The 72,089-nt window shown below is 36.8% G+C and overlaps 5 protein-coding genes across 6 annotated transcripts; 4 read left to right on the plus strand and 1 right to left on the minus strand.

Annotated features, from left to right (window-relative positions):
* The first annotated feature begins 15,943 nt into the window (after positions 1 to 15,943).
* LOC127207601 (olfactory receptor 5D13-like) lies at positions 15,944 to 18,554 on the plus strand. The gene is made up of 2 exons (XM_051167039.1): positions 15,944 to 15,972; positions 17,624 to 18,554. Exons 1-2 carry the CDS (start codon positions 15,944 to 15,946, stop codon positions 18,552 to 18,554), a joined length of 960 nt encoding a protein of 319 aa, XP_051022996.1.
* A 3,277-nt stretch (positions 18,555 to 21,831) lies between these two features.
* Positions 21,832 to 28,289, minus strand: LOC127207451 (olfactory receptor 1165-like). 2 transcript variants are annotated; one of them, XM_051166873.1, is made up of 2 exons: positions 28,272 to 28,289; positions 21,832 to 22,764 (listed from the first exon to the last, which is right to left on the minus strand). In XM_051166873.1, exons 1-2 carry the CDS (start codon positions 28,287 to 28,289, stop codon positions 21,832 to 21,834), a joined length of 951 nt encoding a protein of 316 aa, XP_051022830.1. The 2 variants fall into 2 exon arrangements, with proteins under 2 accessions (XP_051022830.1, XP_051022831.1); XM_051166874.1 differs by lacking the exon at positions 28,272 to 28,289 and having other exon boundaries at positions 21,832 to 22,779.
* Positions 28,290 to 31,580: 3,291 nt separating this feature from the next.
* LOC127207244 (olfactory receptor 5D13-like) lies at positions 31,581 to 36,995 on the plus strand. Its single transcript, XM_051166619.1, is given in 3 exon segments — positions 31,581 to 31,609; positions 36,063 to 36,504; positions 36,507 to 36,995. Coding segments are annotated over 3 exon segments (960 nt in total).
* A 9,793-nt stretch (positions 36,996 to 46,788) lies between these two features.
* On the plus strand, positions 46,789 to 47,739 carry LOC127207313 (olfactory receptor 1165-like). Its single transcript, XM_051166695.1, has one exon. It carries the CDS (start codon positions 46,789 to 46,791, stop codon positions 47,737 to 47,739), a length of 951 nt encoding a protein of 316 aa, XP_051022652.1.
* Positions 47,740 to 60,677: 12,938 nt separating this feature from the next.
* Positions 60,678 to 61,493, plus strand: LOC127207470 (olfactory receptor 5W2-like). Its single transcript, XM_051166895.1, has one exon. It carries the CDS (start codon positions 60,678 to 60,680, stop codon positions 61,491 to 61,493), a length of 816 nt encoding a protein of 271 aa, XP_051022852.1.
* The last annotated feature ends 10,596 nt before the right edge of the window (positions 61,494 to 72,089 follow it).

Here is a 72,089-nt window from a genome sequence, read left to right on the forward strand (position 1 = left end):
TGTAATTCTTTATAGGATTTATTCCAATCCCTTCATCTCTTTGGATATATTTTCCTGTATTTTTTTGAGTGATTTATTTTCCTCTGTCAAGGCTTCCATCATTTTCATCACCTCAATTTTAAGTCTTCTTCATGGCTGTTAATATCTCTAGGGCTTGCTATGGTAGGATCACTAGTTTCCAGTGGTGTCATATGGCTCTGAGTTTTGTTGCTCATTTTCTTGTGTTGGTCTCTAGGCATCTGGTTGTCTCTGGCATTATCAGGTCTAGATGTTCCTCCAATGGGGTTGCTGTCTGTGTCCCATGTGGGCCAGGCAGGTTGGGAGGAAGCAATGAGAGCTCCAAGCCAAAGGTTGTTTGCTAGGGCTCCCCAGAGGCCTCCTCAGTATGGTGGACAGTGGTTGTTGGAGCCTGCACCTAGCTCAGGTCAGCTGGTCCCTGTCAGTATCCCAGCTGGGTCAGGCAGGAGAGGAGTAGGCTGATAGAGTTCCAAGCCCAAACCTGCTCAGGTGACCTACAGTCCTTTTTGAGAAGGCAGGGCTCTGCTTATCTGCTCTCTGTTCCAGATGTGTTAGGCTGGTTAGCAACTGGCAGGCAGAGTTTTGATCATAATGCTGTTCAAGGAATGGCAAAGTGTTCAAGTGCCCCCAGACCTTTTGATACAGCAGCAAATATGAGTAATGGTCCACACTAGACTCAGCTCTGCCTATCTGATCTGTGTCCCAGATGGTATGCATTTGGATGTCTGAGAGGGATCTGAGCCCAGAGCTACTGGGGTGCTCCACAGGTCTTCTTGAGATGTCTGGCCCTCCTACTCACTCAATATTATTCTCTGTCTATTTCTTTCCAAAAAACAAATTAGAAAGAATCAATAATTACAAAAACCCACAAACCTTTTAACTTAACGAATAATTTTCTATTAATTCCCAACCTGAAATGTTTAAATGTTAAACATCTCTTTAGGTAGAACCTTCTCACTCTCAGTTTTAATACCCACTGAGAAAATTGACTCCCAAATTCCTATCTCCATATGAAGAAATGTTTGAACCCAAATGAGAAATGAGACCAAGTCTTTGAAAAATTCACTAATGCATTCTTTGTCCCATATAAAGGGAAGAAATATCAAAAATTATCTAAATCTGAGCAAATAGTCTTTTTAAATCAGAAAACAACTCAATAATTCAAATTTTGATATTTTAAAACTATATATATATATTTTAATTTTTAGTTTTCTTTTTTACTTAAAGACATTTCTTTTTGTGGTGGTTCTCACCAGAGTCACACTTTGGATGCAGGCTCTCTTCTGTATAGTCTGCTTTACAGTTTTCATAATTCTACATCCATTGGCCATTTCTAAATACCAGCTGCTGTGGCAAATTATTTATTCACATGCATGCATTTGTGCTCACAGCCTTTCTCCAAGGTAAATTTTTTTTTTAAATTTCCTATATGCATGTCAGACAAGCTCAGAAATAATTTGTGCATATTAGCTAGCTAGTCAGCTGCAGAGGCAAAATTGCCATACAAACTCATCTTGCTTGAAATTGTGCTTTTCCAAGCTGTGCTTTCTGCTTCTAATTGAGAGCATGGTTCTTAAAGGCTTTTGAGTTCATTTTGTACACTGGACATAGGGAGTACTGGATGCATAAATTTGCTCCCTGGATTTGACGCACCTCTCTAGCTAGGCTGCCTTGCCTTCTGTGACATGGGAGACTGGACTAGATCCATTAACACTGCTGGTTAGGACACCAGAAGAAAAGAACTTTTGCAAGTACAGCCTCATTGGTTTGAGTCCTTTATTAATGAAAGTTGCACATATAATCATGTATGTCCAAAATGAGATAATTGTTTCTAATTAAACACTTGGTGCTTTAAAAAAACACAAACCAACAAAAATAAAAATGAAAACAAATACACAAAATACCAATAAGATAAAAATGCAAAGACTAAGAAAAAATGAAAAAAAAAATCCACAAAAATACATTAAGCTCAATTTGTGCCTTGAAGTTTATACAGTGGGTATCAACTGCAGATAATTTCTTACTTAGGTTTGCTACTCTATGTCCACATCTCCTTCTCTGCCCGGACTATGTCTGGTTGGAATCTGCGAAGGTCCTGTGCTTGCTTTCATATCTAGGAGTTAATATGTGCATCAGTCATGTTGTCTTGAAGATGCAGTTTTCTTAGGGTTGCTCATCAACACTGGTATTGTTATAAAGAAAGAAAATTCCAAATTGTTCAGTTTTGCCAATGAAGATGGAGGTGGGTGATACCACTTGGGTAATTTACTCCCAAATCGTGACATTTTCTCTTGATAATACATCCTTTTTCTGCAGATGTCTCATTTGTCCAGTGGTCTCCAGATTTCTTAGTTGTATGCTTTTATTCTCTTAGATTGATAAAAACAAAATTCTGGCCCAATCCTAATGCTGGGTTTTTTTCTTTTCGGGTGTTTATATCGTTCCTAGGGCAAAATTACCTTTCAATTGAAAAATTTAAAAATTATTTTGAAAATTTAAAACTAAATATAACTTTAAGTATCTCTATTTTTATGTCACAAAGGACATTCACTTTGAATTTCTGCCTGCCCTTTTCAAGTGGCTTTTTAAGTTTAATTGTAATTCTTATGTGTCTACCTCTACCTCTCATGTGCTGGAATATAAACTGTGTGTCCCCAAGTGCTGGGATTAAAGGTGTGAACTATAACCATCCTGTTCATTGCAGGTCTAGAAATTGTAAAACAACTAACTTAAAGATAACACCTGTTTCTGCTGGGATTAAAGGCATGGGCTACCACTGCCTTGCTGAAATATTTTATCTTAGATCCAATTTACTCTCTTGGAGGGTTAGAAAACAAGTTTGAACTGTATTAACCCTTTGAATTTAAATCTCTTAAAGGCATTTTTAATTTCAAGCAAAAAATACTCTTTCTATTTTAAGAAGAAAACTCAAAAGCTGATTCCAAGATATAGTGGGCCATGTGGCAATCTATACTCTAACATTCTTACATGGAATTAAGACACATAGTTTAAGAAAACCCATTTTTCATTATTGTCAGTAAAGCAAGTTTGCCTTAGGTCTCTGATTATTTATAGACGTTTACCAAAAGTGTTTGTTTTGTGGTCTTTTCTGAAATTTTTGTTTTATATTTGGATGCTGCTCTGTTCCTGATTACATTCAGAGAGCAGTGTTTTTCTTAACAACAGGCAATAAATCTTTTAATTGCTCTGTGGAAGATATTTTCCTATATTGATAGGGAATGACTGAATTGAATTTGATTTCAGGACCTGTGCAAGACCCACTTGGGCATTTTCCAGTGGCAATGGCTATTGACACTCATTCATTAGTACAATGCCAGCCTTTGCCACACCTTCTGCATACTCCAGAAGGCTGGGTCCTTCTTTTTGGATTATTTTAAGAAAATGTTGCTTCTAGGAATGCTTTGCCTATAATTCCTTTTCAAATGGCCTTGCTTACCACAATTAAAACATCTGCCATTTTTATTTTTCCTAAGACTTTAAGAAATTACTTCTCCTATCCCATTAGCATCATGAACATAAGATCCGATCCAATAGCAGCCATATCTCTAATTCATTCCTCTATTAGTGCTGACCTTGCCTTTAAAGATCTAATATACTTTTTTGCATTCTGAAATAGCATATTCAAAAGGCAAAGTTTCAATTGGTAGTTTTCTGACATCTGAATCTGATAGTATTCTATTTACAGCTGTGTCCTGTCCAGCAGGACCAGTAATTACGGGGTCACGAGGGGATCCATACCTGAGAGATGGGACGGGAAAGAAAGAGGTGAGACCAAGTACCATTCCTATCAAGGTCCATTTATTGAATCAAAAGCAAAAGTTTATATGGGGTGGAGGCAGGAACTAAGCAGTAGGAGGGGGAAGCCGAGAATGTCTCCAGATGATACCATCAGGGGAACATCCTGTGGTTTTATCTCGGAGCAATTTCTATCTTATCTTAGCTAACTATCTCTCGGAAAGTCCCGAGCTAACCTGCTAAATAACATCTGCAGGGGGTGAAGGGAGGAAGTTATGCAGAGGGTGAAAGGAGGAAGTTAGCTTTGGAACGGGGCATCAGTATCTTTCCATAGCCAGTAGACTCTTTTAGCCTTGAATGACCTCGGGCTGGCTCCGAACACATCTGAAGTCAATCTTTGCAGAAATTCAGTGAAAGCTCCGTTTGGGTCTTATATAATTTCAGTAAATGACTCAGACCTCTTTTCTGATTCTTATCCCAAACATTTAAAGCTGCTAGACAACACAGTGCCAAATGCGGTCATCAAATTCAAACTGCCTTTGTAAATCAGCATATTGACATTCACCTAGGAACTAATCCTGGGAAATATCACTACCTCTGGCTTGAATTTGTTATTCTATGGACTTTGTTTCCTCTTTCCAACATGATTGCCATTGTAACTGAGGACCAGGTTCCAATATTGCTGTTGCCTAATCTTTCCAGTCTTTGGGTATAGGTCTATTCTGAGTTGCCCCTGAATTTAGAATCTGCTTCACATAGTATGAACGTTTAACATAAGAGATGACCATTTCCTTAAATCCTCTCAAATCTAATGTGCCTATAAGATTCCATATAACTTATTGTAACCTTGAGGATACCCATTATCTCCTGGTAGGTCTTGTAACTGGATAACTATGGTTGTTTTTTTTTAACAATCTTGGGCAGCCCCATTTCAGTTCCATTGTACAGTGGCATGGTAGGATCTTGCCTAAAATCCTGTATGTCTGAGTAATTTTCTTATTCTCACTTACAAGTCTCCCTAAGTTTCCTCTTAAGACTTGACCAGTCTTGTTCATTTTAGTGATAAATCTTAAAGAACTCTAATAATTATGAATATTTTCTGTGGTACCAGTAAAATACATTTAGAAACCAGTTCTGTTGGTGGTGTCTTTGGTCTTTGGTTTGCTTGTCTGTTTTTTGTTGCTTTGTCTATTGTTTTTTACCTTGAGGAAACCGGTTTGAGGCACTGTGCATGTGTATACTATACTGATGTGTTTAACACTGTTATGAAATTTAGCAAGTATAAACTATGTTTTTCCTCTTAGAAGTAGTGATAGTTTAAGTTACAAGGAGCCAAAATATTATTTCTAGTCAAAATTAACAAAGGTAAGAAAAAGGATGTATATGAGCATTTGTATTCAGTCATGTCTGTTATTACCCCTGGAGATTTGTTTATCTTCCATTAATTGAGAAAGCAGTGAAATGGTGTGGGGAGCCATGCCAAATTCTCCATGTCAGAAATCCTGTGCTTAGACTGCATGCTGTGACCTTCTAGTTGCTGAGCTCTTGAACTATTTATTTACCTTTGAAAGAAGTAGGGAACTCCTTACTGAGAAACACCTGGAGGGTTAAGGAAGTCCTTTCAGAGAGCTACTCAGTAATAGGAAGTCTTACAGGGCCTTCAGGCCATTGTGTTCATCTTGCCTGGGAGCTAGGGAGAGAGGGATCAGAATAGATCCTATTGACCTTACTATTAAAGAGAATCTTGATCAGAAATTTCCTGACTTGATTTGTTATTTCTCGCATCTCTGGACCCTACTTCCAATCCCCACTCCTTCTTTCAGGTGAACACTGATTCAATTTTTCCCGTGGGCTAATCAGGTTTTAACAATAACTATAGGACTCCATGCGGGGATTCCAAGATGGCACCGACCATTAAGCCAGGTATCTGATCTACTCCGTGGAGACCAAAGATGAGGAGGAGCAACAGATTGCTGGTCTTTGAGAACTGTAGGTGAGTGGGGCCCCAAAGGCCGCAGACCAAACAGGGGGCCTACCCCCCTGGGTCAGGCAACATTCCGGAGGTGCTAAATGCACTCCCCAAACTCTGAGACGGAATCCACATGCAAACTGCAGCCTGTTTATAAAGCACAGACTCGCTGTTTGGGGAGGGGTTTTTCCAGAGTCCCCAGCCAGAGGAGTCTCAGCGAAGAGGGTGAATCTGCCCTAGGATTCCTCCTTCCGCACCACCCCAAACTGCAGAGGTCACCCGCCCAGGCTGACTGAAAACACAGGCAGCGGGACCCAACAGAGACAGTTATAGTGGGACTATAGCTCCCTGGCCATCCGCGGCCAAACTTAACACCAATCACAGCGGACTGAGCCTGCAAACAGCGGCAGTGAGAAATCACCTTGAGCTGCTTCCACAGACCCATCGGGAGACGTGGGTCTTGCCCAGAGCTATAGCTGAACTTATTTGCCCTGCGGGAAGACCTGGGTCGGTGGGCTTCCGCCAGAGCTCTGCAACCCTTTTGTCCCTACCCAGCCGCAAGACACTGGTCCTACGCTCTGCTCCCCGCTCCCGCACGTGAGCGCCCAGCTGGAGATCTTGGCCCGAGCAAGGCAGGCACTCTCTCATTATCGGGAGACAAGAAGTGGATGGGTCATGTTTGCAGTGTCTAATTGCTGACCCAGAGTGTGAGGGGGCCCACATACCCTGGCAGGAAGATTTGGGTCCGCGAGCGGCTGCCAGAGCCCTGCAGAGCCAGTCTTACTAACTGCCCAGCCACAAGGCCCTGGCCCTGTGCTCCCTGCGCCCGGAACGAGAGAGAGAGAGAGAGAGAGAGAGAGAGAGAGAGAGAGAGAGAGAGAGAGAGAGAGAGAGAGAGAGAGAGACCAGCTGAGCTGGCCCTGCGCTCCCTGTGAGCCCAGCGGGAGATCCTGGCCTGAGCAAGGCAGGCACTCTCACATTATCAGGAGACTAGACATGGATGGGTCATGTTTGCAGTGCCTAATTGCTGACCCAAAGTGTGAGGGGGACCCATATACCCCGGCAGAAAGATTTGGGTCCACAAGTGGCCGCCAGAGCCCTGCAGAGCCAGTCTTACTAACTGCCCAGCCCCAAGGCCCTGGCACAGTGCTCCCTGCTCCCTGAATGTGAGTGTCCAGTGGAGATCCTGGCCGAGCAAGGCAGACACTCTCACCCCTCTAGGCATATAGTACTGGGAGAGGCTGGACACTGCTACAGGGTATAGAGGCAGAGCTAAAAGACAGTTACATCCCCAGAAGATCTGATCTACCTGGGGTCTTGACTGCAAATCCACAGGAAGGACAGGCAGCTGAGATCAACCTACTCAGCCAGAACATTCCCAATGAAAACAACCTAGAGAACCAAACAGCAATGGATAGGAAAGAAAATGACCTCAAGTCCTTAGTAAAGAAGGTGATAATGGAAGAAACAAATAAAATCTGTAAACAAATGCAGGAGGAGGCAATAAGAGGCCTGAAGAGTTAAAAGAGACATATAAAGAGGCACTTGAAGAATTTCAGAAAAATATAAATAACCAGATGATAGAAATCATTAAAACAGTCCAAGATATGAAGACAAAAATGGAAGCCATGATGCAGGAACACACAGAAGAAAACGTGATCAAGAGGCATCAAAGAAGAAAGCAAGCATCTCAGAGGTGGCCTTATCTAACAGATTGCAAGAAATGGAAGAACGAATATCAGGACTTGAAGATACAATCGCAGAACTGGAAACAACCATTCAGGGAAATGCTAAATCTGAAAAGTTCCTGACACAGAGCATTCAACAATTAAAAGACCACATGAAAAGACGAAATTTGCGAATAATAGGGATACAGGAGAAACCGGACAGCCGACCCCACAGCCCAGAACACATCTTTAATCAAATAATGGAGGAGAACTTTCCCAATTTGAAGAAAGAGATGCGTATGAGCATACAAGAGGCCTACAGAACACCAAATAGAATAGACCTGAAAAGAAAATCTTCCCGCCACATAATAATAACAACACAAAATATACAGAACAAGGAAAAAATATTGAAAGCGGCAAGAGAAAAAGGCCAAGTAACATACGAAGGCAAACCTATCAGAATTACTCCTGATTTCTCAGCAGAGACCATGAAAGGCAGTAGGGCCTGGACAGAGGTGCTGCAAACCCTAAGAGAACACAGATACCATAGGAAATATGTAAATATACCATTGTGAAATCACAACCTCACAAAATCTCAACTGTTACAAATACCAAAAATGAAGGGAATTACCAATCACTGGTCATTAATATCTCTCAACGTCAATGGTCTCAACTCTCCAATAAAAAGACACAGACTAATGGAATGGATGCATAAACATGACCCAACATTCTTCTGCATTCAAGAAACACACCTGAACCACAAGGACAGACATTGCCTCCGGGTAAAAGGTTGGGGAAAAATATTCCAAGCAAATGGTCACAAGAAGCAAGCTGGGGTAGCCATTCTAATATCTAATAAAATAGACTTTCAACCAAAATTAATCAAACGAGATGAGGATGGTGACTTCGTACTCGTCAAAGGTAAAGTCAACCAAGAAGACATCACAATTTTGAACATCTATGCTCCGAATACAAGGGCTCCCACATTTGTAAAAGAGTTATTAACAAAGCTTGCCCCACTCATTGATACCCACACATTAATAGTGGGAGACTTCAACACCCCTCTTTCACTCAAGGATAGGTCTTTGAAACAAAAAATAAGCTGAGAAATAACCTCATTAACCAATGTCATGAATCAAATGGATCTAACAGATATCTACAGAACTTTCCACCCAAATGCAAAGGATTATACATTTTTCTCAGCACCCCATGTAACGTTCTCTAAAATTGATCACATAGTTGATCATGAAGCAAACCTCAATAGATACAAGAAGATTGAAATAATAGCTTGTATCTTATCAGATCACCATGGTCTAAGGCTGGACTTCAACAACAACAGAAATAGCAAAAAGCATACTAACACGTGGAAACTAAACAACTTTCTACTTAATGACACATGGGTCACGGAAGAAATAAGGGAAGAAATAAAAGACTTCCTGAAATTCAATGAAAATGATGGAACAACATACCCAAATTTGTGGGACACATTGAAAGCAGTGCTAAGAGGAAAATTCATAGCACTAAGTGCCTTCAAAAAGAAAAGGGAATCATCCCACATAAACAACCTAACAACACATCAGGAAGCTCTAGAAAAAAAAAGAAGCAGAAACACCCAAGAGGAGTAGACACCTAGAAATAATCAAACTCAGGGCTGAAATCAATAAATTAGAAACAAAGAGAACAATCCAAAGAATCAACAAAACCAAGAGTTGGTTCTTTGAAAAAATTAACAAGATAGACAAACCGTTAGCCAATCTAACTTAAAGACAGAGAAACACTATCCAGATTAACAAAATCAGAAATGAAAAGGGAGACATAACAACAGACACTGAAGAAATACAAAGAATCGTAAGAACCTACTTTAAAGGCATTTATGCCACAAAATTCGAAAATTTAATGGAAATGGACAAATTTCTCGACCGATTCCATTTGCCAAAATTGAACCAAGTCCAGATAAACAAACTAAATAGCCCTATTTCACCTATAGAAATAGAAGCAACCATTGATAGTCTCCCAACCAAAAAAAGCCCGGGGCCAGATGGTTTCAGTGCAGAATTCTACCAGACCTTCAAAGAGGAGCTAATACCGATACTATTCAAGCTATTCCAAAAGATAGAAATGGACGGAATATTACCAAATTCCTTCTATGAGGCCACAGTCACATTGATACCTAAACCTCACAAAGATCCAACAAAAAAAGAGAATTTCAGACCAATTTCTCTTATGAACATTGATGCAAAAATACTCAACAAAATTCTCGCAAAGCGAATACAACAGCATATCAAAGACATCATTCACCATGACCAGGTAAGATTCATTCCAGGCATGCGGGGATGGTTTAACATACGGAAATCCATCAATGTAATCCACCATATAAACAAACTGAAAGGGAAAAACCACATGATCATCTCTTTAGATGCAGAAAAAGCATTTGACAAAATCCAACACCCATTTATGTTCAAAGTTTTGGAGAGATCGGGAATACAAGGCACTTATCTAAACATAATAAAGGCCATATACAGCAAACCAACAGCCAACATTAAATTAAATGGAGAGATACTCAAGGAAATTCCTATAAAATTGGGAACCAGACAAGGCTGCCCCTTGTCCCCTTATCTCTTCAATATAGTTCTTGAAGTTCTAGCCAGAGCAATAAGACAGCAAAAGGAGATCAAGGGGATCCAAATCGGAAAGGAAGAAGTCAAATTATCCCTATTTGCAGATGATATGATAGTGTATATAAGTGACCCGCAAAATTCCACCAGAGAACTCCTACAGCTGATAAACACCTTCAGCAAATTGGCAGGATACAAAATAAACTCAAAAAAGTCAGTAGCTTTTCTGTATACAAATGACAAACAGGTAGAGGAAGAAATTAGGAAAACTATTCCCTTCACAATAGCCACAAACAATATAAAATATCTAGGAGTAACTCTAACCAAGCAAGTGAAGGACTTATTTGAAAAAAACTTCAAAGCTCTGAAGAAAGAGATTGAAGATGACATGAGAAGATGGAGGGATTTACCTTGTTCGTGGATCGGGAGAATCAACATAGTAAAAATGGCCATCTTACCAAAAGCAATTTACAGATTCAACACAATCCCTATCAAAATACCTACAAAATACTTTGAAGATATTGAAAGATCAATTCTCAAATTCATATGGAGAAATAAAAAACCCAGAATAGCAAAAACAATCCTATACAACAAAAGATCCTCTGGAGGAATCTCCATTCCTGATCTCAAGCTGTACTACAGAGCAACAGTAATTAAAACAGCATGGTACTGGCAAAGCAATAGACTGGTGGATCAATGGAATCGAATCGAAGACCCAGAGATGAATCCATACACATTTGCTCACTTGATTTTTGACAAAAAAGCCAAATCTATTCAATGGAAAAAGGATAGCATCTTCAACAAATGGTGCTGGTCTAACTGGATGTCTACATGTAGAAAAATGCAATTAGACACTTATTTGTCACCATGCACAAAACTCAAGTCCAAGTGGATTAAAGACCTCAACTTAAAACCAGAGACATTAATTCAGTTAGAGGAAAAAGTGGGGAAGAGCCTGGGACACATAGGCACAGGAAACAACTTCCTGAACAGTACACCAACAGCCCAGGCCTTAATGTCGACAATTAATAAATGGGACCTCATGAGGCTGAGAAGCTTCTGTAAGGCAGGAGACACTGTCAAGAGAACAAAGCAACAGCCTACAGAATGGGAAAAGATCTTCACCAACCCTTCATCTGACAAAGGTTTAATATCCAAAATATATAAAGAACTCAAGAAATTAAACACCACAAAACCAAACAACCCAGTTGCGAAATGGGGCTTGGAACTTAACAGAGAATTCTCAACAGAGGAATATCAAATGGCCGAGAAACACTTAAAAAAATGCTCGTCCTCGTTATTCATCAGAGAAATGCAAATCAAAATGACACTGAGATTCCATCTTACACCCATCAGAATGGCTAAGATCAAAAACTCAAATGACACCACATGTTGGCGAGGATGTGGAGAGAGAAGAACACTCCTTCATTGCTGGTGGGAATGCAAACTAGTACAACCACTTTGGAAAGCTATCTGGCGCTTTCTCAGAAAAATGGGAATAGGGCTTCCTCAAGACCCAGCCATCCCACTCCTTGGAATATACCCAGAAAATGCCCTACCACATAACAGGGACATATGCTCAACCATGTTCATAGCTGCTCTATACATAATAGCCAGAACATGGAAACAGCCTAAGTATCCCTCAGTAGAAGAATGGACTAAGAAACTGTGGTATATTTACACGATGGAATACTACTCAGCTATTAAAAACGAGGAATTCCCGAAATTTGTGGACAAATGGATTGATCTAGAAATTATCATAATGAGTGAGTACACCCAGAAGCAAAAAGAGACAAATGGTATATACTCACTTATATCAAAACACTAGTCCAAGGGATACATGCCATGAAAATCTTTACTTACCAAGAAAGTGGGTCAGAGGAGAGGATATCCAATTGAGACTTTAGGCAAGAGTAGCATGGAAGAAAGAGGAAATAGTAGGACCCACAGGGTCCTGGAAACCTACAAGAAGAACTTTATGACAGGCAGATCTGGATCCTGGGGTCCTCCTCAAACTAAAGCACCAGCCAAGGAGAATATAGGCAGTAAGCTTCGAACCCCTACCAAGACCTAGCCAACGAACTTGATACTCTCCACCATTGAGTGGAGAGTGAGATCTGACTCTCACACGAACTCTGGTGCCCCTTTTCTGACCATGTCCCCCAGATGGGGAGACCTGGTGGCACTCAGAGGAAGGATAGCTAGTTACCAAGAAGAGACTTGATATTCTGAGAGCATATATAGGGGGAGGAGGTCTCCCTAGGTCACGGACATAGGGGAGGGGAGAAGGGGAGAAATGGGAGGGAGGGAAGAATGGGAGGAAACAGGGGAAGGGCTAACAATCGAGATGTAATATGAATAAATTAATAAAAAAACAATTAAAAAAAAAGAAAAAAAAAAAAAAAAGAAAAAAAAATTGACTCCATGCTGTTTTTTCCCATATGTACCTCGCTAGGATTCTAGCTATTGAGCAGTTCATAGCCACCGGTGTTTTGTCTGTTTGTGTTTTTATTAATGGAATAAAAAGCAAATGAAACTTTGAAAAAAAAAAACAATAACTATAAATGATGGATGCTGTGTTCTGTGTCTGTCCTTAAAACAATATATTATTTTTCTTGTAGGTTTCCAGGACCCTATGGGTCCTACTATTTCCTTATTCTTCCATGTTACTCTCGCTTAAAGTCTCAATAGGATGTCCTCTTCTCTGACCCACTTTCTTGGTAAGTAAAGTTTTTCATGGTATGTATCCCTTGGACTAGTGTTTTGATATAAGTGAATATATACCATTTGTCTCTTTTTGCTTCTGGGTGAACTCACTCATTATAATAATTTCTAGATCAATCCATTTGTCCACAAATTTTGGGAATTCCTTGTTCTGGGTCCTGGGGTCCTCCTCAAACTAAGACACCAGCCAAGGAGAATATAGGTATTAAACTTTGAACCCCTACCAAGACCTAGCCGACGATCATGATATTCTCCACCATTGAGTGGAGAGTGAGATCTGACTCTCACATGAACTCTGGTGCCCCTTTTCTGACCACGTCCCCTGGATGGGGAGGCCTGGCGGGACTCAGAGGAAGGATAGCTAGTTACCAAGAAGAGACTCAATATTCTAAGAGCACATATAGGGGGAGGAGGTCTTCCTCAATCACAGATGGCTGAATATTGGCTATACATCCCATCCCCTACAGTCCTATATTATATTTATCCATTATAAAGCCGACTACCAGTCCCTATCAATCTAAAATCATGTATTAATGGAAGTTTTAATCACCATCTTCGGTAACTCATATGCTATTATTAACCACCCACGTATTTTGCCAGTTAATTTCTTTGTAATTGTGTTTTATTACTTTCCTAATATCATAATCCAAAATGCTCTATGCAGAGATTGATCACTTGAACACTTGAGAGAATACAATTTAGTGACAGCAAAGGTGTTCACAATGTTGTGCTGATGTATCTACTGTCTCCAGGACATTTTCCACATCCAAAACTAGAGCTATGCACATACTGCAATATTCCCCTCCAGATTCAGTGCCTGAAAGTCAGTTTCTACTTGTGTATACTTGAATTTTACCCTGGTAAGAACCACATATTATTGGAATTATACAATATGTGTTCTCAGTGCTGCTGATATCACTTATTTTAATGTCACATAGATCATCAATGTGGAAATATGCATGTCTGCTGATGGCTACCAGGTTTGGTTCTATCATTTGTCTATTTTGGGTAAGGATGATCTGTAAACAAATATGCGATTCTGGTATTAATTAATCTGGTACACATTAGAATAGAACTGTCAGGTGATGTGGAATATCTACATTAATTTTTTAATGAACCACCGTGCATATTTTTATAGGCATATCACATTTTGAAATCTTCTCCAATAACATGCAAAAGAAACTCTGATTTCCTTTTTCTTATCCACTTACCCTGACTTCCCTCACTCTTCCCATCTTTATCCCCTCTTTTTCTCTCTTACTGTCTTTTTTGTTTGTTTGTTTTTGGTACCAATTCTCACAATAAAAAATGTGGTACTGTATTATGTATTAACAGTTTGTTGTTAGTAGTTGGTAGGTTCATTTAGTTGTATTTATTGTCCTAAAATACAAACATATGAGATCTTACTTTATTGTATAATAATCATTTCTCATGTTAAAACACAACAGCATCAACAGAACGTAAATAGAGATAGGGTTTCTCTGTGCAGTAGATTTGTCTGTCACTTTGTAGACCAAGTTGGTCTCAAACTCACAGACATCTGCCCACCTCTCCTCTTGAGTGCTGAGATTAAAGATATGGACCACCAAGTGTGAATCTATACTAGGTTACATTTAAAGTTGAAAATGTTTTTTTTAGAAGAGTTTTATTTTTATTTATAGCAAATGGGTGTTTTGTCTTCATTCTTGATATTCCCAAGGAATCTACAAGAGGACATTGGATCTTCTGGAACTAGAGTCACAGGCTAGCTTTTTAAAATATTTCTTTAGCTTTGAGATTGTAATATAATTACCTCATTTTCTCTGCTTCCTTTTTCTGCCTCCAAAGCTACCCATATATTCAAGGACTTAATGTCTTTCAAATAAATGACATGTTGTGTTAGTGTCTGTTACATGCAATTGTTTATATTTCTAAGTATAACTTGCTTGGCATGTATAATGTTGCTTGTAAGTATGTTTTCAGAGCTGACTGTTTGGTAGTAAATATTCAGTTGGTTTGGTTCCCCCAGAAAACATTAATTTTTTTATACTTAGAATTCCTTAGTTACCTGTACTTGTTTTTATAGGGTTGAAGACTCACGATCTTTGCAGTGTTATTATCGACTTTGTTCAGCTTATGTATTCAAAGCCATGTAAGTGAGACTTTTTGGAGGTACATTAATAGGAGCCACAATCTCACAGCAAATTTCATGATCTTCTGTGTCTAATAACTTTTTTGCCCCCTCTTTCAATATTGCCCTAGCTTTGGTTTGTGGGAGTTGTTTTTTAGATGTATATTTACTGGCTGAGCTCCATAACTCTGCATATTGATTGGTTATGGTTTTCTGTAGTGATCTCTGACTACGACAAAGAGTTTTCTTGGTGAAGGGTGAGGACTACATTTATCCGTGGTTTAGGAAGAAATGTTTAGAGTGGAGTCAGGGATTATGTTGGTTTAGTAAAGTGGTTTTATAGGTTCTCCTCCAAGATCCATGACTTTACCAGCATTGAACAGTTCTCTAGGTTTCCAGTACTGGACGTAATTTCCCTCCTAGTGAGTAGGGCATAAGTCCAATTAGAGAGCTGTGGATTACTGTGAGTGTTTGCATGCCACTACTGTATCCTTAGGTTATTCTGCTATGCTGGCCATTGCTTTGGTTCAAGGGGCCATTTCAAGATAAGACTGCTGTTTTCTCCCCTCCTCTGGAAGCTTGCATGGTGCCTTTCCTTCTGGTACCATGAGAGCTTGTCCTCAGTTTATGTATTATTTTATAGGTGTTTTATAGACATTTGTATACATTTAAGTTTTAAAAATATTATCTTATAAAATATAATATATTCAAAGCATTAAAATTGGCCATGAAAATATTACTAATTTTAGATAAAAATGCAAACAAAATATCACATGGGGTTTTGTTTTATCTAATTGTTTGCTTTGTGCCCCCAGGGAAAGTCTCCAGTTAGGTACTCAGGGATCACATCCCCACGGTGTCTGTGACATAAAGATGGCACAGTTTGGTGCTAGAACTGTTCTTATTTCAGTTATCACTGAGTGTTTTTCTGTAAATGTTATGTGGTAGAATATTTTTTTCTAAAATAGTCTTTGACAAATGCAGTAAACCCCTCATTTTTCACATTTTGAATCACATTCCTCAAAATAAACTGAATTAGTAGCAAAGGCACCCTAGAGCCTATAAGTTTTGTAAAGAGTCTTAAATGAATACATCAGAATTTTCTGCTTCGTGGTGAGTTTATTCAACTCTTATTTTGTTTGATTTTAGAAGGAAACTGATGTATCTTCTCATATTTTAGAATCTGTGTGTGACTCTACTTTTTATGATAACCACAAAGTCCTGCTAGATAGGTGAATTTACCACGATGTGTATTACTGTATGTATTATAATTATGGAACCAATATTTATAGGGCATTTTTGCTTGTTCATTATATATTTCTTCCTTGTGTATATACACACTTTAGTTGTAGTCAATTACAAGATGTGTATGCTATACTTATTTATCACTGTATGTATCTCATCTCATACTAATTCTCAAAAAACCTGAGGATAGGAATCATATTTGATAATTCTTTAGTTTGTATGCCATTCAGTAAATACAGAAAATGTAATGAGAAAACAAAGATGGATCTCACCAGAAAACAAGAAATGAATCAGCTCATTATAGAGACATTTGCACAATGTGTACACAACATTGAGCCATCAAGCAACTGAATGTAGATGGCAGACACTTGCTGAGGCAAATGGGTGATTTTAAAATTTGGCCTCAAGTTCATTAAAATAACACAGAATATAAGAAGTGGATGCAAAAGCTGCACATGTTGAAAAGATGTGTCAGAACTTGTTGAATACATATTTACTACTGGTGGAAAAGATTTCCCTTTCAATCTTAAGTTGCTCAAATTTTCTTAAAATAGGATCAGAGAAAGAGCACAGATTTGGGTAAAGTTTTAAAAATCTATTTAGTTATAGAATTTGGACTTAATATAATTTGTGTGAAATGTGTAAATGTATTCAGGATATAAGTGTTGTAGATAGAAACAATAAATTCCAAAGTAATAGTTGAAGAAAAACTGTAAATTTATGCCAATGATATTTTATATGAAGGACACAAGGCTAATATTATCTTAAGGAACCAAAATATAGAAAAAGTGTAGTGCTTTTAATTTTAACATGCAGACATGCCACTGTTAATTTTATGGTCAATAAGTACTTGCAATATAATTCTAAGAAAAATGTAATTAGATAGTAGAAAAGAGTAATTGTGACATTTTGGAAGAAAATAGTGCATATAGGAATAACCCATTCTATTTTTCCATGATTGAAACTGCTTTGAATAATTAGGAATTTAGGTGATCTGAAGTTTCACAGTGGCTACTGTTTTGCATAACTAAGATGTGTCTCAGTACACCACAAGTGTTTAAAATATATCTTATTAATGTATTCATATTACATCTCAATTGTTATGCCATCCCTTGCATCCTCCCATTCCTCCCTCCCTTCCATTTTCCCTGAACTCCCCTCCCCTGTGACTGTGACTGAGGGGACCTCCTCCCCTGTATATGCTCATAGGGTATAGTTTTAAGCATGCTGGCTGCAGCAGGCAATAACACATTCTATAATTTTCATGAGATTTTATCCTATGTCTATGTGATTCACCATTGATCTTGTGAATTAAATTTTATTCTAGAGTACACAATAGTGAAGTTCAAAGAAAAAAAGCATGTATTACACTATGTTAATTGATGTGTTGAATTTAAATTAACGTAACTACTGAAATACATTCCTATGCAACTCTTTATGTGTAATCCTTAACCCCCCACTGTTTTCAGCCTGTCTTATTTGATTATTTCTCTGTTTTAATTTTCCTATTTTAACCCAGGGATCAAGAAAACCAGACTTCTTCAGTGATTTTCATTCTCTTGGGCTTCTCTGAATACCCACACCTCCAGGTGCCCCTTTTCTTTGTGTTCCTGGCCATATACACCGTCACCGTGCTGGGAAACCTGGGAATGATTGCCATCATCAGGGTCAATACTAAGCTCCGCAATACTCCCATGTACTTTTTCCTTAGTCACCTCTCCTTTGTGGATTTCTGTTACTCCACTGTTGTAACTCCCAAACTCTTAGAAAACTTGATCTTAGAAGACAGAACCATCTCCTTCTCAGGCTGCATGATGCAGTTCTTCCTTGCCTGTACCTTCGTGGTGACAGAAACCTACATGTTGGCAGTGATGGCCTATGACCGGTTTGTTGCCGTGTGTAATCCTCTGCTCTATGCTGTTGCAATGTCCCCTAAGCTGTGTTCCTTTTTAGTGAGTGCATCGTACTCTTGGGGTATAATTTGTTCCCTGACACTCACTTATTTTTTGTTGAGATTGTCCTTTCAAGGAGTTAATATCATAAATAACTTTGTGTGTGAGCATGCAGCTATTGTGGCTATATCCTGCTCTGACCCATATATTAGCCAGGAGATTATTGTTGTCACTGCTACATTCAATGAAATAAGCAGCCTGTTCATTATTCTTACCTCCTATATTTTCATATTCCTTACTGTCATGAAGATGCCTTCCCCCAGGGGCCGTAGTAAAGCCTTCTCCACATGTGCCTCCCATCTGACTGCAATTACTATTTTCCATGGAACAATCCTTTTTCTCTACTGTGTACCTAACACCAAGAGCTCATGGCTCATGGTCAAGGTGGCCTCAGTGTTCTACATGATCTTCATCCCCATGTTAAATCCCCTGATCTATAGTCTCAGGAACAGAGATGTCAAGGAGACAGTCAGGAAAGTGATCAGTAAAAGCCTATGATGGCTTATGTTTCTATGTCTGTGTGGTTTGATTTATTTATTCGTTTTCAAGAATATTGTGCAGAATTTCTAAGATTTCTAAAATGATTGACAAATTAATACTGAAATTCTACAGTGAGTTTAACATCAAGTTAACTGACTATTGAAAATCTATTTAATTTCACGTAGAGTATTCAGTTATAAAATAATTAGCAAAACAACAGTGAAACTTATGTTCAAATGAATCTTTCTTAATTAAAATTCAACATGTACAATTGTTAAAGTGGCAAATATTAATGATGAAACAAATTTCTCTTTTTCAGTCATTGGAAAATGGAGATATATATATATATATATATATATATATATATATATATATATATATATATATAGCTGGAATAGATTGAAAATATTTTGATAATTAGTAGGCAGCTTCCCTGTTCTAAATAAATGATTATATCATTGTTGCTATCACTAATCATGATTGATATCTTTTGGAATCTCAAAATCTTGGTAAAATTCATTGCACAGCGATGCCTATTCTACTAAAAATTTCAAATTATAATCTTTTCTTCGTTTGAATTGTTGCTAATTATTTCTAAAAGAAATGTTACAGTTTCTTTATTAGTAATAATGTATAACAAACTCATATAACCAAAGCTTTCTAGGTGTTTAAAAATAAACATCATTATACCAACAACTCAAGCCATTTACCTTAGAGATACATTACTTACTTAATGTGGCAGTCTGTAAATAATATATGTTTCCATTTAACCAAAGGCTCTGTCAAGTACTGTATATATTTAAATAAAATAATATTTTGAACAAGAAATAATGTACTGGGAAAATGCAGTTACTGTACTTGTCACATAAGATCTTATATTTTGAATCTCAAAAAATCTAAAAGCACACATAATAAATATATAGTAAATTATAATTTTCACACTGTAATTCACTTCTTTTGTTTTGTAGAACACAAAACTGTAAGAATAACATTATTAGGGATAAGAAATATTTCTGGAATTAGATTTGAGACCCACACTATAGGGAAAAATCCATACCTGATAATATAAATCTATTCCAAAGCCATGGAAGTGTAGGGTATTTTACCTAGGAGACTTAATTCTAACGCTTCTCATAACTACTTTCTACATATGTATTATGGCTTCCATACAGAAGCCTCACCACCAGTCTTAATCAGTGAGGTCTCTTTCTAGTGAACATCAATGAAGGCTGCCTAACAGGTGTAGAAAGTTCTGGAATAAGTGATGGTTGAGTACTCAGCCCTACAGCTAAATGTGTTTGAGAATATCTCAAAGTAGTTGTACTTCATGAGGTACCAGCTGAACTTAAGGTTGATTTGGGTAGAGAGACGAAAGAATTTACTGATACTCAAATCTTCAAATTAGAATATTGAATTCAGTGGTTTACTTTAAGTCTTCTCTGATTTTAGTTCTGATTATTTCTGTAATGTAAAATAATGTGATGATATGCTAAACCGTGGGTTATCATGTTGTGGCCTGATTTGACATTGAGCAATACCATATTAGTTTAAAGCTAAATACTATTCCAAAAAAGATAGGGTATAATACAATAATTGTTTTGGTTGTCAACCTTCATCACATCATTTTTTCTTAGGTTGTATTCAGTGATGATATGTCAAACAATGACAGGATACCTTTTGCAAGCCTTGACATTTTAGTGGAAAAACAGGAAAAAGAAGACAGATATCTTGAAAATCTCAGTGCCAATTAGATGGCAAGACATATGGACAGCTATGTATCACCTACTACTGAAACCATGATGGTGGTGATTAAAATGAAAATACAGAAAGCGAGAAAAAATTCAGGTTTTTTATTTTATCCAAAAATTTAGAGAAAAAGGGAGTCTTCTTGCAGATATCCTACTCAGAGCAGGAAATGGCGACAGTGCCAACGAGCTCACAGTTAGTTGTTTGTGAACTAACTCCTGTGAGAGCTCAGCAAACAGCACATAATATTGCAGAATCAGTGGTGGGTCAAGAATGTGACATAGTCATTGACAAAGAAGAAGCCTCCAGAAGACTACACTCTTTTGAAAAGATGACTATGGATCATCACAAATTATCCATAGCCCAACTTTGCCAATGTGGTTGCACCTACTAGAAGGAAAATATGTATATTACCAGGGTCTGGAGAGATGTCAAGAACACATGCTGCTATTACAGGGGATATGATTTTTGTCCCAATACCCATACTGGGCCACAACTGACTGTAACTCTATTTCCAAAGGATTGAACACCCTCTTGTGACTTCCATGGGTAACGCACTCAAGTGCATAAACGTACACTCTGACATACACGTAATCACTAAAGACCAAATGTTCTTTAGTAAGTTACACAAAGAAGAAACGTCTGATGCGTTCTGTGAAGAGAACGGATCTACCTCCAAAATTCAGCTTCCTGGGGGTTTGTGAGTAACAGCAGAGAGGGGAAGTCAGAAGGATACACTCAGATGTTATTGCAATATTCGAAAAGGAAATAGAATAAGACAGCTGTAGTATAGATAAGCATATATTTAACAACCATTAAAACCTAAGTGATGTTTCAGATGATAACATAAGTACTGCTCTGAACAAAATTGTTAAAGTTTTAGCTAGTTTTAGTAGGTTCACACATTAAAATTTAAGCATATAAGTTTCAGGTGTATGGGCAAAAGTAAACTGTATAATTTCAGAATAAGTAGTTACATACAGTTGTTGTGAAGAAAAATAGCGGCATTTTAATCCATACAGTGCAGTTCTTTTCAGTGAGGGAGGGCAGGAAAATGGACACTACAGGTGTGCATATGAAGTTTGTAGAGTACGCATAAAATAATATGCTTTCCTATTGTTCTCTAGAAAAGGAAAAGGGTAATTATCACTCACATTTATTCCTATATGAATGTGTAGGTGCTCATGCACAAATACAAACATGCACACAGGAGAGAGAATATAAAGGACAGAGGAAGAAAACAGTGGGCAAATGGAAAGGAAGAGAAAAAGGAAAAGAGAACTACAAAATATAACAAAAGTTAAATTTGGATATCATTAAAGAACCAAAATTTATCCCTCTGCATTCTAATACAATGTCACAATTTCTATTCTCTATTAAGTTATTTATAGTTTGCATTGTAACTATTATATACTTTCACACACACACACACACACACACACAGACACATCCCTAAAGTTTCTCAAAATATTTTGCATATATTTCACTATTTTAATATTAGAAAGTCAATGAATAAAAAAATAAGAAAAATACTTTAGGGTGTATGTGTCTATAATGAGTGAGAAACAAATTTTATGTGGATTAATTTCTTCACAGTCTCCTTTATCTCCTTGTTTCTTAGGCTGTACATAAGAGGATTGAGCATAGGGACGACCATGCTGTAAAATACGGTGACTATCTTCACAAGGAGCAGTGAGCCCTTTGACTTAAGTGCACAGTACAGAAGGAGAATAATCCCATGGCAGAAGGAGATGGCAGTCAGGTGGGGGGCACAGGTGGACAAAGCTTTCTGTAGGGCTCCTTTAGTAGGAATTTTGATGACAGTGATGAAGATAACAACGTAGGAGACAATAATGATCAGTAGGCTACAAGTTTCATTGAACATACAAATTAACAAGATTGCCATCTGGCTGAAGGATGAATCAGAACAGGCTGCAGAGAGGATGGCAGAGTACTCACAGCAAAAGTGGTTAATGGTGACAGATCTACAGTAAGATAGTCCCAAAAGAAAATATGTGAGTGTGGTGGCACAGAGACTACCCCATAGATAAGTTCCAGTTACCAGGAGACCACAGAGCCTTTGAGACATAGCTACTCTGTAGAGTAGAGGGTTACATATGGCCACAAAGCGATCATAGGCCATGACTGCTAAAATGAAAGTTTGCGTAACCACACAAGCACAGGCAAAGAAAAACTGGGCTATGCATCCTTTGAGGGATATAGATCTGTCCTCTGTTATCAGAAGGTCTAACAGTTTTGGTGCTATCACAGTGGTGTAACTAAGATCAATAAAGGATAAATGGCTGAGGAAAAAGTACATGGGAGTGTGGAGTTTGGCATTGATCCTGATCACCAAAATCACACCTAGATTTTCCAAAACAGTGATGGTATATATTATTAAAAACATTATGAACAAAGGCACCTGTAAGTTTGGATATTCTGAGAATCCCAAGAAGACAAATAAGACTCCAGTACTCTGATTCTTTTGATGCTTCATTTGGAACCTTTTTTGAGAAAATCAGTAGGTCCATTCCAGAAAGTAGGACACAGTGGAAGATGTAGACATTATGAACGGAGACAGAAGAATATGTCTTAATTCATGACACAACATACTCCAACAAATATTTCAAGAGAAAGTAGCTTGCTTTTAAAAATCATATATTATTTGTTACATCAGTTTGGGAAAAACATCACCTCCCTTAGTAAACATCAAGAAGTCATGACCAGCCTTTTGTAAATACTTTAATATTATCACTCAGGCATAGCCTACACTCCAAACTGCATAGACATACCATTTAAACATCTAAGTCATAAGACCATCTTCTCTGATAATACTGATACTGGAATAGAGCTTCCAAACAAAGCCATTAGCATACAGATATACACAATGGCTTTGAAGTCCCAAATAAATCTTCTTAAAGAATATTAGGATTTTCCTGAAAAAAATATTTTAATAGATTCTATGGTGATTGGCTTTTACTGTTTACTTCTATATTTATGTCTTCCTGTCTCTCTGTGTGTAACCATATAGGATGAAAAATATACTTGTTATTAGTTATGGTCATTAAAAATCACTAAAAGGATCACTACATAGAGCCTTGCACACCTTGGTAAAAGGATGTGCACGATAAAGCATGTGGTATAAAGCCTTGAATTGTTTTAAAGTACAATGAAATAAACCGAATGTTAAACGTTCTGAAATTTGCAAATGAATTTATCATCATAAGCATGATTTTTTACCATCTTGTAACATAAAACAATTTCAATCTGCACTGATGGATTATTCTAATGTAAGGTAGGTGTGCAAGGTTATGTCCTTTTCAGTACTAACTCATTTTGTCCATAAAAACATCAATACCAAGAGTAGATAGCCACATTTCTTGTTACTTCCATTGCTTATCTGGTTTAAATAAATGTTAATTTTAAAATATAAAAATTAATTTACATTACTTAAAGAAACTTGCTGGTTAGGAAGACAGAGGTAAAGTATACACTGCCATTTTTACAATGAAAGCCAAAGATTCTTCTTATATCTTTACTATACTGAGCTATCTGCAGTGCTTTTCCTTGCCTGTTTTTTAGGTTAGAATTCCTTTCTGCAGGATTCTGCCCTGCTTGGTTTCTGTCTTCTTGAGACCGCTCAGACAAAGATCCACAAATGAACCGGATATCCTATGTTGTAGCTCATCTTCAAACATAAATTGTTGTTGTGTGATCATTTCAATCTTAGAATACTTAGATTTCCTAGAATTTTCTAGTAGTCCTGAACGTCTAAATTTAGGTAACTTATGGTTTTGGACTGGCTTTGAAGCCTCAAAGGCATGCAGTGTTCTGTTTGGAATTTGACACTCAGAAGTAAATATATCATTTGTCATAGAAGCATACTTAGAATCAAGTATGAGAAACAATAATGTTCTGATCCCTGATAAGTGAACTTTTCCTTGTACTTCTGATAATTAAAAGATTGTTGGATAAACTCTACATTTTCAATAGTACACAGTATACTCTTCAATATGTAAATACTTATGCTCATCCCTATTTCATATATAATATCCTTCTGTCTTCACAAATATCTGAGCTGTCTCTCCTTACTCTGCATTTATTTGACATTTCATTGACCAGTTCTAGATCTAACATACTCTCACCTAATATTGAACACTCCAGAATGTACATGCCATGGTTTACTACTCAAGCTGTAACAATAGGCCACTTACTGCATTCTTTTGAGTGTATAGACAGGACTTCTGTAAGATCTTTGACTGGATTGGGGCAGCATGGGCTAAACTTCTTCTTCATTAAACTGTTTATACATGGCTCCAACAAGTTGTTTCCCATCTGTAGCCCATTTACTTGCACATGTAAATCTGTGTAAATATTATTGATGTCACTGTTATTATTTTATCCTGTACCTTAAATAAATTAATTTTAGAACAATAAACACTGCATTACACATTGCAGTGAATGCTGACAAAACATGCACTGTTTTTCATCTGTGTCATGGTTTCTTGAGTTTACATAGAATTTATAATACATGAGAAACAAATATGGAATTATGATCAGTTATTGTTTTATAAATTATGGCCTATGCCAATAAGAAACCGGTACGGAAGCGCTCTGGAAGAGTCACAGTAAAATCAATGTTCTCCCAGTCATATGATTACTCCCACGCTCTCAGCTACAGTTTCCTCCAGCATCCCAAATTATAATACATTGTTTTTCCCTTCCTTTTTTATTCAAGTTAAGATGAAATACAAGAATTACTTAACATGCACTCTTTTGTGGATCCTAGCTTCACAGCGTTTATACTAATCAAATTAACAGTGTCTATATGAAAAGACTTTATATGTCCGTGCTGCCTACACTTTTTAAAATTTTAAAATTTAATCAATATTACTTTAACTTCACCAACTTTATTAAACATATGATACACCAATAAAACTCTAAGACAAAATCAAGTATGATTTTTACTTATGTAATAAGTAGTTCAATACCTTATATTATGCATCTCAGATGAATAATATGGTGTTACTGCTATTAGGATCAAGAGCCTCTTCTCTAACAAAAATGTAATTGAACTTAGAGTCACTTACATCTGAATTATGATCTGACATCTTAATTAATCATTAATCTGAAACTAGATACAATCTGTAGACTCATCCATCACTGGTTTCTTTGAACAACTCAGCAAATTATAAAAAAACACACCCCAAAAAAATTTGACTAAAGATATAAATCTAAATTGGAATTAATTCATAATAGTTTCATTCTAAAATATGTTGTTAGAAGAGCCAAGAAATTGTTATTCATGGTTTAAAAAATAATAGCTTAAAAACACTCTTGATATGAGTAAGACTCAGAAGCCAGATTTGGAGATCAAAGAGTGTGTTTTAAGTCTGAATGCATGGTCCCAGGAGATCAAACTAGAGCAAGCTTGAACAAATATTTACATGAATTAGAAAAAAGATGACTAAGAAACAATTTCCTAAGTGTGATCACAATTAATCTAAACCTGAAATCACATGGGACACTTAAATAGGCTGATTATCTTTAGTTGAAAATTACAGCCAACTTGTAGTAAACATTGTATAGTCCAAAACAATATAAAATTTTAGTGAAAATATGATACCTCTAAAAAGTACATCTTGCATTATCAGCTTGATTTACTTTCTTAAATAAATTAGTAATACACCATAGCGTTGTTTATCTTGCAAATTGTCATCATAAGCTAATTTTTCATCCTACAAGAAAGCTGATTATGTATATGCATACTTATCTCTCAATCTGTTGAAAACAATATATGGGGATTTTGTTGACTTGTGTTATAAAATGAACAAACAAAAAAACCTAGGAGAAATTTTAGGGGTATATCCTTAAAGTGTGTTGTCATATATACTATACGTTAGGCATAATATCCAAAATCATATTTTACGAAGTTACTGCCATAAACTGCACTTTTACTAGACTTACAACTTGAAGTTAAGATATTTCAGCAGACTAAAAGTAAGATTTTATAGCCTACCTACTAATTTTATCAAAAGGAAGTCAAATTTCCATCAATAATTTTGGATGAATAATTTTTAAATATATTTTACATTGTTTAATATGATATTAAGTTTTATGATATTAATGATGGTGTCTTAATGGTCTCTTTTATGTAGGATCATATAATTTGCAAATAGAAATATTTGATTTGTTCTTTACCTACATATCCTGTGTGTGTGCCTGTGTTTGTGTGTGTCTGATGTGTGTGTGTGCCTGTTTATCTGTGTATCTATAGCCACATTGCTCTTTATTTTCTAAAAGCTGAAATTTTAATTTAATTTAATTTAATTGAAAACAGATTATTCTCTCCCTCCTTACATCCCGACCACAATTTCTCTGATCTCCACTCTTCTCACCTTTCTCTCTTCTATCCTCTTCTCCAAATACACTCCTCTTCTGTTTCCTTTTCAGAAAAAAAAAATCAAGCCTCTAAGAGACTCACACCCAAACAGAACAAAAGAAAGTACAATAAGATAAGTCAATAGCTCTCGTATGGAGACTGGATTAATCTTGTTTTACATTTGGAAGATCATAAGCATTAAGAAATATATCTACTATCTTTAATTCTTTTAAAGTGTATGTTTACAATTATTCCCCAACAAGCCTCTGAATTTTATGTTTTATATTGCATTGACTCTTTTTATTTTCTTCTTTCTCTATTTAATTAATCTCTACAAAGTATATTATGTATGGAGAAGTAAAATGAAGGATAGGCACATAGACTCTATTTTTTTGTCACACTAGAGGCCCAGTGCTTTGTCTAATACTTGATTTTCCTCTAGATTATCTATATATTCTACATTCTTGAAATATAATATATTCACTATAAAGATAGAATAGAGATGATAATAATATGCTTTAGGGTTTTGCAAGACTAACACACAACAAAAATTTCGGGTAACGATTTCACATCAATTGTTTACCTTATATCATTCAAGATCTCAATTCAGGGTCTGGAAAGATGGCTCAGAGGTTAAGAACACTGGCTGCTCTTCCAAAGGCCCTGAGTTCAACTCTCAACAATCATATAGTGACTCACTACCATCTATGATGAGATATGGTGACCTCTCCTGGTGTGCAGGCATGCATGCAGGCAAAGCATTGTATACTTAATAAATAAATAAGTCTTTAAAGAATAATCAATTCAGTGGAAGTTCCTGATATAACTGAGCCTATTACGTTACATGTTCTTCCTGAACATCCTGCTATGTGGGATGCCTAAATTTTATAAGTTGTTTTAGCTTCTTGAGTATTAAGAGTCATTCTCCTTTACTCACCAATGGATGTTTTGATTCTAAAGAAATAACCATAGAACATCTGATAACATAAAATATGAAATAATCAAATAAAAAATAGGGCTTAATTTTCATGTCTGTTTTTAATATCAAAATGCTCAGCCTGAACATTTGTGCCTTGGCTAAATTGGAGTACAGCTGTATTTAGCTAAATTTATTCACATCTTTTATATAAATTTAGGAGAAATTTGTTTTAATTGTTCCATTAAAGGGACTGACAAGATCTCAATGAAAAATAGAACACACCAAACCCAAAAACAACAATTGCAACAAAATGTATCTGACTGAGGGAAAACCTATGGGCTCATGTTCTACCTCCTGTTTCCTCATCAAGTTTCCCTTACTCTGAGATACCATATGCCACAGTCATTGTAACTAATATGAATGCATAAGTTTCCAAAAATGTAAGAAGAGGAACGAATTCATGGTACATACTAAGAGCTCTTGATGTGTTATAAATTACATTTCAAAGAGTTTTAAAATATTGTGGTAGAACAGATATCCATGGATAGTAACTCTACCTCAGATTTCTTAGCATCATTAACATATGACCAGAAATAAACAATAGAAAGAGATAACAGAATACATGAGCAGGCCACGATATCTTCCCTGCATTGAACACTGTGAAATACAGTGGTAGCTACTAGGACACAATGAGTTTCCAAGCCATGCAGGGTACACAAGGTGAATATCAAAGAGCAATTGTCTTGTCAAGCTTTCATACTTCTTTGATTCCTAAGGGAATACATAGACAAACACAAAGATGCTTTAGTCTCTCAGGAATGGAAAGCCCATTGCAACCCATGAGCCATTGACACTAACCGAGAAAAAGTATGAGACATGCCTCTCAAAGAAGCTAGACCAAGCAAACTTCATGGTTCCTGGTGGGCATCCATGCCAAGGGCATAGGGCTGCATAAGCACATATACATGTATACATTAATCAATAGTAATTAACTATTTAAAAGAAAGGAAGGAGAGAAGAGAGAGAAATAGAGAGAGAGAGACACACACACACATACACACACAGAATGAGAGAGAGAGAGAGAGAGAGAGAGAGTGAGAGAGGGAGAGGACGGAAGATAAAAATCGAATCTTTGTCTCTTGCTTCACTCTCTTCTCCAGACCACATGACATTGACTACCAGTTTCACTACTTTTTCCAATAACTATAGGTTTTTGGCTTCTGTGTGGCTGACCAGCCCTATGGTAGCTATATGCCAGTATCTGTGCAAGTGCTGGGGGCTCTGGTTCCTGGATCTTCTTGTCCTGCTCTGGCACCATCTGGGCCTGCTCTTGGCAAGACTGGGCAGCATACAGACCAAGAAGGAGACCTGGAAAGACCTGAAAGACTGACTGGTCTGATGCCTTAATGCAGTGAGAAGCCTAGGGACTGACAACAGGATCTGGATAAGAGAATCTAGAAACATCTGAAGAAGGAGTCCAAGGAATCAGAGACTGAGGCCACTTTTTCATGACCATGGAAGACCTGAGGTCCTAGATCTTTGTAAATTCTGTGTACAATGCATAGACTATCCTGCAGATGAACAATGCTCATCTTTCTGTTTCCGATTTTACAGTCCAGAATGAGGCAAACTGTCAATGTGCCAGATTGTGCTGAGTGACATCCATGGAAGCCTAAACGTCAGTGATGTCAGCAGTATCACAAGGCTGTAGCTGTAGCTAGAGATGAAAATTGAAACCTTCATGTAGAAAGAAGAGCCATGAGGAGGAAGTCTAAAGTCTGAAGCACAGATGCTCTGTGGCTTGACCATGCAAGTAGATACTACCAAATCTCAGGATTGTATCATGGTAAACACCCAGGGTTAGTATGAGGAGCTGCCTCAGTTGAAATGAGAGGAACTGTTTCATACACTGGTTCCAGCTGAATGATTCAGTCAAGATCAGAGAGGCTGAGATTATACTCCTAAAATTTAAATACACATTCTAGGTCTTGGAGACTGATCTGGTTTCCATGAAAAAATCGAAACTTTTCTGACAGTTTAGACAACAGCCTTAGGGATGTGGAGGCTCACTATACCACACAGATACAGTAGTTCAATATGTCCTACTGCACCTGGATTCAGACCTGGCACATACCCAGAATGAGAGGCCATGCCAGACCCAGAATACCCAGCCATGTTGTGTTGAAAACACCAATGTGCTGCCCTCACAGATAAGCACTAAGAAAACCAGGAATGTTAAGCATGCAAGGTTGCCTTTTCAGTGGAAGAGATGTATAGGTTTGTTTCCACATAGAAAGCTGAGTTTGGAAGTATTTAATAATCTGATTACTTGTGCTATCTGTAAGGCCAAGACTTATCAAGCTCTCACAAACAGGACTGGAGGTTGTTGATAGTCTATAAGTTTGTCCAGGGTTTCTGCAAGCTCCCACAATGAGGACCAGAGATAGTTAGCTGTTTAGGTGACTTTTTGTTGTCTTCATGTCTAGAGGCTCCCCCAAGCTCCACAACTAGGAACAGAGGTGTAATGCAGTATTATATATTAAGATAAATAATCACATAAATAGAAAATGTATTTTTTTCACATAATTATACAGAACAAAGAAATATGACAATGGAATTTGGCTTATGGGATAATTAACAATTAGAAGTATAATATATATTTGTTAAGGCTTTAATAGCCTCTCTCTGGCCTGTCACTATATAACTCCTCCCTTTGTATTCCTCCATTTTACATCCTTGAGAGAAAATATGTATATACTATGATTATGAATTAGTGAATTTAATTATAAAAATACTCAAGGGCTTTATAAATATAACACACAGTCAATAAATCACATGGGATAATGTCCCTAATTGCTCAAACACTAGCTTCTCTGGTACTTTTCAGTGATAGTCCTTAGTTTTTGTCCCTGATGTCCTGAAGACACCTTTTTTGTGTGACACAATTTTATATCTCTTTAATTATTAGAGTCAATGTTTTGTTTCATATTTCTGAAAACTGAACACTACACCTAATCCACTCTGGCTCAGGAGGTGTACATGCACATACCTTCCCCCTCATACACACACACATAAGTACATAAAAGTATGGGGGCAAGGCTGGAGAGGTGGCTCATTGGTTAAGAAATGCCTGTGCTTACTGTGGATCTTGTGCCCATATGATGGTTCGCAGTCACCTGTAATTCTTGTTTCAAAGCATATCTAGCTGTCATTTGACCTCCTTGGCTACAAGCATATATATGGTACACAAGCAAACATGCAGACAAAATACTCATAAACATAATGTAAACAAACAAATATAATTAAAAAAAGAATAGGATCATGTCATTAAAATTTGATATTTGTTTCTGTTAGAAAGTTCCGTAAGATAATCTCAGAAGAAGTAAGAAAAGAACACAGGATATCTGTTCTATGTACAGAGAAGAGTATTATATATACATTATTGATTACACACACATATTACATGCATATATTACATAGATTATAAATAATACTCATTATATTAGATTATACATTAGATTATATGTAATACTCATATATTATTTACTGGACTATTATTATTCATCTTTTTTTCTTTGTTTTTTGCATTTTATATCCATAAAGTCAATGCATATTCATTATGATTACAGAATACAGTTGTTAGTATTAATGCCCCAGGGTTTAGAGCTGTGAGATATGATCACATGGGACAGTGTTACATCTAATTGTTCAACTTGTAGATTGATGGGCAATTTTTCATTCAAAATCCCTAGTGTCCTGGTCTCCAAGGTCTTGATGACATGTATTTTTTTGACAAATTTAGAAAGAGCCTTTAATTTTTAAGTATGATATTTGGCCTGGTATTTATGATTTTGCCTAAGAGAGTGGCCAGATTTCTTTTACAACACTTACTGAAATATGCTGCTAATGAAAATCTTCCATGGCTATTTCTAATTATTAACTAGTAAGCAAGATGATTTCAACAGCTCATTAATGCTCGCCAAGGATTCTTAAGTAAATGCATCACTCAGAGACCTCTGTATTTAGGTGAGTCAATTCAGTCCTGTTATTTCATTTAAAGGAAGAAATGAGGACCTTACTGCTCATTACAATGGAAAGCCAAATTTTCGGATCACAACAGCTTTAATACTGCTTTCTTTCCTGTGGCCTAATTCTTAGTACTCTTGGATGATTCCTGTATGGCTCTCTAGTTGATATTTTCTGGTCATCAATCAAGGACAAAAATACATTAGGAAAAAAATTTAATAAAATATAACTCTCAACAGGTGAGACTAACAACTTTCTTTGTAAAACTAAGATTTCAAGGGTGCTGTAGTGTGGTGTAGGTCAATACTCTCAGGACATGGTAAGTAGAGGCTGGAAGATCAGGATTGCAAAGCCACCTTTATCTGTGTTGTAAGTTGCAGGAATTTGTGGCTACATAGTCATTAAACTGCCAGCCTGGGCACAAGGGCACGTGGTTTAAGAAAACCTAAAATAAAGAAAATATCAATAATACTTAATTTTCCTTGAATAGAAGAATACGCTGGTGATACACATGCAGAGAGTGATGCAATAACACATGAGAATATTGATAACAGAAGAGAAAACTCAGTATCTTAAAGTCATGTACCACACTTGCATGATTATATACATTACTCTCAAAATGTCAGATAACCTAGTTTTACTGGCTAAGGTTGTTCTATGACCTTATCCTATGCAGGTGTGGTACATGCTGTTTACTTGCACAACTCATCCTTTCTGATTATAGACTTATCTCTGACATCAGGACTGTTGCAAACATTTCAGTCCACATTCTTGGAATTTTTTTGGTTTTCCTTTGTTTTGTTTTCCTCCCCTTCTGATTTTAAGAAGATATGTAATAATATATCATAGTTTATATGTATTCTGTATAATAATGGGTTTGGAACTATGCGCTGTAGCCTGTTGGGCTCATTGCTTGGTATCAAACTGAAGCAAATAATTACCTTTATACCAGTATCCAATAACTGCTTATAATTCTGCAGAGTTGAGCTCTATGAACCCTTTTGTGATTCATGAGTATTGACAGCTTCAGATTGTGCAGAACCAGCACACCATCTGTAGCTGTGCTTGCCAAGCTGTTCCATGTCCTGAAGATAACATTTCATTCCCCTTCTACCTGTTTTGGGGATCTTATTATCTTTCTGTTCCTTCCTTGATAGTGTTTATACTGATCCTTCAAGGGTGTGCTATCAATAACATGGTCAGGGATCAGTACTCAACAGAACACTACTCTTAATATCTTGAGTAGCCATGAGACTTGTTTTGTTTTGTTTTGTTTTTTATTTGAGACAGTGTTTCTCTGTGTATCCGCTCTGGCTGCCCAGGAACTCATTCTGTAGTCCAGGCTGGCCTCAAACTCATGGAGATCCCCTGCCTCTGCCTCCCAAGTGCTGGGATTAAAGACCTGTGCCACCACTGCCCTGCCAGCCATGAGACTCTTAATTCACTGTAGTTCGCTGCATTAAATATCTATGTTTGATGAAAGAAACATTTGACAGAATATTTTTAAGTAGCAGTGATATGGCTGTAAAATAAGGCAAGAATATAACACTGGTGTTGAAATTGATGGCTATTGCAGAGGATTATTCAGGATTGCTTGTGTGTTTTTGCTGTTTTTTCCTTTGCGTCTGAGGCTATTGTGTTGTCTGAAAGGCTGATGCAAATATGTAGAAGAGGAAGTCATGTTCATTTATTTAGTTTCTAGTAATAACCTGAGGTATCTATACCATTCTTCATTGGCATGGTCAAGAGTTTTGGGGGCACTGCTTGTCAAACTTCCAGTGCCCCAACAACCAAGTGTCCCAAAGGTATTGCTTGACAAAGTTCCAGTGCCCGGATGTCTTGGGTTGATCCCTCATTACCCCTGGTAAATAGTTCTTACTGCTAAAGGCCCTATCTGCAAATGCTAGAATTTGAAAGTTGTAGCAGAAGCTGGTGTTAATAAAAAAAATAATGAAACTAATGGAAAATCCCTTGGAAAAAACAGCTTTGCAGAAAATTGAGTCTTCCATTGAATGCATTTAGATTTCTTTTCAGATTATTAAATGAATGATATTAGTAGCCATGGGGAAGGATTTAAGAAAAATTATTTAAGAAGAAAAACTTCAGGAAGATTTAGAAGCTGAAAATTGCAATTGAATCATTAGGCTTTGAAGTTCAGCTTTAGAAATAAAAGATCTGTGTGAACAGGAAAAGATTTTTATCAGGCAGATGTTGACAGACCTTGGTATCTTCCTGAAGACAAAGTAAATGGTTTTAGGAACCCCAATGTTCTCCTGTCCCTTTTAGGATGACAATGAAGATGGAAATTGTATTGAAACAAGAGTTCAGGATAGGGACATTGAGGAAGCTGGTGAATTGCCCATTTTCCTGAGGAGACTTGCCAGACCAAGATTTTTCTGATGTTGTAGGAACAGACCCCTTTTGCTTAAATAAGGAGTTACACAATATTTTAAGAATCAAAGAAAATAATTGATGGTTTTATGGCAAATATAAAAGAAATAGAGAAAGGAGAGGAAGAATTAAACCAGGGTCAGAGAGATTGAACTTCTGAGAAAGATAAGTTTGATGCAACAGGTAATAGAAAATGACTTCTAATTCTCTTAATTCTGTGCCCAGCTGAAACTCGATCAAACTCAAACAGAGTCATCCTGTCTAGCATTCCTGTAACCACAAGGCTTTACCTCTCCAATTTTAGGGAGAGAACTCTGAGTTGAAAGAGAATGATTTATCATAATGTTAGCTTTTAATTCTTACACAGTTTGCAGTTTGCCTGCCTTGCTTCTTTGTTTCTATATACTCATGCAACCAAGAAAGACTTAAAGTTACATAATCATTAATCAAAGTTTCTAAGGAAATGATTTTGTGTATAAATAAAGCCTGCAAGACACATAGGTTGTCAGAGCCAGTTAAACCATCCTTCTCTCTGTCCATCTCTATAAAAAGAAACTGCGTTGCATCCTATGTCTGATTCTTCCCACGTCACACGTGCAACCAGCCTTCTTCAAGCACTTACCTCATCAGGGGCAGGACCCAAGCAGGTCAGGAAGAGAAAAATTAATCTTTATAAGTAAATGTGGAGACCTATAGATGATTGTCAGGGTGCCTGGTTCTCACAAGATGCTTGCCACATCTGTTATCTCCTATATATCATACGACGTTTTATTTACTTTAGGTCCATATCAAATCCACTTGCTGATATATTTTAAGATTTACTGTTTATCTTTATTTCATGACATGTATGTCTGTGTCTTTATTAATGTGTATATCAGGTGTATGCAGGTTATTACAAATGGCAGGAAAGGCCGACCTCTTCCTCAGTGCTAAATTCTGGGGAGATTTGAGCTTCCAGGCCTGTACACTGAGAACTGAACTTGGTTCTCATGAACGAGCAGTAAGCTTCTTGACTACTGAGGTATCTCTTAAGCCCCGCTTTTCTTTTAAAGTTTGATGTTAGAAAATATTTTTACTATTGAATAATTGAATAATAGCATTTAGGAACTTTAGGCATCATTTTTAGGAGGTACCCACTTGGACAGTTTCCTTAGCCCATACTTCAAACACTGTTTAAAACTTTAAAACTTCTAAAGTGCTTTTTTTTTTGGTCCAGGCTGATTTTATATCTGTGTTATTCGCACCCTGAACACATTGTGCTGAAATACAAAACTGTCCAGTCCCTATCACTCTTTAACCATTTCCCCGCAGCACACATAGCATATATTTTCTCTGATCACACTGTAATGAGTAATATAACATTAATCTAGGAAGAAAACGTTAATATTCAAGCCATACATAATGAATAAAAATGTACTAAAAATTGCTATATAATAATTCCAAAATTAGACATTATGCTACATGAAGTGCATAAGACATTGAAAGTGTAAATAAATAGGGAAAAAAGCCAAATATAATTTTAGCATATTATAAAAAAAGGCAATAATTTACATTTCTATGTTTTTTGCATCTGAGACATAGTCTCATGTAACCCAGGCTGGACACCCACTGAAGATCCTACCGCTTTTAGTAGCACATGTACTTAACCTCAAGAGGAACACTGTCATAATTTATTAAAGTTCAACAATAACTGGAATAATTTTCAAAAAAACAGCAATGTCTATTTACAACAAATAAACAATTTTCTTATTTTCAGATGCATGCAAGTGATAGACTAAAGGAGTCGTTTTGTGAAATCCTGCTATGATAATAGAGACAACTTTTTAAAATTGAAATATAGCTGGGTAAATTTGGAGGGTTTTGACACTATTATCTTTCCAATACTGTAAGTTGAAGATTTGTTTCATTGAATATATACTGTATACTTAAACTTTGAAATAATAAAAATCTATTAACAAGCCATATTTCATAAAAGTGGTCAAACTGTCAATATTTTTATTATTCTCTATTATAAATAATGTTTCTGAACTTGACAGATTGTCATTTCCTCTATTTTCCATAGTAACCATGAAAACCAGACTTCTGCAGTGACCTTCGTCCTCGTGGGCTTCTCAGAATACCCACACCTCCAGATGCCCCTCTTCTTCCTGTTCCTCACCATATACACAGTCACCGTGCTTGGGAACCTGGGCATGATTGTCATCATCAGGCTCAACCCCAAGCTCCACACCCCCATGTACTTTTTTCTTAGTCACCTCTCCTTTGTGGATTTCTGTTACTCCACTGTTGTGACACCAAAGCTCTTAGAAAACCTGATCGTGGAAGACAGAAGGATCTCCTTCACAGGCTGCATGATGCAGTTCTTTTTTGCATGCATATTTGTGGTGACAGAAACCTTCATGTTGGCAGTGGTGGCCTATGACAGGTTTGTGGCAGTATGCAGCCCTCTCCTCTACACTGTAGCAATGTCTCAGAAGCTCTGTTGGTCTCTTGTAGCTGCATCATATACTCATGGGGTGGAATCTGTTCCTTTGTATTCATCCACTTTATGTTGACCTTATTCTTCTGTGGGACCAAGTTCATAAACAACTTTGTGTGTGAGCATGATGCCATTGTTGCTGTATCCTGCTCTGACCCCTACATTAGTCAGAAGGTCATCTTCATCTTTGCTACTTTCAATGAACTAAGCAGTCTGATGATCATTCTCACCTCTTATGTTTTCATTGTCTTCACTGTCATGAAAATGCCTGCCACTGGGGGACGCTACAAAGTCTTCTCCACCTGTGCCTCCCATCTCACTACCATCACCATTTTCCATAGCATTATCATCGGTCTCTATGGTGTTCCCACCACCAAAAGTTCCTGGCTTCTGGTCAAGGTGGCCTCGGTCTTCTATGCAATCATCACACCCATGCTGAACCCCATGATGTACAGCCTCAGGAACAAGGATGTGAAAGATGCAGTTAGGAAGCTGCTAAGCTCTCATCTCTCATAGTAAAATGCAGCTCCTGAGCAGTTATGTATATATTTCAGGGTAGTGGCTATGTTTCTGAAAGATAAACAGACCCATTTCTTATTTTCTTTTTATAAAATGTTTCAATAACAGCTCACTCCAATATGTATTTCATGCTAGTAAATTGTAAATATTATTATAGGCTCATACTACTATTTTTTTGAATTAATTACTTCATGTAGTAACTTTCATGAAAATGCTTAAGTATTATGCTGAGGAATATTTTTAGTATAATTTATATTTCAAAATTTAGGAGGGATTTTATATAATTTGTAGAAGTTCATAAAGGAAAGTCATTTGATGTTTTATCCTAAGAGCCAGTAATTAAGAATTTCTGACTATGGACAAGTTTTTATATTTAACTGTATATTGACTACTTTTTCATTGGATATATTTTAATAGGAACATACAAAAGAGTCTAATTTCCAGCATTGTTTCGCTTTTTCCAGTTGGGATAGCACATCATTATACCCAGATAGCTTTGCAGCTGTTGGAATTAAAAGGATTCACCACTATATCCAGCTTCTTTCCATTTTACAGAGGGTGGAATCTAGAACGGGCAAATTATATTTCACAGTACAGTTTATGCTTGTCTGAATAGTTGTTAGCAGTCATGGTTTTTTCATCAATATACATATAAGGTATATGCCAATATTTCAATGGAGCTTTACCTCTATACTTTCCTATTGGAATTTTTATTTGGATAGTTTATAATAAATGTTTTGGAAAATATAGACCACTTCTGTACCAGTAGAAATTAATACTCAGTGTGCTGATATAATACACACACACACACACACACACACACACACGCATCTCTTAGTAGCTGATGAAAATGAACAGTCACTAATGATATAGCACGTTAAGTATTTTATTAACATAAGCATCCATAAGTACTAAGATTGCTGAGGTATTTCCAATGTTGTCCTTTGAGCTATTTGCACTTTATTATGGTACACTTGTTAATGAATATGTTCCAGTTTTTGGGTCTTCATTGAGCCTTTTGCCTATAGGACTTTGTTGGATGCAGAATCACATTAATAAGATTGATTCTAAAAGCATACTTCAATTTCCTGTTAGATTTTTATAAGTTGTCATTTTTGGCACTCAAAGTAAATCATTCAGCTTGGATAAAATAAGAATATTACCCACAACTTGCGGTGTTTTTAGTCATCAACTGTGACTAGAATAAGTAAATAATTAACCTTGGCCACTTTCCTTTTGCATTACGTAAGAATGCTTAGAGGGCAATCAGGAAAGCCATATGTAAAATTACATTCAAAATGTTTATTTAGAAGAAAATACTACCCGTATAATGTTAATAAAACATTTTCTTCTTAAAAGTTTATCCTTCATTGATAACATCACTATTTTGCAATACATAACATAGAATTGTCTATGTTCAAAAGTTTTACCAAAAATTTTAAGTGATTGACATATATTTGAATGCTTTCAACTTTTGGATGGTTCTTATTGGATGTTAAACCTTTCCACTGGATTTTCTGCTTTTGCTATTGATATTACATTTACCAACTTATTCTACATAGACTTTTCAGTAATTTATCTTATTTCAATCTATTAAATATCATTCATATACCCACATATTAAGGTCCATTTTAACAAACAAAAGAAAATAGTAAATGGATTAGAGACCATTCCACAAATATGAATTTAAATAGCTAGGTTCCTCACAGCCCATTGTACTTTGATGAGGAATGGCCCCAGACTTAAAGTCCTAACATTAGTCTTTGACTAAAATATCTGTGTCAGAGGATTAAAATTTAGAATATAAAATGAAGTGAAACAAACTTCTCGATAGAGAGTTATCAAAATGCCATAGGAGATACTGATAAGTACTTAAAAAAAACATATTCAACACTCTTAGACATCAAAAAAAAAAAGTTGAAAATCTCTTAGATTCCCTCTCACTCCGGCACAAATCATTAATTCGAAAACTGAATGACAATCAATGCTTATATGACAACTAGGGAAAAGGAACATTTATTCAGTATGAAGGACATATATGCAGTTTTGCAGATTTCAGTGTGGGATTTTGAGGTAATATTAGAAATATAACTTTTTTTATGAGCCAAATATGCCACTTGTGAGTGTGGTCTGAATACTCTATATCCCCCTACAGAAAGCTTAACTCATCTGTTCTCATTGCTTCTCTAGCTCAACGAGGCAGAGTATGGAGCATCTCTAGATGTCTGACAGTCCATTTAAAGATAAGAAAACTGTGTTAAATATGTACAACAGAATTTCACTCATCTGTAAATAAAACTAATTTTGTGAAACTAATAGAAAAAAGCTGGTGAAAATGAGAAACGCATATTAAAAGAAATCACTCAAGCCAGATAAATAACTGCTGTGTGTCCTCCAGTGTAGGCAGAGCTCTTCTTTCTTCCAATGTCCAGACTGGGTTAAAAAATCGGCATGCCTTTCAAGGCTAAGACGTGAAAAATAAGTAACTAGAAAAGGAGAGATGAAAGAGGCCTAATGGTGGTGGGGATAGCATAACATATATGATATGAAAGTAGCAAGAAGCAATATCAGACTAGAAAGATGGAATGGTTTGGGGAAGCAAAGTGTGGGGCTAGGGTTTACCAAACTAAGAATGCAGGAAATTTTCTACAGAAACATTCTATTCAATATGTTTATTAGAACATTAACAAAAATCTTTGATTTACTAAAAAAAGATGTATAAAATCATATCCACATGCCTAAATAACAAGACTGTCAGAAGACAATCGTTACTAAATGCAAATCTCAGGGTCACGTGGAACTCCTCTCTCTGAATTGGTCGTCATGAAGGACCACCTCAATAGCACAGCCTATTGGTTCCCACCAGAAATCCATCTTAGGATGCTATTGCTAAAGATACCACAGCTGTAGATTATAGGACAGTGAGAAAGTAAACATTCTTTGATTGGCGCTTTCTACATTGCTGGTTAGAGTTCAGAATGCTGGAAGGCTCTATCTAAGCTCACAAGGACAGTGGTCATCAGGGCTCCTCCATACCTGTGAACCGTATGAGGTACTACAATGATGTGAATCATGAGATATGCATGCCAGTATGGCAGAAACATGGCTCTTATGGGGCTAAGCAAGCATGTCCCATTTGTATTTAAATCCTGCTTTACAGAAGGGAACTCATGCTGAGTACTGTAAACCATGTCTGAAGCCTGTGGTTGGCCAGGCTATAAACCACAGATTTCAGCCCTGTTGTTTTGACTACAGACACATTATGTCATATTCTCACTGAACACCTGTCTTCGTGCCCATAGATTAGTCCTCCTCTCTGCGATGAACAGTGAAGAGTGTGTAGTGTGCAGTAGTCATTGCAGAACCTGACTCTATTTAAATGGAGAGGATGCTTGTGACTGTGGAGTGTTTAACCACTAAACATAACACCTTCCCTCCTGAAGCTCAAGGCACATTGTGGAAGAAGAGTTGGAAAGAACACAAGAGTGAGAGACTTTGAGGGAATGCTGTGAAACCTTCTGGACATAACCGTGATCTGTACTTATGAACACACTGCATCTCTGGTTATTTGTGGAAGACCAGCACAAGATCTGAACCTTAACTCTTCCATTATTTATGAGGGGAGGTAGATTATGGACAGTTTTTGGAAGCCAATGAAAGTATGTCATTTTCTTCAGCAGTGTAACCCACTAGCATGCCCATGATCCACTAAAATCTTGTTTTTTTTTTTTTAAATTTTTATTAATTTATTCTTGTTACATCTCAATGGTTATCCCATCCCTTGTGTCCTCCCATTCCTCCCTCCCTCCCCTTTTCCCCTTACTCCCCTCCCCTATGACTGTTCCTGGGGGGCCTCCTCCCCCTGTGTGTGCTCCTAGGGGATCAAGTCTCTTCTTGTTTACCCATACCCATGCAAGCTGAGGTGTTTAAGCTCAGCAAGTGAAAATTTAAAGTAGGAGTTGGTTTACTGAGAAGGTTTTCAGTAGCGGTGCTGGTTAGATGTTGTCAACTAGACACACGGAAGAGTCCATTAGTCACCTTTGGAGAGGAAACCTCCCTAGAAGAATTGGTTCCATTAGACTGGCCAAGCAGCATCTCCTGTTTAATGTTGCAGGGCCCAGTGCACAGTGGGTTAGGCCAGGCTGACGATTAAGTAAGCAGTATTTCTCTTTGGGCTCCGCTTGACTCTTTGCCTCCAGGTTACTGCTTGAGCTCATGTCTTGATGTCCTTTAGTGATGGGCTATGAAGTAGAAGTGTAAGCTTGACTAACCCTTTCCTTAACCAAGTTGTTTGTTGGTGGTGTTTTATAACACTATAGAAACGCAAATTAGAATAGAGATGGGCAGGTGATGAGAGTAAACTGAATGGTTGAAAATGCCCAAATATCATTATGTAGATAGACATGAAAATTTCCAAAGACAAAAATAAAATTGTTCTTGTACTGTTTCAACAAAATATATTAATTAATGTATGTTTGGGAATATAAGATAAGATTCTTAAAATTCAGGTATAATATAGGAATAATTAAGGATGTGTTGTACTTTTTATTTTAAGTTTTATTTATTCATTCACTTTATATCCTGATGGCAAGCCCCCTCACATGCCCCTCCCCTCACTCTCCCCTCTCTTCCTCAGAGAAAGGGGAGGTGCCTCATGGCTACCAACCCCCCCTGGAGCATTAAGTCATTGCAGGACTAGGTGCATCCTCTCCCACTGAGTCTAGACAAAGTGTCCAGTTAGGGGAACAGGATCCAAAGGCAAGTCTCAGAGTCAGAAATGGATCCCTGCTGCAATTGTTGGAAGACCCACATGAAGACCAAGCTGTGAATCTGCTACATATGTGCGGGGGACCTAGGCCAAGTCCGTGCATCCTCTTTTGTTGGTGGATCAGTCTCCCAGATCCCCCATGACCTCCATGTTAGTTGACTTTATACATCTTCTTGTGGAGTCCATGACCCCTCTGGGTCCCTCAATCTTTCCCCCAATTCTTACATGGGACTCTCTTAGCTCTGTCCAATATTTGGCTGTGTGTTTTGTGTCTGTTTCTATCAGCTGCTGGGCATTGTACTATGTAAATGTTAGCTATATATTTTAACCTCAAGTTTTGTAATGAACATACTTGAATTTAGTGTTTTATTAGCATGAATTTTACATAGAATTGGGTTTATGTACTTTCACGCACATATATAATATGTTTTGATCACATTATCAACCTGTTATCTTCTCTTGTTTATTTTAAAATCCCACTTCTGACCATTTATTTGACATAATTTGGCATTCTTATCTTCCTACAAAAATCCTTTCAACATTTACTTAAAAAAAATTATAATTAGAATTGCATATGCTTCTAGAGTAACACTGTAGCCTCTTGGGTTATAAAATATCTTTTCAAAAATATGTTCTAATATGTCCACATTATTATCTCTTTTCTTCTTTTATACTTGTAGTAGTAAACCATGAATTTTAAGCACAAATTTATTTTCCCATTTTTCTATGATTAACAGCATTTGACATCTTTCTGAAAAATACATTTTAATTGCCTTTGTTGAATTTATCGGGCAAGTATACCTGCCAAAGGTCACATGCACTCAAATGCTATAATCTCTCAACGTTTTCTTTATAATTGAGAATTTCTTTTTTTTTTTTATTAATTTATTCTTGTTACATCTCAATGTTTAGCCCATCCCTTGTATCCTCCCATTCCTCCCCCCCCCATTTTCCCATTATTCCCCTCCCCTATGACTGTTCCTGAGGGGGATTACGTCCCCCTATATATTCTCATAGGGTATCAAGTCTCTTCTTGGCTACTTGCTGTCCTTCCTCTGAGTGCCACCAGGTCTCCCACTCCAGGGGACATGGTCAAATGTGAGGCACCAGAGTATGTGAGAAAGTCGTATCACACTCTCCACTCATTCATAAGTGTAAACCATGAAAAAAGATCAAATTTACCTCTCATTGCACCCTAAAACGTACATACCCATTCCCACCTTCACATCTTTTACTATAAACCATTAATTTCTTCAGTTAGTATGTTCCCATACATACATAATATGGGACAATCCCCTCAGTATAGAAACCTTAGCTAGTATAACAAGTCGTGGTGTATTGATTTAGATGTGTCATACAATCATTAATTTAATACTTTTCTGAAGTATGAACCTTGCTGAGATAACCTCTGTGTGTGAGACCTAAAGTGGAACACAGTAATTACCAGGAAAGGTATGTATTCTAAGAACAAAAGATGAAGTTTCTTCTGATTAAATATTCGTAGTCCAAGTCAATCCTGATGCAAATTCTCTAGGGTGTGTGTCCCCAAGGTCAAAGAGTTGGTTCATAATAAATAATGCCACTTTAGTACTGATTAAAAACCAGTGTCTTCTTCAATACGTTTGTATGTTTCTTTCAAAATAGTTTGATGGCTACTTCCTTTACTTAATTTCACTTTACAAGAATTAGTTCATGCTTTTATTTGAAGAACTTAAAATATTTTCATTTTGAAAAATGTTCATAACCTTGAATGGAATCAAGAAAATCTTGCTTTTGATGAATTGCTTCCACATTTTGAATCTTCAACAAGGTATATGAAAATACTTAGAATTCAAGGGATGATAGATATGTGAGCTGAAAGACTGATGTTGACTCGTTTGATTGCATAATACATACTAAGATGCTGAGTTCTATGTCCTTTCTTACTAGCAAGACTCTTTTTTGTTTGAGTCATTTATTTATTGCTATTACTAATATAAAGGCTATAAAATTAAATGTGAACTATTAGTGTTGTGACAACATGAAATTTGATTAATTCAGGCATAGCAGGATCAACATACATGTGAATGTACACTTAGCAAAGTAAAACATACAATGAATTTTAGAAATTAAGAAACTACAATTTCACGGAAAATCAAGTAGTGGAAAATAGTGGAAAAACAACATTTTGTAAGAAACCACATTAAAATCATAATTAAAAGAAAATATAAAAATTTAAGAGGAAAAATGAAGTCATTGTACAGCATTAGAAAAAATAAATCTTGAAAAACATAATTATGATTTCTGGGAGTTTTTAAAAAAATCCATTTAGAACATTTGGTTTGATAAATTTTATAATAAAAATTTTAAATTTCATAAATTCTTGTATTGTATTTAAATAACAGTTTGATTATAAGTTGACAAAATACCAAGGATTTTTTAAAAAAATAACTGCTAGGAATGTAAGGGATGGAGATGGAAGGGCATTTGCACACATTCCTGTGTAGTTTTCAATCATCCTGATTTATGCCACAATAGCCACAAACTGATGGCAAATGAAAGCCCTGGGGGAACTACAAGTGACTTAGGCCAAAGTCCTGGATAAGAAAACAGTTGTCATCAGAGTTCAAAAGTGAATCTTAGTGATAAAATTAAGAACAGTGTATAAATCTTTTTATTTCTACTTTTTGTGTTATAAACAGTGGCTTAGTTGATATATTCCATGTAGTAATACCAGCTGTAATTTAAGTATTTAATCTAGTTACAAAGAATATTTTGATTATTTTAATAAAATTATTTTATTAACATTATATTTCAGGTACTGTACTCATGTAGATTTTCCTATAGTTGTTTTGAGGCAAAGTGCTACAAAGTAACTTAGTCCAGCCTACAATTCATTACTCATTATTTTCTTGCTTAAAAGTCCTGAGTATTGTGCTCATTGCATATGCAGGACAATCCTCATCTCCTACTATATATATTTTTAACTAAATAGAGGGTGTGTGTATGTGTGTGTGTGTGTGTGTGTGTGTGTGTGTGTGTGTGTGTGTATCTTAAAATTCTACAGTGAGGTGACAAAATGTTTTTGTTCTGTTTTTGAGGTTTTTGGTTTGAGTTTTGTTGTTGTTGTTCTCTTGTTGTTTTGTTTTTGGTTTCTGCTTTTACAAGACATGGCTTTCTTGTAGCCCTGGCTGTCCTGGAACTCACTCTATAGAGAAGGCTGGCGTTAAACTCACAAAGAGCCACCTCCCTCTGCCTCCTTAAGTGTTGGAATTACAGGTATGAACCAGCATGCCTGGTTGACAAAATATTATTTTACGTTAACATAAAAAGTGAGAGAGAGGATGGGAACAGGAAGATAAGAGTAAGGGGATTACAGTGAGGATGTAATGTGAATAAGTTATTAAAAAAAGAGTAGATGTGATAAAATATCCTATTTCAGTGTTGATGAAGCCAATGAAGCAAAAACAACAACAATAAAATAACATTTTCTAAATCTTACTGGTATGTAGAAAGATAGGATGATCACAAATATTTAGGATAACTTTTGAAACTGGAATTTTAGTGAAGAATTCTATGTACATAGGGAGTCCTAAATTAATGCAAGATCTTTCAAGATTCAATAAAATAGCATACAAGACAATATGCAGGTTAAGAATTAAGAGTAGAAAGAATCTGGATTTACAATATAACAATAAATCGACAATCTCCAATTCATCTAAAAATTCTTAATGTGAGACAATGAGCTGTCTCACGAGTAATTTATGAAGAGACTTTGTAGACCAACGGAATGAATAAGTTCAAACAACCATACATTCTTACTTAACATTATATGACAAATAACAAATTCAGAGCAGGTTCTCTAATTCATGTTTTTGTTGGCTATGGTAGTTTTTTTCCCCTAATGTAGTGGATACAGATTTAATATTTACTTTAGCTCAGAACACATAATATTATAATAGTTTTTAAAGTCTTGAATTTGAGAGGGTAAAATGATGCAGCAGATATGTGAAGAATTGGAGACAGAATGAAGGAAGGATTTTATTAACATATATGTGGGTAGAGAATTCTCAGAGAATGAATATAATATTATATTGAGGCCCTGCCACTATTTGATATGTTTGTAACTATTCTGTGAAAGCAATAAAACTATATTTACTAGTAATACTAAAGGCCTACGTATGTTACATAGTTAAATATGAAATTAATTTTCATGATTAGTGTAAATGATTATTTTCAATGACAAAATGAAAGAATTATAGAAGTTAGCAGAGGAGCTTCAAGTAAAAAAAAATTGAGAACAAATAGTACTAATGAAAATGAAAGTAAAAACTGTAAAAATAATTAACAGTCATTTGGTCAGTGTTCTTTGATCCTGGTATAAATACAGAGGCTGACAAAATCAGTTCCAGTCAGCTTGTAATATTGTCGTAAAAGTGTTTGAAAAGTAAAAAGAAGGCTGTGTAGGTATATTGTCCCATTCTTGTTTAGCACTCCCAAGGGTATTGCTTGAATCAGTAGTTAAACAGAAACAAACAGAACTGCATACATTCATTATAAATAATCATGTGTTTGAAGGATTTTTATGGCCAGTTCTTATTATTTTGTGCGCACACACACACACACACACACACACACACACACACACACACACACACACACACACACAGAATTTTAACTTTCCTGAATCTTCTCAGAACATAACAGCACTAAACTCACTGATTGCAATTATCTTCTATTCTGAAAATTCCAAAATATGAGAAATAATCACGAGGAAATTATATGCACTTCATATGGTTAATTATTTGTATTACAGATGAGAAAATTGTGGGAGGAAAGAGCAGATATAACTCGCAGAGTCATATGAAGTTTGAGGGAAAATATCTAAACTGATGCAGAGCACTACTGAACACAAGATCACCGCCTCTGCTTTGGTTGCTATGTCAAGCTTCATGTAGCCTCCTACCATTCCACCCTGTCAAGTAATACTGACTACATTTCTTTCTTTCTTTTGTTGTTCTTCATTTTTTCAACTGGTAACTCATGGTACATGCAATGACGAATCAGAGCTCTGTGACCACGTTTATTCTGGTGGGTTTCTCAGACTACCCACGCCTCCAGCTGCCACTCTTCTTTATGGTCCTGGCCGTTTACACAGTCACTCTGGTAGGCAACGCAGGCATAATTGTGGTTAGAAGGGTCAATCCTAAACTTCATACACCTATGTACTTTTTTTTGAGCCATCTTTCATTTTTGGATATATGTTATTCTAGTGTATTTACACCAAAATTATTGGAGATCTTGGTTGTGGATCATAGAACTATCTCTTTAAAAGGTTGCATGACACAGTTTTTCTTTGGCTGTGCTTGTGTGATTACGGAGATGTTCATGTTAGCAGTTATGGCCTATGACAGGTTTGTGGCTGTTTGTAACCCTCTACTCTACACTGTTGCTATGTCTTATCAATTGTGTGCTCTCCTAGTAGCTGGAAGTTATATGTGGGGTGGTCTCTGTGCTGTGATAATCACATACACACTCTTAGAGCTGTCTTATTGTAGACCTGGCATCATCAATCACTTTGGCTGTGAGTACTCTGCCATCATATCTGCATCCTGCGCTGACTCCACCTTCAGCCAGATGGCATGCTTAGTCATTTCCATATTAAGTGAGGGTAGTAGCCTTCTCATCACCATGGCTTCCTATGTCTTCATAGTGATAACAATCATCAAGATGCCTTCTAAGGGAGGACTCCGGAAAGCCTTCTCCACTTGCACTTCCCACTTGACTGCCATCAGCATCTTCCATGGGATCATTCTGCTTCTCTACTGTGTGCCCAATGCAAACAGCTCACAGCTCCTGGTCAAAGTAGCAACAGTGCTCTATACAGTCTTGATCCCCATGTTGAACCCCCTTATCTACAGTCTAAGGAACAGAGATGTGAAAGAGACAGTCAAGAGGATCATCAGCTCAATACTTCCCTCTCGGTTTATTTGATACCATTAGATTGCATTCTAATTTAATATGTGTTTATTCATATTCTAAATAAACTTCTTTTTCATATGTTCTATCAATGACATATAGTTTTCAGTACCTATGTGGTTGTTTTTAATCCAACACTGAGTTGTGAGTTGGAGCATTCAGCTTGGCTTTTTTATAGTTTCACACAAATGTTTTACACTCTGATTCAGTCCCATTGAGCTGTTAAAGAAAAGATAGCATTTCAAAATATATACAATTAGCACAACGAAGTAAGAATGAAAAAAAAAAAAAGTCTCTCTTTGGAACTATGTGCCTATGCTTCCCCTGAAGTTAACTTTACGCTTTTTTATGGCATGCACATTCAAGTCCTCACAATTAACCGTTACTTTTTACTGGAAAGGCTCTGTTAAATGGATATTTCTTATTGAATTTAATCTAAATTAATGATTTAGACTTAGGTTTGTTTCCTTATACTTTGTATAAGGAAAGCACATTTTTAAAAAATATATTTTATTAATTTATTCATATTACATCTCAATGGTTATCCCATCCCTTGTATCCTCCCATTCCTCCCTCCCTCCCATTTTCCCCCTACTTCCCTCCCCTATGACTGTGACTGAGGGGGACTTCCTCCCCCTGTATATGCTCATAGGGTATCAAGTCTCTTCTTGGTAGCCTGCTATCTTTCCTCTGAGCGTCACCAGGTCTCCCCATCCAGGGGACGTGGTCAAATGTGAGGCACCAGAGTTCGTGTGAAAGTCAGTCCCCACTCTCCACTCAACTGTGAAGAATGTCCTGTCCATTGGCTAGATCTGAGTAGAGGTTCGAAGTTACTGCATGTATTGTCCTTGGCTGGTGCCATAGTTTGAGCAGGATCCCTGGGACCAGATCTACCCATCATAATGTTCTTGTAGGTTTCTAGGACCCTCTGGATCCTTCTATTTCCTCATTCTCCCTTGCTTCTCTCACCTAGAGTCCCAATAGGAAGTCTTCCCCTCTGTCCCACTTTTCTGGTAAGTGAAGGCTTTCATGGGACATGCCCCTTGGGCTAGTGTCTGGATATAAGTGAGTATATACCATTTGACTCTTTCTGCTTCCGGGGCATAGCAGCCTTATTCATAATAGCTAGAACATGGAAACAGCCTAAGTGTACCACAGTAGAAGAATGGATAAAGAAACTGTGGTACATTTACACTGTGGAATACTACTCAGCTATTAAAAACAAGGATTTCCCAAAATTTTTGGACAAATGGATTGAGCTAGAAATGATCATAGTGAGAAGGCACATGTTTAAATGCTCACTGTTACCCATACACACCACTCATCTCATTTTGCTTTGTTATAATTTTGAGATTATCACTCTGTTTTTCCTTTCCCATTTCTGCCTTCACGTATTAAACGATTCTATTTGATTGAAGCTTCCTATATTCTGATTATACGCAAGAGTTTTTACTTTTAAAATGTACCACTGATTACTTTTCCTAGTTTTTTAAAGCGTCGGTTAACAACAAAAGTAACTACTTAGCTGCTTAATCAATGGCAAATTATTTATTATTATCTAAACACCTTTGAGTTTATTTCAATAAACCATATTATTTACAATTTGAGCTTATTTGTACTAAACTTTCTTTATTAAAAAAGATATATATATGTATGTATGTATGATGTATGTAGTATCCACTGTTTTGCTTGCATGTACACCTGCAAGCAAGTGTACCTTGGGCACCAGATCTCACTATATATGGTTGTGAGCCACCATGAGGTTGCTGGGAACTGAACTCAGGACCTTTGGAAGAGCAGGCAGTGCTCGTAATCACTGAGTCATTTCTCCAGCCCCTAAAACTTTTCATGATGCTGATACTTAAACCTCTTTCATTTTTTTCAGTCTTATTTAAAGTCATTAATCCAAATGATCATTTTTGTTTGCTTGGAAGTATGATATGTCTTGACTTGATTTTTGAAGACTAATTTTTTTTTCAGTAGATTTTCATTACACTTCTGATGTGAACAAATCTCCTTGAAAAGTCATTCCATTTGCCTTAGTCTTCTATATCATCTATAAGTTTTAAAAATGTCTATGTTCTTAGAGAGAGAAACATTCACTTTCCATTTAGTTTGCAGTGCCTGATAGATTTACTGTGCTCTAGTGAAGACCATATATCCAAGAATATACTGGTAGCACATATTCTACATGTTTCTTTAAGGGAGGACATGAAAGTCTCTCCCTACCAGTCTGTGAGGGCCAATATGTGGTTTAAGCTGTAGTAGTGTTTCTTTTATAAATGTGTGTGTCCCTGTGTTTGGTGCACATTGGTTAAGGATTGCAATGCCCTCTGCGTGTTGCCCAAAAAAGAAACATAAACAATAACCCTGTGACAAATCATTTGAATTACAATTGTGTCCTACCTGCAAGGTATACAAGTGCAATGGTGTGGCTCAAAGCTTGTGGGAGAAACCAACCAATTCTGATTTGAGTGGGTGACCGGGAATCTGAGCCTAGGTGGGTAAAACAAATATACTGCTCTTACAATTTTTTTTTAAAGATGTTAATAAAATGAGTCCTAATGACATTCTGCTGTAGTCATTCATCAGTCATTCACAAAGCCAGCATCAGAAAAGCTTCCTCGTGCAGCGGATGGGAACAAATCCAGAGACCTATAGCCAGACATTGTGCAGGGAGTGAGAGGCTCTGGAATACGCAGCCCAAATACAATGTCTCTATCAAATCTTTCCTGGCTCAGGGAACACTGCGGAAAATGAGGACACATAGCAGAGTATCATTAATGGTGCCAGGGGCTGGATCTCTCCCACAGAGTGAGTCCAAATTTGGGCCAGGCATCAGTTAGATAGTCTCTCAATCTCCACTCTATCCTTATCTCTGCAGATCCTGCAGGCATGGCAAACCTAAGGTTGAAGGTTTCTTAGGTGGACTGCTGTTCCCCTACTACTACTATAAGACCTGACCAGCTAGAACATGCTTTGCAGTTAATATGCACTTATAAATGAGTGCCAAGCACGTCTTTCTGGGTCTGCATTACCTCACCCACAATGATCATTTCCAGTTCCATCCATTTTTCTATAAATTGCGTGATGTCTTTGTTTTTAATAGCTGAGTAGTATTCCATTGTGTAAATGTTCCACATTATCTTTATCCATTATTTGTTCGAGCGATATCTAGGTTGTTTCCAATTTCTGGAGATTGTGAGTAAAGCTGCTATGAACACGGCTGAGTAAGTGCCTTTGTCATATGGTAGAGCATATTTTGCTTATATGTCTAAAAGTGGTATAGCTGGGTATTGTGGTAAATCTATTCACAATTTTCTGAGAAAGCTCCAGATTGATTTCCAAATTGGTTGTATACAGTTACACTCCTGCCAGTAGTGGAAGAGTATTCCCCTTTCTCCACATTGTTGCCAGCACGTCCTGTGGCTGGGTTTTTAGCTTTGCCATTCTGATAAGTTAAAATGGAATCTCTGAGTCAATTTTGGAGAAGGTTCCATGAGGTATTGAGAAGAAGCCAAATTCTTTTGTTTTGGTTTGATTGTTCTGTTGATATATATGTTAGGTCCATTTGATACACACATCAGTTAGTTCCATTCTTTCTGTTTAGTCTTTGTCTTGATGACATGTCCATTGGTGACAGAGGGGTGTTGGAGTCTCCTATTATTTATGTGTGGAATTAGATGTGTGATATAAGATTTAGCAATTTTGAGCACAGATGTTCAGGATTGAGACATCTTCTTGTTGAATTTTTCATTTGATTAGTATGAAGTGTTCTTTACCATTCTCTTTAAATTAATTATGGTTGAAAGTCTAGAGGAAGGACAGCAAGTAGCCAAGAAGAGACTTGATACCCTATGAGAATATACAGGGGGACGTAATCCCCCTCAGGAACAGTCATAGGGGAGGGGAATAATGGGAAAATGGGGGGGGGAGGAATGGGAGGATACAAGGGATGGGATAAACATTGAGATGTAACAAGAATAAATTAATAAAAAAAATAAAATAAAATAAAATAAAATAAAAATAAAATAAAATAAAATGGGAGGGAGGGAGGAATGGGAGTTTACAAGGGCTGGGATAACAACTAAGATGTAATATAAATAAATTATATTTAAAAAATAAAAAAATATTTTTCACTTTAAAAAAAAAAAGAAAGTCTATTTTATTAAATATTAGAATGGCTACTTTAGCTTGCTTCTTGGGCATGTTGCTTGGAAAAACCTTTAACCAACCCTTTGCACTAAGGTAATCTCTATCTTTGTTGCTGAGTTGTATTTCTTGTATGCAGCACAATGATGGATCCTGTTTTCACATGTATTCACTTTGCCTGTCTTTTTATTGGAAAATTGACCCCATTGATGGTGACAGATATTAATGACCAATGATTGTCAGTTCCTGTTATACTGATGTTGAGTTGTTTGTTTGTGTGTGTGTGTGTGTGTGTGTGTGTGTGTGTTTCCCTCCTTTTATTTTTACTCGTATGGAACTAATTATTTTCTGTATTTTCTTTGATATTGTTAACCACCACGAGTTGGGGTTTTCCTTCTAGTATTTTCTATAGGGCTTGATTTGTGGATAGATATTGCTTAAATTTAGTTTTGTCTCAGAATATCTTATTTTCTTCATCTTTGGTGATTGAGAGTCTTACTGGGTAAAGAGATTGGCATCTGTGGTCTCTTAAAGGCTGCAAGATATCTGTCCAGCCCTTTCAAGCATTTAGAGTCTCTGCTGATATGTTGGGTACAATTCTGATAGGATTTCATAAGTTACTTGTCCTCTTTTTCTTGCAGCTTTTAATATTTTCCCTTTGTTCTGTAGGTTTTATGTTTTGATTATTATGTGGCAGAAGGATTTTCTTTTCTACTCCAAGATTGCTTCTTGTATGTTTATAAAACATCTTTTATTTTAGGTTCTGGAAATTTTCTTCTGTAGTTTTGTTGAAAATATTTTTCTGGCCCCTGGATCTGGGATTCTTCACTACTTTTATTCATAATTTTCTCATATTCAGTCCTTTCATAGTATCCCAGATTTCCTGGATGTTTTGTGTCAGGAATTTTTTTAGATTTAACATTTTCTTTTACTGATGTATCCATTTCTTCTATCCTATCTTCTATGCCTGAGATTCTTTCTTCTGAATCTCCTGTATTCTGTTGCTGATATTTGTTTCTGTTGTTCTTGTTCTCTTCCCAATGTTTTCCATATCCAAGATTCCCTGAGTATCTGTTTTCTTTATTGTTTCTACTTGCATTTTCAGGTGTTTAACTGTTTTATTCATTTCCTTTCTCATGTTTAATTGTGTTTTTCTGTATTTCTTTAAGGGATTTATTTATTTCTGTTTTACAGGCCTCTATCATTTTCATAAGATTGGATTTAAAGTCATTTTCTTGTACTTAAGCAGTGTTATGATATCCTGGGCCTTTTGTACTATGATAGCTGGGTTCTGCAGGTGCCGTATTTCCCTGGCTTTTGTTTGTGTTGCTCTGTTAGCCTTTAGCCATGATTGTCTCTTTCATTGGCAAGCACCAGGTAATATAAGCTGGGTTGTGGGCCAGAAAATGGAGCACCAGGGAGAAAAATTTAGTTTATCTCTTGAGGTCTTTGATAGGCAAAGGCCTCCTTCTGTCCCAGGTTGCTGAAGGCCTCTGGGCATGGAGGCTGAGCTGGTAGTCCCTGATAGCTGATTGCCTCTGAGAATGCAGGTAGGTCTGAGAGATGGAGCACACAATGGACGGGGCATAGCTCACTGCTGCTGGGCTTTGCTCAGGGGCACACAGCAGACATGGGCCACCCTTTCCTGGGTGGTTGCAAGCCTCTGGGAATGAAGGTTAAGTTGTGGGGCTAGAATGGGATGCATAGCGGATGGGACAGGGTTCACTGCAGCTAAGTTTGTCAGGGAGATCACCTCTAATTGTCTTCATTACCATGGATGTGAGGATTTTTCCACATTTCCATAAGGAGTTGGGCAAATGTTCTCATTTCTATCACAGACAGAATTCTACTTTAGAATGGGCAAGCTCGGATGCAGACAAAGTTGACAAACACTGCCAAGACTGGGTATGCAAGGCCTCAATAGTTCCTGCCTCACAAATATGTCTGTCAGATATATTGATCCAGAGGCTGAGCATGATGCTCCAAGGTTATAGAGAGTTTTGGGTGACTGTTCAGGTAGCAAACTGTCACTGTCATCTCATTTGTGAAGCTGCTAACCTGTACTCCCTGTATACTCAGGTAATTAATTTTATTCCTTCTCAAGTCTCTGATGAAGTTGAAGAGTAGATAGCTTAGTTTTACAATTATGCTTAGATTTTTAGGAGTTAATAGTTTTTAAGGTCTTGATAGATATTTTAAGTTGATAAAGATGAGTTATGATAGATAATAATTTACATTTAGAATTTTAGACTCAAGAAGATAGGAGAGATGTTTTCACTAAAGCTGCCAAATCCAAATAGACAAATCACTATGTATATATATATATATATATATATATATATATATATATATATATATATATATATGTCCTGATTGTTTCATAGTTCTTCTTGCCATAGGTTTTTATTGTATTTATGTGTAATAATAAAAATGTGCATGTAAAAATATTTAATAATACAAATTGTAATAAAAAGAATTTCCTCCTGTGTTAATATTTATTTGTATTAATAAAGTGGTTTAAACCTTTAACTTTGTGCCCCACACCCCAATTTCCTTTTAAATTCATCACATCTTAGTTATTAATTGATACTATATATTTTTTCAAATAGATAAATAAGTGCAACCGGATGCATCAATTTAATGTAGATTCTCTATATAAACATTTTAGGGAAGAGAATGGATAAATATGTAGAAGTCTTATCTCTTGGGAAGACTGATTTTTCTCTCTCGTGGTAGCCTTTTATTACCTATAACTTTAATCTTGAGTGGAGTCCTGTGAGGGTTTTTTATTCACTGTGGTATGCCAATTGGTGTTGCCATTATTCAGGACATTTAAGCGAGCACACTGTGAAGAAACAATCTTAAAATAGCTGTCCTACTGCTCTATCTCTTATAACTCTTTTCCTTTCTTCGCTATGATTCCAGAATCTTAGCTGTGTGGGTTGGGTTATAGATGTGTACCCTTGAGCAGAGCACCACACATGTAACACTTTTGTATGGTGCTAAGGTACTTCTTTAATTAGCTAACAGAAGTACACTTATATGTTAGCATGAACATAAGTATTGAGAATGCAATTAATAGTGTTACGTTTTTAAAAAGTGGCATTAGTATTTAATTTCTTGAGTTCTTTTTATATTTTGAATTTCAGGTCTCAGTCAGATGTAGGGTTGGTGAAGATCTTTTCCCAGTCTGTAAGCTATTGTTTTGTTCTGTTGACAGTGTCCTTTGCCTTACAGAAGCTTTTCAATATCATCATGTCCCATTTATTAATTGTTGACATTAGAACCTGAGCTATTGGCATTCTGTTCAGGAAGTTGTCTCCTGTGCCAATGAGTTCTATGCTCTTGCCCACTTTTTCTTCTGAGAGATTTAGTGTGTCTGGTGTTATGTTAATCTTTAATCCATTTGGACTTTAGTTTTCTGCAGAGTGATAAATAAGGGTCTATTTGATTTTTCTACAAATAGATATCCAGTTAGACCAGCACTATTTGTTGAAGATGCTGTCTTGTTTCTATTGTTTAGTTTTGGCTTCTTTGTAAAAATCAAGTGTCCTTAGGTGTGTGGGTTTACTTCTGGAACTTCTATTTGATTCCATTCACCTATCTGTCTGTTTCTTTGCTGGTACCATACCATTTTTATTACTCTATAGTGCATCTTGAGATCAAGATACCTCCAGAATACCTTTTACTGTACAGAATCATCTTAGCTATTCATGGTTTTTTGTTTTACCAAATGAGGTTGCGAACTGATCTTTTAAGTTTGGTAAAGAATCATGTGGGTATTTTGATGGGAACTGCATTGAATCTGTAGATAGCTTTCGGTAAAATGGCCATTTTACTATGTTAACCCTCCCAAACCATGAGCATGGAAGATCTTTCCATCATCTGATATGTTCTTCAATTACTCTCTTCAGAGACTTGAAGTTATTTTCCTGCAGCTCTTTCACTTCCTTGCTTGGAATTACACCAAGATACTTTATGTTTTTTGTGGTTATTGTGAATGGTGTTTTTTCTCTAATTTGTCAGCCTGTTTGTCTTTTGTATAAAAGACGGCTTCTGATTTTTTAAATTGATTTTCTATCTGTCCACTTTGCTGAAGGTGTTATCAGCTGTAGGGGTTCCTTCATAGAATTTTGGGGTCACTTATGTACACTAACAGATCATCTACAAATAGTGATACTTTGATTTTTTTCCCAATTTGTATCCCTTTGATCTCCTTTAGCTGTCTTACTGCTCTAGAAAGGACTTCAAGTACTATATTGAGGAGATACAGAGAGAGTGGACAGCCTTGTCTTGCCCGTGATTTCACTGGAATTGATTTAAGTTTTCTGCCTTTGGTTTGATGCTGCCTATAGGCTTTCTGTATATTGTTTAGGTATGTGTTTTGTATCCCTGATCGCTCCAAGACTTTTAACATGAATGGGTGTTGATAATCCAATTTTAAAATGGGGTACAGAACTAAACAGAGAATTATAGACAGAAGAACATCATATGGGTGAGAAACACTTAGAGAAATGCTGAACATCCCTAGTCATCAGGGAAATGTGAATTAAAACAACTCTGAGATTATATCTCACACCAATCACAATGGCTAAGATAAAAACGCAAATGACAGCACATGCTAGCAATGATATAGAGAAACGAGTAGCATTGCTCCGTTTCTGGTGGAAGTACAAAATATTACAACCTTTGGAAATCAATCTGGTGCTGTCTCATAAAATTGGAAATTGTTATACCTCAATCCATACCACTCCTGGGCATATACTTGAATGATGCTCCACCACACAACAAGGACATTTACTCAACTATGTTCATAGCAGCTTTATTGGTAATAGCCAGAATCTGGAAAAAACCTAGATGTCTCTCAACCCAAGAATGAATAAAGAAACAGTGGTACATTTACGCTGTAGAATACCAGTCAGCTATTAAAAAAAAAAGAAAATCATGAAATTTGCAGGCAAATGGACGGAACTAGAAATGATCATCCTGAATGAAATAACCCAGACCCAGAAAGTCATGCATGGTATACCTTCACATATAAGTGAATATTAGTCAAATAATACAGGATAATCACACTACAATACACATGCCTAAAGAAACTAAGTAACAAGGAGGACCCTAGAAAGGATGCTTAATTCTCATTCAAATGACAGATTAGATACTGGAAACAGTTGAAGAGAAGGAATAGGAAGGGAGCACACCATAGAGGTCCTCTGAAAGACTCTACACAAACTGGGATCCAAACAGATGCTGAGACACACACCCAAACTTCGAGGTGGATCACAGGGACTCTTACAGAAAAGTCTTATAGAAGGATCTAGAGGGGTGAGGAGCTCCACAAGGAGACCAATGGCGCCAACAAATCCAAGCAGAGGAGGGGATGCTGCAGAGACTGATGCACCAACCAAGAACCATGCCTGGTGAGACCTAGACCCTCTGCTCAGATGTAGTTGATAGGCATCGCGGTCTCCTTGTGGGTCCCCTAATACAGGGAGTAGGCACTACTTATGACATGGTCTTTGACCCCCACATGGTGATCACGTCTCCCTGGTGGGGCAGCCTTGTCAGGCCACAGAGGAAGAAGATACAGGCAGTCCTGATGAGACTTGATAGGCTGAGGTCAGATGTTATGGAAGGAGGGCTCCACCTTTTTGAAAACTAGAGGAGGAAGGGTGGGGGAAGGAGCTAAGGAATGGAAGGTGGGATCTGAAGTGGACAAGAGAGGGCCATAATTGGGATATAAATTGAACAAATTATAAAAATTTTTTAAAAATTGACATTAGTAGTTTCTTCTTTGAGACCCATGATCTCACTAACCATAAATGGTTGGCTAGGTTTCCACTTTAAGGCATGATTTCCCTAATGGTGAAAGAACTTAAGTCTCTCAGGTAGCCAGTGTTATTGCCAAGATATAAATGTAGATATTACATCATTCTTACTGTTCTGGTCATTGTTGGGGAAATAGGTATCTCAGCTAGGCAGGAGTTTTATATGCTTTTCTCCCTTACAGATTACATAGCAGATTATGGTAACCTGAAATCTTGTTCTTAGAGAGGCATTTAGGTCAGATCCAACTATAATCATCCAAGTCCTAAATCTTAAGTGTACAGTGTGTTTATATGAATCAGTGACTTATTTCAACCTTTAGGGGAAACTAAGGGCAACAGAAATAGCTTATATTGCCTTGGGAGGCCTCCAAGATTGCCCTGACCAACAGCTCAGATGGAGCTTTCTCATGATTGGCATATGTGTGTGTGTGTGCCTGTGTGTGTGTCTGTGTATATGTGGGTGTGTGTCTGTGTGTGTGTGTCTGTGTGTGTGTATGTGTGTGTATGTCTGTGTGTGTTTGTGTGTGTCTGTGTGTGTGTATGTGTGTGTGTGTCTGTGTGTGTGTCTGTGTATGTGTGTGTGTGTATAATTATACATAGATTTAGGTAAATATAAAATAAGATTCATTTTCAGTGTTTAGACATCTTAAGCGCTGTTTATTCCTCATCCCTTCTGTTTCTTCTATATTGACCAGTCTCCTCACACTATTTTATATGTGTGTGTGTGTGTGTGTGTGTGTGTATGTGTGTGTCTGTGTGTGTGTGTGTGTGTGTGTATTTGTATAAATAAATTGAATATGTTAGAATGGCTTACACATTGTGGTCCAGATATTCTGACAATAATAGTCTATCTACAGAAAGGTCCATGAACTCAGTAGTTGTTCATTCAGGCATTACAATTTGACAGTTCTTTCAACAGACAACAACAAAGGCCTTGGATAATATAACACCCTTTGTATCTGATGTTATAAGCAAATAAAAATATAAGTCATAATATATACAAATAAATATTCAATATATTTTATATAAAAATAAACCAATGAATCCCAAATTATCAGAAGGTATTTTACAGCTTTCTAAGATTGAGTGGAAGTAATAAAGTGCAGTGCCCACTAAGTGTATGCTTCATATAGATGTAATGAATGCTCTGGTAGTAGAAAGAAGTAAAGATAGAATTTAAGCAATGGAAACGTAAAGTTGGTAATTGCTTTCAAAACTGTGTAAATTTTATTATTTATGAAATACGTCTCAAAACTGGATCATTGGCAGTTAGTAATAAACCAGTAAAGAATTTAAGATTATGGTTCAGAATGAAATAAATACTAGAAGGATGTTAACGATGTTTAAGTTTGAAAACATTTTTGGTTAAATTAATTTCAGTTTGGAATACAGATAAAATTTTATAGTATGTATTATGTGTCTATCAATTATAGTTTAGAATATAAAGTTAATTTTAATTTGTATTCTGACACAGATCAACTGGCTGACTGTCATCAAAACTTAAGCTGAAGCTTTGTCTAACATGTTCATGTAGTCACATGAGAAAATAAAAAACTAGAAATGTGTTAAATTCACTGGTTTCATTACAACAAAGCCTTAGGGAAAGAACTTCAGAGATATAAACCCCAAATGCTCCCTGGCAACAAAAAGTACCAGCTTCCTAGTATCTGTGCACCACTGAGCTGTTCATCTCAGGTAGGTTCCTGGATTTCAGCATTTAAAAGCACACGGTAAAATAAAATGAGTTTTTTTTTTTTTCTGGAAAAAATAAGAGTTTTGTAGATGAATCAATTTCTCCCTATGTATATTAATACATTCTGAAGTGTAACTAATAGATGAGAGCTTGTTCTCAAAACTAGAAGTGTTTGGTCAAAACTATTCACATTTTCCAAATAAAATTTTATTTATTTTAATCTAGCTTCACAAGCAATCTGTGCAATTCCCTGAATTGTTCACTGGAGCCTCCAAACGCGGTCCACACTGCTCGCCGCCATCTTGGATCCCCGGTTCCTTTTATTTAAAAAGGTGATGGAAGTATCACTTTATAAAACACAACATGTGATAATTTAACTTTACCTCAATACCATGTAAACAATAATTAAGATTTACTAAGGAAAATAATATAAACAGTATTCAATATATATCCACCCCTATTTCCCACTCCCCATGTTTCCTGTAAGTGTCCAAACTTAAGGATTCAAGTCTATCACATATTAAAAAGCAAATACTATTTATCTTTTTAAAACGTAAATATATTTTTGACTTATAAAATAGACACAAGGCAAATATAAGTGTGTTAAGTTATTGAATTTTACTTTAATATGCCTCCTATTTGGGCAGATTATAATAGCTTATATCTAGACCACTTTTTGGAGCAGACATAAACATGTGAATATAAAGCATATTCTTACTTGAAATATGATATGTTTTCTTTATTACTGAATGTTATAGGCTACATAGCATCAGGATAAAATGATTTCTAATTTTCACCAGCCAGTGACTTAGACTTCCATTGTGTTTTGAACTTAGAAATATTTTTGCATCCAGTAATGAGTTTCAAGAATCTATTTTGTACAGGTGATTGTTTCTAAACCTAAAGTATGACTAACTATTTACTGGATAGCCTAATATCTCTAAGGTCGCTGTTTGTCCACATACATTGATGATTAAGTAAGAGTCTACTAAATATGAATTATGTTTTCAAGTATAAAGATAGGTCCAAAAATGTAAGAAGTTACATTATTTACAATGGTACCTAGATGCCCCACATCACGACAACTGAACACTCACACTATCAGGTATGTTTCATCATGATCAATATCATAAAGATCTACTTACAGAGTGATGTGACTGGATAGATTTATGAGGGGAAAATATCCAGAAAATAAATTGGTTTCTTTTTTAGAGATAACTAAGAAGGCATCAATGCAATTTTGAAAATATCTTTTAATTTTTACATAAGAAGAAACAATAATGGATACAGAAAATTGCTCCTCTGTGGATGAATTTATATTTTCGGGAATTACCAATAACTCTGACACTAAAGTAGCCATATTCAGCACATTCCTACTTGTTTATCTCATTGCTTTTCTGACCAATCTTGGGATGATCATTTTAATTAGAGTGGACTCACAGCTCCACACACCTATGTACTTTTTCCTCAGCAATCTCTCCTTCTGTGACCTCTGCTACTCCACAGCAATTGGACCCAAGATGCTGGTGGATCTCTTAGCTGAGGAGAAATCAATTCCTGTTGTTGGTTGTGCTCTTCAGTTCTTGATATCCTGTGTCTTTGCAGACTCTGAGTGTCTACTGCTAGCAGTAATGGCTTTTGATAGGTATCAGGCCATCAACAGCCCCTTGCTCTATACAGTGAACATGTCCAGCAGGGTGTGTTCCATGCTCATGGCTGGGGTTTACCTGGTGGCAACAACAGATGGTTTGATACATATAACCTTGGCATTCCGTTTATGTTTCTGTGATTCTAATGAGATCAACCACTTCTTCTATGATTTACCTCTACTCTACCTGCTCTCTTGCTCTGACATACAAGTAAATGAACTGGCCTTATTTACTGTTTTTGTTTTAATTGAACTGAGCACCATCTCAGGAGTTCTGGTTTGTTATTGTTACATCATTTTATCAGTCCTGAAGATCCGTTCTGCTGAGGGGAGGTTCAAGGCTTTCTCCACCTGCACCTCCCATCTCACCACAGTGGCCATTTTCCAAGGAACTGTACTCTTCATGTATTTTCGGCCAAGTTCTTCTTATTCCCTGGATCAAGACTAAATAACATCACTGTTTTATACTCTTGTGATTCCCATGCTGAACCCTCTGATTTACAGCCTGAGGAACAGGGATGTGAAAGAGGTTTTGCAAAACCTGAAAATGAAAATAGTATTGTAAACAATTGAATCACATGTGCATAAATAATGTTTGTTTTTTCAATAAAATTAAAACAATGACCTAGAAGAGGATTGTCATTTGTAGCTTACATAAGTAAAATGTGTATTTGTTCTAACACCAAAATAAAATACATGAAATAGACCTCATAATGTGGCATATTTCTGTATATCCATGCATACCACTCATGAATGTAAAATTTTCCTGATTATATTAATTGACTACTTATTTGTATTTATAGTAGCTTTGCATGCTATGTTTAATAAATATTCTTATGTTTTGAGACAAACTAAATATTTTCTAATCCATTTGTATTCCAGGGGAAACAACAGTATTTAAGTTTAAAAGCACTTCATTTAAAATTTTAAATGCACTTCAAAATAATCCTGAAATAATTAAAATGCAAGATATCTTCTACAGGAAATTGCTTAAATTTAGTGTGCAAGAGAAACGTTTTCATTGAATAGAGGACTAAAATTATGAATGCGGAAGAAATAAACACAGATTCAAGGCATGACAGCTTAATAAAGATTGAGGAAAACACATCTATGGCATTTGGAAACCACAGAAGCCTTCTGATTATGATGTAAAATCAATGACAGGAGTTCTGTTATTAATGACATGCTCAATGTAAAATCATTGCATTTCATGTAGTGTTGGCATGAGGATATTTTTGTGAAGCAGAATTTTTATGCATAAATAGCTGCAACTTATTATCTGGTGGTCTTTAAGAATTGAAACAGTTACCAATGTCCCTTGCATAAATGGTCTTGGTAGATTAAAGTCATCCTGTATGGCTGAATTTCCAGCTTCTTTCCATGTGACAGAATATTCTTCCATCAACCGTCGATCATCTCTTTAAGGAAGTTTTTCCAGTTCTTCCTCTTTGCATGCTTACCTGGTTATAGTTTCTTCTTCATTTTTGTCCCTTAAGCTCTTAATTAAAGTTATTCTTTTCTTACTTAAATACTTTCAAACTACCATATTAGCTATTTTTTTTTACTTCAGGTCTAAGTATTTCTTTCTTGCAATGAAAAACTGGTACTACATATTTTGAATAAAGATTGTTGAAAAATGAGATAGTAAATAACAACATTTTTATGTAGTAGGTCTTGATAAAATTACTGGAGAGTGTGTTATGAAATATGCATAAACACAAATATGCCCAGATAAATTATTTTAATGTAATATGTAAAATTAATGTGGACACTTAGGTATTAAATAAATTCTGAAGATAGTAATTTGTAAAGAAAAATTAACATATATTTGCATGTTATTTTGTACTTTAATTTTTCAAATTTTTGATAAATTTAATATTTTCTTAGAAGTCAATTCACACTTGAAGTTTCCAAAACACAAGGGCATTGTTATTGCCCACTATCAGTACCATGGGCTGTGTTGGGTTTTTTAGCTGACAGTCTAAAATATCTCCTTGTACCAACATTTCACTGTAGAACTAAAGACCAATAGGTGCCCCTTGTTTTCTATGTGGAACATGGTGTGGGGTAACAGGACTCCAGGAAGACAAGTCACTATGAAATATCCTTCCTTTAGATAAAAACTTTATGAGTTTGTACCTCAGCAATGTTTTCTCAACAAACCATGAATCTTTTCACAATATAAAATATGAATATGATTATGGCTTGCTTTCTTATGTCTTGACCCTCAAAATGGTGGAATTTGAAGGTTAAATCCATGAGAAATGCATACGTGAAGAGCCCTTTGAGATAGAAGCTTTTCCTCACAAAGCTTAGTGGGGCCTCTTCCTGGTCTCACTACTGTGGAAATATAGTGAAAAACCAGCCTTCTGAACCACAGAGTAGGATCGAACCATAACAGAATCTGATTTTGGCTAGACAGTAGACTTCTGACTCTTTGACTATGAGAAATATTTTGTTGCTCAATATTAGGTCACTGGCATTTATTACTTTATATGTACAACTCTCAATATTAAATCAAGATCATGGCTGAAGACATTACTTAAAATACATTAAAATTGTGAAGAAAAGTTTAACCCATTAGAGGAGGATCTTGTGCACTGTTTTTAGATGCTGATTTCGGTGCCCTGCCATGGCATTGTTCTGAATGTTGAACCATCTCTTGTATTCATGTGGTGTAAGCAGTGCTCCCAATTATCCCTGATTGGTTAATGAAGATTCTGAAGTCTGTGACTGGGAAGAAGAGAGGTATGCAGAGTTTAGATTTCCAGACTTGGGGTCAGAAGAGCACGAGGCAGGAAGGAGACAGGGAGTGGAAGATGTAGCAAGAGAGAAGGAAGAAGCTTGGCAACTAGACAGAGTCAACTGAGAGTACGAGGTAAAAGAGAAGAGTGCCTTGAAGATACACTGATGGGGCAGAAACCTCCAGGAGCTATCAGAGGGCAAGTGATTGGCTTTTATGTGGGTTTTAAGGGTAGTAGGATTAGAAGAACTCATACTCTGCCCAGCATAGTGCTTAGTAATAAATCAGTCTCTTTGTGTCAATCACTGAGGATTAGCTGGTTAAAGAAACCTGCTATAATAATTTCCTGTATTAATCAACATAAAGAATAGTTAATTTATTATACAGTTGTTGCTCAATTTGGATAGCATGTTATCTATGCCTTTAAATTTTGTGTTGAAATATTAGACAGAGTTCCAGTTATAAAGAAAGCAAAACAAAACAAGAATAAAATACACACACACACACACACACACACACACACACACACACACACACACAAACAACAACCAAAAACAAACAAAATAGAGCTGCCATGGAGCTATGAGGCTGTGAGTCACATGTTAGATCCTGAGACTAAAAGATCTGCTCAGCTACAACCTGCTTCCTCTGTGCTGGGATTTGGACATTTGTTATGCCTTGGTGATAAAGTTCCTCACTAGGCAGGAGGCTAACAGAGCTACTTTCACAGGTAAAAACCCTACCTAAGTGGGTCAAAGCCAGATAACTCGACTAAAGCATATCTTTCTGTTCAGACACATGTTGATCTAAGGAGACTTGAACCTCACTACTTCCCAGAGTGGGGGATGGGTCAGGATCAGGTGAGGCAATCCCAAATTATAGGTGGAAGACAGAGATGCCTCTTCTCTTGTCAGCTGGATAAAATTAGAAAAACAAAATCATCCTGAGCTAGGCAACCCAGACCCAGAAAGACAAACATTAGAAGTGAGTGTTATCTGTTAAGTATAGGATAATCACACTAAACTCCAGAGACCCAGAGGAATTAAGTAAATGCCTTTGTGGGGACTATTGGCTTTCCCTGGGAAGGGGGAATAGAATAGATTTTGCAGGTGGACCAGGGGTAGCTATGGATGGAAACAGCAGGAAATAAGTAGGCAAGGAAAGAGATGGAGAAAAAGAGTAAAGGGGAGACAACTGGAATCGGGTGTCATTTAGGGGACAATGTGGAAACCTAGGCCAATAGAAATTTCTGGATCTTATAATGGTGACCCATGTGAAGACTCCTAGTAACAGAGGAAAAAGATCCTGAATCAGTCATCTTCTATAACCATACAACTCTCCTAGTGGTGCGACTGGAACACCAACCCAGGCAAAATAAAACCTTCCACCCACCATCTATCTGCACGCAAGATGTGCTGGAGCAATGGTGTCTCAGAGATTGTGGGAATGGCCAACTAGTTAATGATATAACTTTAGGCCGAAGCCACAAAGGGAGGTCATGCCCCAACCAGGTTCCTGGATGGCCAAGAACCTTAAGCTGGATTGCTCAGAGACCTAGAGTAGAACTAAACACAACTGACCTGAAAAAAATATCAATGAAATGATTCTTAATGATATTTCTGCTATGTTCATAGATTGGTGCTTAACCTAATCACCACCACAGAGGCTTTCTCTGGCAGCTGATAGGAGCTGATGCAGAGACCCACATCAAAACATTAGGTAAAGGTCAAGGATGCCTGCAGGATGGAAGGGAGGATTGTAGGAGCCAGAGGGGTCAAGGATACTGGGAGAACACAGCCTATAAATTCAACTATGCAGGAATCATAAGGCACCCAGGGACTGAAGCAGCCAGGGGGATCATGAAGCTTGTATGTGTCTAAGCTAGGTCCTCTGCATACATGCTGTCTAGCCTGGTGTTCTTGTGGGACTCCAAATAGGAGGAGTAGAAGTGTCTTTGACTCTTTCACCTGCTTTTGATCCCCTGTTCCCAGTACTGCATTGCCTTTTCCAGCCTTAATATGAGGGTTTGTGTCTAGTCCCGTCACACCTTGTTATGCTGTGCTTTGGTGACATCACTGAGAAGCCTAATCTTTTCTAAAAGGAAACTGAGAAGCAATGGAACTAGAGTGAAATGAGGAGTCAAGGTGGCTGGAAGGACTGGAGGGAGATGAGGCAGCAGTCAGGAAATATTGTAGGAGAGAAGAATAAATAAAAGTTTAAAAATACACGCACACGGACATGAAAACGTATAATAGTATTGTGTTTTCTTTAGTCCTATGGTTTTTGTAGTCTAAGATATTTGGCTACTTTGGCCATGTCATGTAAGAGTTCCATTGTATGAACTTCTCAAAGAGTTTTAGTAAATATATTCCTTCCAAATCACTGTCATCATGGGACACTCATCCCTTTGAGGGAGAAAATTGTAAAAGAGAGAGAATATAGGATGAAAAATAGAACTGATTTCACTAAGTAGAAGCCTATAGATCAGAAAGTCAAGGTAGAAATGGCACAGATTATTACGTAGTTTTTAATTTTTAAATAAAAATCCAAGTAAGGGCCTTCAGTTATAACTAATGGCTTAAGGGCTTGCTGTACAGGATGAGGGTCCAACTTTGGATCACTAGTTGCTACAAAATGAATAAACAAACGTGTGTGAATACTTAATTGTGATTCCACAAATGAAGAGTGATTTTCCATCTTTTAAATGTTTTATTCTTTGGCATTTCCATGCAGGCTTATAGGAATAACGTACTTTCAATATTTTCTTGTTTTTAATAGCTGAGAAGTATTCTATTGTGTAAATGTACCAGAGATTCTTTATTCATTCTTCAGTTGAGGGACATCTCATTCTCCACAGTTTTGGGAAAATCAGGGACTGCCTCAGACATGAACTCTGGTGCCCCTGAATTGATCATTTTCCCTTGGTGGGGAATCCCTGCAGGCACACAGAGGATTGGCATGCAGGTTATCCGGATGAGAACTGATAGGCTGTTGTCATGTAGTGGCTGAGGAGGTCCCCTTCTGTCAGAGATCTAGGGGAGGGGAATAGGCAGAAGAGGGAGGGAAGATGGGAATGGGAATATACAAGCAGGGATAACAATTAGTCAGTATGTGATCTGAATAAATTATCATAATTTTTTTGTTTGTTTTTTCGAGACAGGGTTTCTCTGTGTAGCCTTGGCCATCCTGGACTCACTTTGTAGACCAGGCTGGCCTCGAACTCACAGCGATCTGCCTGCCTCTGCCTCCCGAGTGCTGGGATTAAAGGTGTGCGCCACCACGCTCGGCCTTATCATAAAATTTTTAAAAGAAATAATGTACATTGGTCACAGTAGTCACTCATATCTTTCTCTGCCCCCATGAACACTGTTTTCCTTCCAACTAAGTCCCTTACTACTATCAGGATTTTTTTATATGATTCACTGACTTTAATAAGAGCTTCATGAGTGATCATTGGTGAAGTATATTTATTAGAGCATAAGAAACTTTGCAGTGTCTATGTGAGGTGGGAAATGACTCCTCCTCTCCCAGGATACATTAACTAACAAAAGCTCCTCCTAGTGGAGTAAAGCATCACTCTTTCCACACACAAGTGTTGACATTGTGCATTTAATCACCTTCTATGCAGAAGTCATGATTTCACAATATTTCTTCCCATCTTGTGAGTCAAACATTTTAATGTGATATTTCCTAATACTTGCATCTCAGTTTAAGGCTGTGCACTCAATGGCTTTACATTCTCATTTATTTGTACTGAGATGATTCTGTTTACCAATCATTGCCAACTGCCAACAGAGCTGTTCCAACCAAGACTGAACGTAGCAAAAATCTACCCATATGAATGTAAATATTCAGCAGGGAAGATTTTTTATTTTAGCTGAGCTCCACATTCTTTTATATGTCTCCATCCTGTAAAACATGTGCTGCCTTAAGCAACATGTTTTTATTATCTTTTTCTCCGTCTTTTATTGAAAATTGATTCTCTTCTCACACAGTATATCCTGATTACAGCTTCTCATTCCTCTCTTCTTCCTCGTTCCTCCTTACTTCTTTTCCTAGCCAAGTCCACTCCCTTTTTGTCTTTCATTAGAGAATAATCAGCTTATAATAGATGACAACAAAACACAATAAATAAAATATTATAAGATAAAAACCAGTACATCAAAGTTGGACAAGGCAAGAAAACAGAGAAAAAGAACCCAAAGGAAAATACAAGAATTAGAGATCTATTCACTCACATACCAGAGATTCCATAAAAATACTAAATTAAAAGCTATATATACACCCACAAGCTCTTTGCAAACACTGCCCACATATACTGGCTAATATATCTATATAATTGAACGTATACAATATTTATATTAATGGGTCTCAGTTACCTAACTAATGATAATATTTTTCTAATTCCATCCATTTGCCTGATAATTTCATGATGTCATTTGTTTTTTAACTGCTGAGAAATACCCAGGTGTATAAATGTATATTTTCTTTATCAATTCTTCTGGAGAGGGACATCTAGGTTGTTTCCAATTTCTGGATATATATATATTTGGATCCTTCTTCATGTAGCCATCTAATTTAAGCAATACCACTTGTTGAAGGTAGGGTTGGATGGAGACTTTAGATTCCTTTTGGAAGTATGGCCATTGTTAACTCTGTTAACCCACCAATCCATGAGCGTGGGAGACCTTTCCATCTTCTGATACATTCTTCAATTTCTTTCTCCTATGACTTGAGTTTGGGTATGTGGTCAGTTTTAGAGGAAGCAACACCAGGTGTTGAGACTTAGTTCAATTCTTTCATGTTTAGGTGAAATGTTCTGTGCATATTTGGTAGGTCCATTTCATTTATAATATTTGTTAACTTTGTTTCTCAGTTTAACTTTTTTCTGGTTATCTATTGGTGGGGTATTAATGTCAATTTTTATCCCTTGCTCTTATCTTCCCATTCCCACCCTCTCTCCCTCTTCTGTCCTATTCCCCTCCCCTAGACCTCTGACAGGAAGGGCCACCTCATAGCTATCAGGTGGGCATCTCTTTCCTCTGTGTGGCTGCAAGGCCATCAGGCCAAGGGGAAGTGATCAAATTGCAGCACCAGAGTTCATGTCAGATATAATCTCTGCTCCCCACACCCCACCCCACCTCCACACTGGGAATGAACTGTCTTTGGCCTACACCTTAACAGGGGTCTAGGTTCCCAGGATGCATTGTCATTGGTTGGTGCATCAGTTTATTCAGGTCTCCCTGGTCCAGACCCACAGCTTTGATGGTTCCCTTGTGGAGCCCCATAAATTTGGTTTTATAATGGAGTGTCTTATTTTCCCCAACTATGATGATTGTAAATTTTGCTGGATATAGCAGTCAGGACTTGTGTTTGTCTTCTCATAGAATATTCAGGCCATCTGTCCAGGTGCTCCTGGCTTTATATTTTTCCAATGAAAAATCAAATGTAATTTTAAAAAGTCTGCTTTATATGTTACTTGGTGTTTTGCCTGTGCAGCTTTTAATATTCGTTATTTGTATGTTTAATATCTTGATTGCCCAAGGGACTTTATTTTCTGGTCCACTCTATTTGGTGTTTGGTAGGCTTCTTCTTGTGCTTTGATAGAGATCTCCTCATTTACATAAGGGAACTTTCCTTCTATGAATATGCTGAAAATATTTTCTGTGCCCTTTTCCTGTGTCTCTTCTCCTTCCTCTGTTCTTACTATTCTTAGATTCAGTCTGATCATGGTGTCCTCAATTTCCTGGATCTTTTGCACTACTGGTATTTTTAGAGTTGTTATTTTCTTTAACTGAGGTATCCATTTCTTCTATCAGGTCTTCAGTGGCTGAGATTATGTCTTCCATCTCTTACATTCTATTGGTATAGCTAGATTCTTTGGTTCCAGTTTGAGTTCCTAACATTTTTATGTGCTGATTTCCCTCAGTTTGGGTCTTATTGATTGACTTTATTTCCACTTTCAGATATTAAGTAGCTTTATTCATTTCTTCCCACAGTTTAATTTTGTTTTCATTTATTTATTTAAAGGATTTATTTGTTTTCTCCTTATGAATCTCTACCATATGCATAAAGGTTGTTTTAAGGTCTTTTATTTGTCCTTCAAGCATGTTGTGATATTCAGTGACTGCTATGATACAGTTTCTGGGGAAACCGATCTATGTCTAGTGGAGACACGTTGTCCTGATCATTATTGTTATTGTTTTATGCTGATATCTGAGCATATTGTATTGGGAAAATTGTCATTCTATGTGCTAATAGGTGTGGGCACTGATAATTCCAGGTAAAATGTTTTCCTGGGTCTTTTAACCTGAGACTTAAGCATGATGATGCCCTTAAGGACTTAAAGGCATGGTGAAAGGGCTTCACAAGAATACTTCAGGGTGTCACACTAGAAACTTCTTTTTTATCCCTCTAAATATGGGGGCAAAGATTGAGGAAGGTCATGGCAGAAGGTCTACCACTTATGTGGGGATGAGAATAGGGATTGGGCTTGGAGAAATGGAGGGAGAGGTAAAGATCTGCAGTTAGCCTATTTACCCCCATGGTCAGAATGGCTTGTGAGTTCCCAGGGAGTGCTTGATGCTATTGAAGGCTAGTACAAAGCAAAAAGGAGGAGAAAGGAGGTTAAGAGAAAATCTGTGTCATCCACTGGACATGGTTGCAATAGGGAAGGGAGGTTGCAGCAGATGTTTTGCTGCAGAGCTTGGGATGAGACTAAGGGATTAATGGGCAAACAGAGGGAGTGGTAAAAACCTGCAGTTAACCTACCTGCTTCTCTGGCTGGAAAGTCCTGTGTGTTAAATGGGAATGCCTGATAGAATTTGACATAGGGACACAGCCACAAGTGGCTGGGGAGAGGTTTGGTGAGGAAGATCTGTGGGATCCACCACTGGTGAGGTGGGAGGAGGTGGTTATAGGTAATTTGTTGCACTGTTAGTGTTGAGACTGGTGGATTGGATTTGGAGCAATGGTGAGAGTATACAAGCCTTTGGTGTTAGCATATCTGTTTTCTTGACTGTAGTCTGTCTCTTGACTTTTAAGCATCAGGTCTCCATGTAAGCATAATAATATGTGCATTTAAAAAGTAGCTATTGTGTCTTAATTTTTGTTCTGATAAGCATAAATGGATTTGCAGAATGATTGTAATAGTCAATGCTTTCTAAACCAGCAAAGCTATAGTTGAATAAATATTTGGTATAAAAATTTTCACCTATATGTCTTTGGTAAAATAAAGATCCATGTTTTTATATGAATCTTGTCTACTCCTAATAGCAGGCTACCAAGAAGAGACTAGATACCGTATGAGCATATACAGGGGGAGGAGGTCGCCCTTAGTCACAGTCACAGGCAAGGGTAGTAGGAGGAAAGCATGAGGGAGCTAGGAATTGGAGGATACAAGGGATGGGATAATTATTGAGATGTAATATGAATGAATTAATAGAAAATAAAAGTAAGAAAATCATGTCTACTCCTAAATTAGGTACAAGCTTTCATGCAATGTAAAATCATATAAATTTAATTATGTTGATATATTAGAATAAATGTTAACATATATTTATTGTTATTGACTTGTTTTTTCAGATATATCATCTATTCAGGGTTAGCATTTATTAAGTCATGAGATAGCCTAATAATGATTATTGAAAGGAAATTATGTTGTTAGTAACAGAGGAGAGAGTTCACTTAATTACTTCTACATGTTTCCTGACAACAAGCTATCAGGGTACCTCAGGGTCCACGTCCCTAGTGTCAAGCAGTTACAATTAAACAATCAACAATATAATGAAATAAATATTCAGGTTTCTTTCTTATTCATAACTCCTCTTTGTTCTTTACAAATTGTTTCCAACTACTAAAATAGTAGTATTTGTGTAGTGTATTGAGTTGTATTTTACTGATTAATTGCAATTGTAATTTGGGAGAATTATTAAGAATTTTAATTTTTGAGGTATACTGTACATGTGGTTTATTAATTATATCAAAAACATTATCAAAAATGGATACCAGGAAGACTTTATTTTGGTGAGTTGCTTTAAAGATGTGTATGTTTTCAATCTTAAAAGATATACAAACAATCCATACATACCTTTGGGAATGTTAAACCTACATGAGCTGAGAAAGATGGATACAATCTTGTTTCATTTAATGATAGATATTTGTGTGCTAAACTTGAAGTTTTTTGTTTCTTTCACCACTATACAGAATTTAAAACTGTTTCCTTGCTGCTTATGTCAATCTTTAGAAGTTTTAAACCTATAGCTACCTGGAAGATTATCCTCCTGTCTTTGATGAGTTCAG

Source organism: Acomys russatus, chromosome 24 (genome assembly GCF_903995435.1).
Source record: "Acomys russatus chromosome 24, mAcoRus1.1, whole genome shotgun sequence".
NCBI lineage: Eukaryota > Metazoa > Chordata > Mammalia > Rodentia > Muridae > Acomys > Acomys russatus.

What these genes read in the sequence shown, in the direction of transcription:
- LOC127207313 (XM_051166695.1), top strand. Translation starts at nt 46,789, where the DNA reads ATGGTACATGCAATGACGAATCAGAGCTCTGTGACCACGTTTATTCTG.
- LOC127207470 (XM_051166895.1), top strand. Translation starts at nt 60,678, where the DNA reads ATGGATACAGAAAATTGCTCCTCTGTGGATGAATTTATATTTTCGGGA.
- LOC127207601 (XM_051167039.1), top strand. Translation starts at nt 15,944, where the DNA reads ATGAATACATCAGAATTTTCTGCTTCGTG. An exon ending in TCAGAATTTTCTGCTTCGTG is followed by an intron (nt 15,973 to 17,623) that starts GTGAGTTTATTC and finishes ATTTTAACCCAG; the next exon opens with GGATCAAGAAAACCAGACTT.